Below are 68,019 nucleotides of genomic sequence, written 5' to 3'. Positions count from 1 at the left end.
AGATCCATGTTTTGAAAAGGCCATATCTAGCTTCTATGTGCGGAATGGACCAGAGGGTAGAGAGCTGAGTAAGTCCAGGAGAGAGATGATGGTGGGCTCATTTGAGGCTGGGGGCAATGGTGAAGAAGAGAAATGTCTTGGTTTGAGGGCATTTAGGTTGTGGAAGTTACCAGACTTAGTGATGATTCAAACCTCTACTCTCCAAGTTAGCTATGCAACCTGAAAGAACAAATTTGGTTGCCTGTGATAACCAGTCACTCTCCACGTCAATTTGTGCTATGTAGACAAAGTTGCACAGGAGAAAATGAGGTGACCCTCTACCCTGTGAGGTCATCTTTTTTCAAGAGGCCAATCAATGACAGTGTGAGGAGAACACATTGATGTAACACACAGTACTTTACACCACTGTTCATTATACTGTTTAAAGTCCTTCATATGAATTCCTTTGTAATTTATAACAATGATCCAGTGATCTCCCTTTTAACTGGTGATTGGAAACAGTCTAATTCACTAGGCTTTACTTTTTGCATGGCTATAGAAAAGTTTAGGGTGAAATTCTATATTTACAATAAATACATTAACCTAGGGGTTTGCCTTATTGCTTTGCCCCCTCTTTAAACTTAATTTCTATATTTTAATTGTGCTTTTTTCTTTCGTTCATAGTCACAAGTGGGCTCCAATATTTCTTGGAGGAGGTGCAGTATAAAATAAATAAAAATTATCCATCTGGAGTAAGGTCACAAGGTCTCGCTTCTAAACCAGCTCCCTCCTTCACCTGTTATGGGTCTGAAATTCCACATCAGACCCATGCTTTGGGGCCAGGGCACCATCTTCCCAAACCCTGTGATAAGCACATATATATTGTTTTGGAGGGTAAGTATTCTGTACTTATTAGTAAGCCAGATGAAATTACTTTATTGAATATAATCTCTGCCATTTAGCTGGGAATAGGGCTTTGAAGGAATGGGAAATGGGACAGGGGAGTTTTGATAGAGACATGGAAGTTAGGAATAATCTGGAAGTTGGAGCTTTGTGAAGGCCAAGTTGACCCAGGAAGAACCTGAGGGAGAGGCCTTGGACGGGCTGACCAGAGGCCCCCAAAGGAGGACAAGAGTCATTGGCAAGAGATGAATAGGAAGCCAGAAATCTGGTCAGAGAAAAGTGGTCTGGCGTGTGTCCACCTGCTTTGCTTTCTTCCATAGTGCTGACACGGGCCAACCAGCTCACAGTTTTGACTGGAACAGTCAATTAAAAATACCTTGATTAGGTGACTGCCCATGTGGAATGATTTTTAGGAACCTAATAAAGAGATTCCTGCTTTCTATTGTCCAAATGTCTTTATTATGTTTCTACTTTTGCCCCTGCTGGTGGCATCATACTGTAAAGAAGAAATCGTCGCACCATTGGCATTTGAACTGGAAGGGACTTTGGAGGTAGCTGGTTGCAACCCTCATGTTATCCATGGGGAAACTTAACCACAGGGAGGTTAAGCTAATTTTTCTAAAGTCACAAGCCTAGGTAGTGGCAGAACTTGGATTAAAATGTAGATCTCTGACCTCTCAAGTAGAAGCTCTTTCCACAACATCACATGATTGCCAGGCAAAGAAGTTAAACAGGGCCAGTTTACATCTGATTCCTTTCCAAAGTAACAGCTGGATAAAAGGGAGTGAGATCTAGAATGAGGATGTTGGATCTGAGGAAAAGAGAGCACAACAGTAATTATGTAAACCTGCTTATGTCTACCTGAACCATTTTCATGAATTTATTTTATCATATGAAGACCTTAACACTCATCCCCACTGCACCCTCTTCCCCTTCTAAGCCTGGCCAGTCATACTTCTCCATGACCGTATTAGTAGACATTGGTGCAAGCAAGGAGTTTCTTCTGGATCTAAGGGGCTCCAATCACAGTTCTTCCATGAAATGGGATATATGGAAGTTGGGAGAAGGGATCTCTCTCATTTCCTCTGTAAAGACTATTTGGCCTGGAATGGCTAGAGGTCATTTTTCTCATGGTATTTGAGTGAGCCTGCCTGAGAATGAAGCCAACAAGCCAACACAGAAAAAAGCAGAGCCTAAAGCAAGAAAGAATTTGGAAGAAGGAGGTGGAAGGCCGTAGGGAGGGAACAAGGGGAGGGAGAAATAGATTGAGAGATATATTGGGGTGGGGGAGGGGCATGAGGAGAGAATGCAAGAGCAAGTAAGCATCTGGAAGAAATAATTGAGTAACTGGATCCAGCTATGCCTGAAGCCAGATGCACTCCAGGACTTTTCAGTTATGGAAGCCAGCAAGTACCTTGTATTTTTCCTGTTTAAACTATTTCAAGTTGAGGTTCTCTTACTTTTAACTGTAAGGGTTCTGTAAGCTTTTTATATAACTTATCCCACTTACTTTCTCAACCACCCTGTGAGATGGATATTAATATTATGCTCACCATTTTATGAATATGAAAACTGAGGGTGGGGATGTTGAGAGATTGGCCTAATGTTATAAAGCTTCATGAAAGCAGCCCACATTACTCTTTTATAAGACCCTTTCTTTTTATCTACTAAAAGTGTGCTGTTCAAAGTGTAATCAGCATTGCCTGTAAGTTAGAAGTGCATATTCCAGGTTTCACCCCCAAGACTGCTAAATCTGAATCTGCATTTTGACAAGATCTCCAAGTAATGTGAATGCATAATAAACTTTGGGAGGCACAGTGCTAAGGGCAGGGGTGATCTGATGGAGATGGGAGGCTGAGGGTGGGTGGCCAGAGGGGCCTGAGAAGTTCCATCCCTCACCCCCAACCCCTCAGGAAGTTGTTGAGTTCCAGTTTTGTCCTTTCCCTGGTTAGGGTCTAGCCAGCCTCTCTGCAGACTCTTGTACATTTTAAGCTGGTGTGTTAACACATCGTTAGCCATTAGCTGCTAAGCAATGCTAAGCAAATAACCCACTAAATAACTACCCTGATCAAATGAAGTAGATTATTTGAATTATTGAGTCTGGCCATGGTATGCTCCTTCCATAGCCAGAGCGGCAGGCTCGGCTCCAGCCTTGTGTGGGCAGAAGCTGTGCCAGTGGCCAAAGCCGCTGCCTCCACCCCCCCACCCCCCGCCCGGCACCACGGCAAGCCTCAGTGGGAAGCACAATTGTGCACCAAGCGAAGCGATTCTCCTTTGAGGTCAGCATGTGGTGCAGCCGGAAGCCTGTGGTCAGCATGTGGCAACTCAAATAATACGTTCCACCAGTGTGAGAAAGCCACAACATAGCACAGAGGGAACGGTTCACCAGGATGTCCTACCTCACACTGCTGGGCAAGATGGCTGCCCCAGCTGGGATGGGAGCCCTGCTGCTGATTTCACCAGGACGTAGTTGCTGGAGAAAAGCCTTAAAAGACAGGGGGACTGTGACAAAGGAGATCTCTAACAAACAAGCTAAAAAAGGCCTGAAATTTCCCGGTCTGGCTTATTTCTCCCAGGATTGGGGCTGGATGAGGACACACAGACACATCTTTCTGTTCCTGAGGCCCCTCTCCCTTCCCTGGGAGAACATGCCAAGTTCAGTGCCTCCCTGATGAAAACACCCAGCATTGTGGGTGTGACCAAATTGGGTTTGGGGCCAGTTCCTTGGATAACTTGGTGCATCCACCTCGGCTTTTGTTCCATGTTCCTGGGGAAGTACTGATTCCGTGGGCCATATGCTCCAGCCCCACAGGAAGCCAAGGTTGGGGGTTACTGCTACCCCGACTGGTGAGCACATTTTGCCTCTGATGTCTTTTTCCTGAATGCGTTTCAGCTTTATTTTCCTGATTCTTTCTCTCCCCATCTGGTTTCTATCTGACCCGAGCAGCTGTTGTTTCCATTTAAAATAACACACCTACCTCTTTCTTCTTTACATGCCATGTTTTCAGTTCTGAAATGCTTTTACATATGGACTGAAACATTGGATTTTTTTTTTTCTTCGTCAAGAAAAGAAGTCCCCGTATTTTGATTTGGGTGTGTACAAATTCTTTAAGCAGGTCCATGGAACCTTTGCAATGTCTGTCTATGCTTCCCTGGCTGGGATGGTATTCTAGGTATCCGCAGTCAGCCTGCTCTGTGCACAGAAAGACTTTTAAGCCATGACTAATATTAGCACAGCGCGGTATGTATAACATGGTCCATCTTGTATCATAAATATTTATAAAGACTATAGGAAACTTCTCTCATAACATAAGGATATATGCCCAATAAGACCTGAGCAGTGTGTATTGGGATGTTTTTGGAAAATGAAGAATAGACGACCTTTCTTACAAATGACAAAATGTGTGCCGCCCCGACCCCCCCCACTGGATTTTAAAGATAGCTGGGAAAGTAAAGCCCTGGAATTTTCTCTGCTGATTGAAGAGGGGTGGAACATTCTGCCATCGGCGACAGAAGAACTTATTCCCATTTTAAGTAATGTTTACACTGTCCAGACACACCATAGAGAGAGGAACATAGGGGGAATTTGAAAGAGAGTGAGGTTCAATATTCGAGGGAGTGGCTGTTTACAGGAGAGGCAGGGCTAAGAGGATGGGATCAGAAGGAGAGCCGAGCTCCAACACTCCACTATGTGTCATCCGTGTGACCTCTTTGCCCCCCTAGATTTCCTTTCCTTCTCAGCACCTTTGCACATACTATTCCATCTGTCTGCAACATTCTTAACCTCCATTTCCAATGGTGCCTCTTTCAGGTGTCTGCTTTGATGTGAGCTCTTCAGAGAGGCCTTTCCTGATGACCCCATCAGTAGCCCCTTGTTTGTTTCCTTAATTACACAGAACTCCACCAGCTCTTGCTATGCATTTATTTTTGCATCTGCCTCACCCTCTAAACTGTAAACCCTCATAATGGTAGGGACTGTGTTCCCCCTCTCCATTTTTTAAGCACTGTATTCAGAGTCTCTGATGTAGGAAATGCCCAGTGACTATTTTAACTGAATAAATAAATAAATGACCCTTGAGTTTTCCTAACTTGGAAATTGGACCTTTGCATTGCGAGGCTTCAATGAGGAAACATATGTCTCTGGCAAACCCTCAAAAATAGTGGTGGTTATTTTTCATATTTTGGGAATATTTCTGGGATTTGGTGGTGCTGGGGTGGGTGTGGGAAGTATTTAGGGGCCAACAGTATGTTTCTGAACCTCAGGTCTTTTTCAAAGTTTCTGGCAGGTACAACTACAGCTTCTCGGGCAGCCTCTGTGTCTAAAGACAGCCATTTCCCTTAAATTACGGGTCTCTTGAGAAATTTTGTTGAGCTAGTCATTGTTTTCAGTGCAAAATATTTCTATTTGCAATTATTCTGATAGGTGTTTCTTTAAACATGATTCCTGGGCTCTGTATCTGAAATGCTCTTATTTCTTTAATCCTAAATGCTGTTTATAATCCCAGATTTTCTGGAGGAAATTTTTCAAACCATGCTTCCAGCTCTACTTCCTTTTGCCATGGAGTGGAAATTCTGATGGCTTTTCCAGTGTGAACTTGATGAGCCTGGCCTGGTTGTAGAAGTGTGGCTTGCACGTGTGAAGTCTTTATGCTGTTAACTCTTCAGCTTTCTGAAAATTCTCGGTTGCTGAAACAACTTCTGAAATGTAGAAGCTTAAAAGTATTGCATAAGAGCTCCCATCCCTCGATTATTTTAAATGCTTTTGGGAAATGGAACATTTCTGTGGCCCTTTTAGGCCAAGATAGAAGTTGTGTCTGTGATCCTTATGCTTTGTCTGGATGTTTGGATGAAACGAATATGTGGCTAGCCATGCCTTTCACCCTTTACATGTGAGTATTCTGGCATTTCATAGGGTTTTTGTAGCACTCTTCTATGAAAAGCACAACTCTCTAGATTTAAAAATGGCTTACTACAGAATTGATTACAAAAATATTAATGCTGTGGGCAATGGTAGCTCAAGTGGCAGAATTTTCGCCTGCCATGCTGGAGACCCGGGTCGATTTCCAGAGCCTGCCCATGCCAAAAAAAAAAGAAAAGAAAGAAAATGTAATGCCTTTCTCATTTTCATTGGGGAAAAAAGATCCATCTTTTTGCTCTAAAAAGAACAAAGTACTATATCTTATTAACAGGGTGAAAAACTTTGAAACAAATTTCCTTCATAAAATGATTTTATAATCTTTATAGGCTAAGATTTAAAATCTCAGTTGTAGTTTTGCAACTTTAGATGTAAATGGGATGCCTTAAGATTAGACGAAACCCAGACAAAAATGAGACCATGGGTTAGAGTAGGGGACCTCAACTTCTAGTGTTTGTGGGGATCATGTGGGCACTTGGTGCTCATTAAGCATGCAGGTCCACCCTCTGACCATAATTCTGATTTTGTTGTCTGGGATATGAAATGAGGTTCAGGAGTCTTTGTGTAGGTCTTAAGTTTCCTTAAGATGAATATTCCACAATGGGTTGGCTCAATAAGAGAAATTTATTGGTTCGTGGTTTCAGAGGCTAGAAGGCTTGCTTCCTCCCAGGATCAGCAGTGTTCTGGCTAGCTGGCAATCCTTGGGTTCCTTGGCTTTCCCATCACATGGTATGTCCTCTCCTTTCTATTCCGGTTCCATTGACTTCTAGCTTCTACTCCTCCAAGTTGCTTTCTCTTCATAAAGCCTCCAGTCAGAGGATCAGACCAAAAAGAACATGTTCAAAGGGTCCTATTCACGAAGGGTCCACACCCACATGAATAGATTAAGATTAAAAACATGCCCCCCCCCGACCCCACCAGGTACATAATTCAGTCTACCACAATGCATGTGGCCTTAGACCACATCTGGAAATTTACTGGATTAATATTGTTACAACTAATATTTATAGGGCACTTTTCTAAGAGTTTTGAACATATTCACTTCATCCTCATAACTTTATGAGGTGGGCGCCATTATTATCCTTATTCATAAAGAAGGAAACTGAGGCAAAAGAATTACACAGCTTACCCAAGGTCACATATACCCAATTGGTTAGAGCAGAGCTGAGGTTCAAACTCAGGTAGTCTGGCTCCAGAGACAAAGTTTTACCCTCTTTGGTACACTGAATCTCATGGATTTTCCTTGTCTTCCCTCTTCATATCTAGATGAGAGATGTTTTTGTTTGTTTTTCATTTTTTGCCTGACTGAAAATTTGGGTCTGTTAGTACAACTAGTTCAATGATGTTAATAGTTATCAGTTGAGTCTATCAAAACAAAGAGACATATAGATACAGGACCACTTAAAAATAAATGGAAAGGCAGCCCACCAGCCAATGACAAGAGACACTGGGCAAAATAACTTTGGATTTGATTAGAGTTTCATATCAGCTCTTGGCATTTTAACCAGATAATTACCTTTATTGTTATTTATTTCAAAGTGTGTATAGATAAAGCTGTGATAACTTTAGTGAGACATCACTAAAATTGATGAAATGTTTATCTTCCCATACAGAATAAAAGTGCTTTTAAACAATTTCAAATATCAAAAATATTTTAATGGGAGTTAGTACTTAATTGGGTGCAGAGTTTCTATTTGGGGTGTTGAAAAAGTTTTGGTAATGGATGGTGGTGCTGGTAGCCAACACTGTGAATGAAATTAATACTACTGAATTGCACACTTAAAACTAGTTAAAATAAGAAATTTTGTGTTATGCATGTTACTATTTAAAAATATTTTAAAACATTAGACTTCTAATAATACTGAGTAATCCATGAAGATCAAGAAAATCTTTCTGATTATTGAGTTGGTAGGGGTGGAGGTTTAACTACAATGTTGCTATGACTATGGTGGTGATGTAATGACCCATTCATGAATGGAAGCACCCCAGGTATTGGCTCATCACAGGCACATGTTATTGGAAACAGAGTGTGCAAAATGGGCAACGTTGACCTCTAAAATGATGAACCCTTGCCAACTCAACTGAAAGAGCAACCTGTAGATTGTCTCCAGCTGAGGGCTGTAGTTTGAGCAAAGACAAACATTACATGAAGCAGAGTTTGTTATTCAATCCTGCTGAGGATGAGTAAAGTTCACAAGAGCTCAGTTAACATGTGTAATCCTATAGACACCAAAGAATTAACATGGACCAGGCACTGGTATGTTAATATGCATGAGAGACTGAATTCTTCATGAGCCATGATGTTCACAGGCAGACTTCATGAGCCAGAGCAAAAAGAGTGGCCTGGAGTTGATAAAGAGAATGGCTGCACTTGAGAAAGATTAAAACTATAGGCTGGTGGGGTAACAGCTAAGGATAATAAAACACATGGTGATTTCTAGTTTCTAGTAAATTCTTATCACCACATAATAGATAAGTAAACTCATAGTGTCTCTATCTTCTTAGAGAGGGCAGGTCTAGAATCTTTTTCAACAATTCATTTGAAGGAGGGATAAGCTAATGTTTCAGTCAATTTATGATTTCTTAATGCTAGGGTCAGCATCTAGAGAGCTAGTACCCAGCTGTCAACAGAGTTGCTGAGAAGAACCAACCAAAATAATTTAGGAAAACTTTTCCCCCTTAAGAAAACAAAAACAAAAACCATTCGATTCCCAGACCATGCACCCCAAACAAACAAACAAAAAAACCCCAAAACCAACCTATGTAGGGTGTGAATTACTTTATTCGAGTGATGAAATGGACAACCCAAAAGCTGTTACTTCCTTCTGCTTTGTAACAGTGCCTATGGTCTATTCAGGGCTATTGGGGAAAGGGAATCATATACTTTCCCCATCTTTCTAAACCTGTCCACACTTCGGTAACCTCTCCCTCACCCAAGCCACTGTCCGCTTTTACCTGGGCTATTTACTGCAATAGCCTAGTTGTTCTCCCTGAATCTAGTTTTGCTCCCCACACTCCAGAGTCCAGTCCTCAGCCAGAGTGAACTCTTTAAAAGGTAGGTCTCATCATTTCACTTCCCTACTTCAAACCTTCAAATGGCATCCCATTCATTGTACATATAAAGTTTCAAGTAAAGGCCTCGATGGCTTTAGTTCCTTCCTAGCACTCTGGTGCCTGGCCATGCCCGAGACCCTGTGTTTCACCTTGCAACCTTCTCTCAACAGTTCACTCCAGGCTTCTTTCAGTGAATACTTTCTAGCCTCAGAGGCTTTGCCAATGTTAGTCCCTCTGCCTGGAATTCCCTTCCATTAATTTTGACTTAGCTCCTTCTTATTCAGACCCCAATTGCTATGTCACTTTCTCATAGTAGTCTTTCTGGGGCACCCCATTAAAATCAGGTCCTCTGTTCTCTCTCTCATCTCTCCAATCTATAGCACTTTTCATAGTTGGTAACAATATTTTTATCTGAGTTATTATACATTTAATGTCAGCCTTCCACTGCATTGTAACAAGGTAAATGTGCATCTTATTCATCTATACATCTTCAGAATCTAGCAGGTAGCCTGGTACATAGCAGTTAATATTTGTCGAATGGAAAATGTTTAAGTATAGTATGCTCAGTGTAGTCAGAAAGAAAACATAGATGGAGACATCTTATAAAGAAGCCACATGCATTCTTTGAGTCTGAGTTATTTTTATTGGTGTCCAGACACCTTGTTAAATTCTAATATCATGATGACGGGGGAAATTGGACAAGTCAATTAAACTGCATTTACATTTAATATGATTTTCCCAAACAGAGGGGGCCTATGCCAAGCTTGTAAATGGATTTATAAAATTTGCATGGTTAAAATGCACGCAAAGCAATCCCATCGTTTCCCCTTGGTTTCCACTGTTATTTTTTCCCAAATCATCACAATGAAGTATCAGTCCAGGACATGACTGATTGGCAACAGGAGATGATGAAATGAACTGGGGACATGCACAACAACTGACATGGAATCCATGTGGCCCCCATTAGACTCACTTTCTCTGGAAAGCCAATGTAGGAAGTGCAGCGAAGAGGGGCAGAGGATAATAGATTTCTTTTTAAACTTTTGTTGACTGTTTTTAGGCCCATCTTGAGCAGGGCAATAGGAACTGTTTTAAAAAGTGACCAACTTAATTCTTAGAGCCCTCCAAGAGAAAGAAATGCCCTAAAATCTCCACAGGGATGAGGTAAAGATTAAATAAATTAATCCATGGAAAGAATTTAGCAAAGTGGTTTTCCCATAGCGAGTGCTGGGTCACTGTCAGTGAGAAGAGCCTCTTTCAAACTTGGAAGCCTGTACTGATTATATTAGAACTCTTGTAGTCAGAGAGTTTTTGATAAATCAAACCTAGAGTCCCTTGCTGCCACTCCGAAGTCTTTCGTTCCTTTTACTATTTCTCCCTCTTTTCTTAAAATAAGAAATTAGAAAGTAATAACTATTTACAATGACTATGCCTACAGATTGCTGGTGAAGTGTAGGTTCCTAGCAATTAGCCAAATAGCGAGACCTAGATTTTCCTCTCTTTTCTATCCTAGCCCTTGTGATTTGGATAATTGCATCAATTCTACACTTCATTTTGCATGTATTGCCTGGGTCTAAGCTGTGCAAAAAGGGATGCCCTTTAGTGATTTCTTTGAATGGCTTTCCATCTGGGGAGTAAGAGGGCCCCTCTTGTTCAAAAACAAAGGAACCATCCATCCTCCCAGTCCTTTCTTCTCTATTAAGTATCTCTTGAATTTCAAAGGAGGAGTTGGAATTTCTCAGTCTCAATCTTAACGGCAGCTCCAGAACCGTGGTTTATTTTCTTTGTCCCTTTAAGGCCAGAAAACAGCACAAGCAATGAAATAACTGTTTTTCTTTTTCTTGGGTAAAAAACAAAACCAGATTCCAACCTGCTAATGCTTACCATTTCATTGTAACCAAGTAGTGCATGATAATCAGCTCAGGAATACACTTTCCTTCCAAACAAGGAAATGGCTACTAGCCGCAACAGCTGTATTTTGCTCATCAATCCTCATGTTAAAGATTTACGGCTTTAAATTCTGTCACTTGGTTTGCCAACTGTTCCTCTTCCTGGAGCTACCCAGTTGCTTCTGGGAGCCTTGAAGTGGTTTCCTCGCTATTTAAGTGTCCCAGATGACAATGCATCCTTCTAGCCGGACTGAAGACTGGAATTCCCTGTTTATATCTACAAGGCTTCTCTCGCTCTCTGTCTTTTAAACATACGCCGAGTCACCACAGAAACTGGAACCAGATTAAAAGAAAATGCTGGCTTTTAAGGCAAGTTTGAAAAACCTTCTAGTGGGGAGTGGGCTTCCAGCTCTACCCCTCGCTCTCTTTCCACGTTACGTGATTCATTTGGTCTAATCCATCACCGATTCATCATGCTCTTCTGTCAGAACCTTCAAAGCAAACCCACAGCTGCGTTTGCCATTTATCAATGGGAAATAAAAGAGAATGGGGGGAAAGTAAGGAAAACATATCACTACCTTCCGGAGCCTGGGATAATGGGTGTGAAAAAAGGGTGGAAGGAAAGCTTATCTAATGAAACCCAGAGCCTTCTTACATGTGAGTTCTTGAACAAAGGATTATAAGTTACAGCAAGACCAGCAGGCGGTCTGCAATAAAGTTCCAGGGATAAAGCCTTCCAGAAACAAAAGGTTTAGTGGGAATCTAGAGGAATGTATACAGAATGCTAGTCACTTGAGGGAGTTTGATACCTATAGATATTGGTAAAAACTTGTTCACTGTGACCAGAATCCCATTTTTCAGCTGTGCAATATAACACAGGGATTGGGGGTAGAAAGCAGATATTTGATCTTAACGCCCTGACTTGCCCACTGGGAAATGACTGATGTAATAGTTCACAGCTCTCATTTTCACAACAGGTCTTAAAAGTCACCTGCCACTTAAACACTGCCGATGGGTGTCTTAGTCTTGAATTTGTAATGCACCAAGTCTTGCGCTCAGATTTGAGAATCAAAAAGCAAGGGCTATGGCTTGGTGATTCCAACTCTAGGAACTCAGCCTACGTACTTATATCCAAGTGAAATCTCATATGTAGAAGATTAATCTTCAACGTATTCTTGCTCATAGCGAAAGGTAGACTCAGCCTAAATGTTCATCAGACGGTCATTAATAACGGCATGTGAACACACAACTATGTGATGATATTGTGAGCCGTTGATTGTACACCATGTATGGAATGTTTGTATGTCAAGAATGTTTGCATGTTTGTTTGTTGTTTACAATAAAAATATATAGAAAAATAATGGCATAACGTAGTTATTAAAAAGAACAAGGAGGGTAAGCAAATGGTGGGAATACTTTGGAATACTACTGTTCCACAATAAAAGGGGCCAAGTACTGGCGCATGCCACAACATGGATGCACCTCAAAAACAAAGAAACAAAGAGAACATGCCATATGATTCTATTTACAGGACATTCTAGAACAGACGAAGTTCTTTTATGATAGAAAAGGAATCATAATTGCCTCTGGGGGCACGAGAACGGGGACTGACTGGGAAAGGGCATGAGGGAAGGGATGCCAATGTTTGATCTTGATGGAGATTCGGGTTACACAAAGGTATTTCTTTGTCAAAACTCCATGAGTGGACACCTAAGACTGGTGCAATTTTTAAAAACTCGGAGACTATTTACTTATCATCTGTACATTCACAGAAAGAAACATCTGTAAACAATATTGAACTCTAGCCAATGATGGCTTGCTGAAATATTTAGGTGAAAGGGTGTTGACATTTTCTATTTACTTTGGAATGTATAAAAAAATAAGATTGATCAATTGAAGGATAGAAAGATGGAAGATGGGTAGATGTTTGATAGAGCAAGCATGGTAAGTGTTAATGGTAAAATCTAGCTGGTGGGTATGCTAAAACTCCTTCAACTTTGCTTTAATTTGAAAATTTTTATAAAGTGTTGGGGAAATAAAGAATGGGGAAGGTTCTTATGTCCCAATATGGACTGATCTCTAATTTTATTAGGTGAAAAAGCAACAGTATTCACAGTATGCTACCAGTTGTAGAGAAAAAGAAGAATGCATGTAAGTATCTGTTACTATGTACAGATAGCACCCCTGGGGGAGAGCCTAGGAACAGATTACCACAGTTACTTAGAGGAGGGGGAAATGGGTGCTCAGAGGGGGGCGGGGGTGGCAGGGACAAAAGGGCATATTTTAACTGTGAATATATTATATATTATAATATGTGAATGTATTACCTAGTCAAGGGAAAACAAAACAAGGGCAAGGATATATGTCTAAGCCATCTTAAATATCTACAACAAATTCACTTTGCATGGCTGACACTTGGAACTTACTCTCTTTGCATCCATTTACTCACCCAATACTCATCTTTGTGTGTGAAGAATTGTGCTAGACTCTGGATATCAGGTAGGAAACAAAAGCCAGAGGTGGTCCTTATCCTCATAAGCCTTATTGTCTGGAGGATGTAATTAAAGGCCAGGTATGGGTTGGAATGATGTCCTATAGGGATCTAGTCTACTCTGGGTTAGTGGTAGGGTCTGGGGCATTTTTGTTCAAGGAACGATTGAGCTAATGACTGAAGGATCCAAAGCTGGGCTGAGGTTGGGGTGGGCTGGGGATGGCACCTTGGTAGCGACAACAGCATGTACAATTGGAAGGAGCTTGGTGATGCAAGTTCCTGGAAGGTCAGATTGGCAGATCACAGAGAACATGGAGATAGGAGATGAGGAGAAAGCAGTGGGGACCAAATATTCGAGATGCTGGTCTTTATTCTATTTAACATTGTAACTTACAGTCTGAACATTCTTTGTATGTCAAAATAAGTGTCTTTTTTTCCTTTTTCTTTGTATTTGCTTTTTTTTCCCCTGACAAGTTATAAGAGGACATCAGAGACAAGTTATAAGAGGACATCAGAGTAGAAATTGGTCTGGCTCTTCCCAAGGGAACTGAAGCATTTTTCTAAATCTCCCAATAGTCCAGATGCCCATCTCTCCTTGCTCCTTAGGGCACGTTTCCAACTTCCAAGGGCCAGAGCCTGCATTTCTTTACCTGAGGCCTTTCTCTGGTGGTCAGGCCCTCTTTGTCCAGAGGAAGAGGCAGATAGTCATCCTAGAGTTACTGTGCTCTGGGAGCCACCTTCAACTGGTGGGAGTTGGTATATTCATACCACAGCCTATGCATTTGGCCTTCACAGGCCTTTCCCTCTTTTCTCAGTGGGAACAGGGGAGAGAGTTGATTTTGATGAGTCCAGTTACAGAATTTGCACTTGTTCAAGATCCTAGGTCTTTTGATCTCCAAGCCGGGGTAACATCAGAGGTGCATGTATTGCTTCTTACAATTTTCCAAAGTTCCCTGCTAGTATTTCTTTGACATTTAATCTCATTAAGCATGATCACAGAAGATGCGCTCATTTAAAAATTGTATAGCTTCCATTTTCTGTCAAGATGACTGACTGACCTACTTTTACATATTTTCTCTTTGTACTCTCCCCTGATATTCCAACTGCACTTATACCGATATTCTCTTTGAAGTCGTCAGGAAGAAATAAACAACTAGTACGTTTGGAACAAAAATATTACTTCATTTGTGTGCTGGTTTGAAATGATGTATGTCCCCTAGAAAAGCCATGTTTTAATCCTAATCCCATTTTGTAAAGGCAGCCGTTTCTTCTAATCCCTATTCAATACTGTATGTTTGAAACTGTAATTAGATCATCTCCCTGGAGATGTGATTTAATCAAGAGTGGTTGTTAAACTGGATTAGGCCATATGCTCTTCCAGCTGAGAGAGAAACCATGACTGTGTTCTCCATGTGCCTTCTCACTTGAGAGAGAAACCCTGAACTTCATCGGCCTTCTTGAACCAAGGTATCTTTCCCTGGATGCCTTTGATTGGACATTTCTATAGACTTGTTTTAATTGGGACATTTTCTCGGCCTTAGAACTATAAACCAGCAACTTATTAAATTCCCCTTTTAAAAAGCCATTCCATTTCTTTTTTTTTTAAATTAATCAACGGAAAAAAAGAAATTAACCCAACATTTAGAAATCATACCATTCTACATATGCAATCAGTAATTCTTAACATCATCACATAGATGCATGATCATCATTTCTTAGTACATTTGCATCGGTTTAGAAGAACTAGCAACACAACAGAAAAAGATATAGAATGTTAATATAGAGAAAAGAAATAAAAGTAATAATAATAGTAAAAAAAAAAAAAAACCTATAGCTCAGATGCAGCTTCATTCAGTGTTTTAACATGATTACTTTACAATTAGGTATTATTGTGCTGTCCATTTTTGAGTTTTTGTATCTAGTCCTGTTGCACAGTCTGTATCCCTTCAGCTCCAATTACCCATTATCTTACCCTGTTTCTAACTCCTGCTGGACTCTATTACCAATGACATATTCCAAGTTTATTCTCGCCCATTCCATTTCTGATATATTGCATTCTGGCAGCTAGCAAACTAGAACAATTTGGCTAATTATTTCTGAAGGACTTTTGCCTTTAAACTAATGGTAAAAGTTTGGTTTACATAATTCTGTACTTATCATCCTTCACATTTTTTACTTGTTATTTTGAAAAATTAGTGAAATTTTTCTCAGAGATCATCTGTGAAGAAATCTACGGTAGGTGAAATTTTCTCCGCTGGCTGCTGCCGTTCTATTAAGATTTCATTTCCTTTACTCAAAACAAGCCTTTGTGTCTCATCTGACTTTCCCTCCATTGGCAGAATGAGGCTGATTTAGGGTGGGCCTTTGTGAAAGACTCAAAGCAAAGTGCTTTTAGTTGGAAAGCCAAAGGACCAAGATAATTTTCACGCTGGGATTACTTGTCCAGATGGTTTGAGTGGATTTTTCTTGGCATGTTCGTAAGGACACAGGAATTTTCAGGGGAAACCAAAGAAGACAGCAGGGAAGAGAACAGACAGGGGAATGCCAGCTGTGGTAGAGAAGTCAGAAAAAAATTTTGAATGCCTCAAAATGGCACTGGCTGGCTGAATTGGAATCTCTCCTAGTCACATTTGGTAATGGTATCACTCCCCTTTCTCCAAGAGTGTGAACTTTCCCTCTTCACAATGGGATTTACCTGGCTCTCCTATCAGAGAACAGAGGAGGAAATAACTAAAGGGAAAGTCACAGTGCTGAAGAAGATGATAACTGAGGCTCAGCCAAACCATTACCACCAGGAACTTTTGCTAGACTCCTATGCTTGGGACGCTGGGCTAGGTGGGAAAGGGGTGGCGAGGCTTCTCAAAGCTCATATCTGACTTGGTAATGGATGGTGGTGATGACAACACAACATTGGGGAGGTAAGTAATGCCCCTCAAAGGTACACTTGAAAGTGGTGAAAATGGGAAATTTTGAGTTATGCATATGTTCCCACAATTAAACAACAAACAAAAAACAACAGAGCTATGTTAGACCTGGAAACAGCACAGGCAGTTGTAAGTTTATAGAGAAATCTAGTAGAAAATAGAGTTCCCATACAGTTTTCCCTATTATTAAGGTTTTTGCATTGGTGTGGTACCTTTGTTAGAATTGATGAAACATTATTATTATAAATATATTATTAACTATAGTACACAATTTTCCCTAAGGTTAACTCTAGGTGTTGTATGGTACAATTCTGATAACATGTATGTATCCTAAAATTAATCATATTTGCTTTTTTTTATGTAAATAATTCAGCTAACACTAGTTTTTTATTAATTTTAAAATTTTTTAAAAATTTAAAAAAACACGAAACGCAAACATTCTTAACTTTTGATCATTTCATTCTACATAGATAATTAACAATTCACAACATCATCTATTATCACATAGTTGAATATTTATCATCATGATCATTTCTTAGAACATTTGTATCTATTCAGAAAAAGAAATAAAAAGAAAACAAAAAAAAATTCATACATACCATACCCCCACCCCTCCCCTCACCAATAACCAACATTTCACTCTAAATTTATTTTAACATTTGTTCCCGCTATTATTCATCTTTATTCCATGTGTTTTACTCGTCTGTTGATGAGGTAGATAAAAGGAGCACCAGACACAAGGTTTACACAATCACACAGTCACATTGTGAAAACTTTATCATTATACAGTCATCTTCTGTATAATGTGTTCCAAACATGGCTACTGGAACACAGCTCCACATTTTCAGGCAGTTCCCTCCAGCCTCTCCACTACATCTTGACTGACAAGGTCGTATCTATTTAATGTGTAAGAATAACCTCCAGGATAACCTCTCGACTCTGTTTGGAATCTCAGCCATTGACACTCTGTTTTGTCTCATTTCACTCTTCCCCCTTTTGGTGAGAAGGTTTTCTCAATCCCCTGATGCTGAGTCTCATCTCATTCTAGGGGTTTTCTCAATCCCTTGATGCTGAGTCTCAGCTCATTTCAGAATTTCTGTCCCACGTTACCTGGAAGGTCCACACCCCTGGGAGTCATGTCCCACATAGACAGGGGGAGGGTGGTGAGTCTGCTTGTTGTGTTGGTTGGAGAGAGAGGCCACATCTGAGCAACAAAAGAAGTTCTCTTGGGGGTGACTCTTAGGCCTAATTTTAAATAGACTTGACCTATCCTTTGTGGGGTTATGCTTCATATGGACAAACCCCAAGATTGGGGGCTCAGCCTATAGCTTTGGTTGTGCACCCTGCTTGTGAGAATATCAAGAATTCAACTTGGGGAAGTTGAATTTTCCCCCTTTCTCACCATTCCCTGAAGGGAACTTTGCAAATACATTTTTATTCACTGTTCAATTCACTTGGGATTTATCGGGGCATCACTCTGGACAAACCAACAAAATCTCCTGTCCTACTCAAGGTTCCATGTACTTATGGTGTTCAATTAAGCTCTACATAAGTTATATTAGAAATGCACTAGTGAAAATATAAATTTTGTACCAAATAAACATTTTTTGGTTTAGTTTCGTAAGATACAATTTTAAAATATTAATTACCATCTATTTTCAGCACCCTGAAGTAATGACATTCCTTTGTTCTTCCTCATGCAAAACATTTTTAAAATTTGTACATTTAGTCACTATCATTATACATTCTAAGCATTCCTAGATTATACCATCTCAGTCTTTATTGTCTATCTTTCTTTCTGATTTCATTTAGCATTAGTTTTTGTGTTTTTTTAAGTGGCACTGTTTTTTAAAATTTTTTCGTAGAGAAATTGTGGGTTTTCATTAGAAAAATCATGCATAAAATACAGGATTTCCACATACTCCCCCTATTACTAACACCTTGCATTGGTGTGGTTCATTTGCTCCAGTTGGTGAAAGCACATGTTTATAATTGTAGTATAGTCTATGGTTTAATTTAGGGTTCACTATTTGTATAGTGCAGTTTCATGGATTAAAAAAAAATCTTTATCCTATCACCAAATATACAATATAACATTTCCCATGTAAATCACATTCAGATGTATATTTCAGCGCTGTTAATTGTGTTCACAATGTCATGCTACCATCACTATCATCCATTACCAAAACATTTCCATTGTGCCAAATAGGAACATTTTTTCAAAAAGAAAATAAAAATAAAAGTAAAAAGAACACCCAAAACATCCCATCACCCCCACTCCCCCAATTGTTTATTTATATATTTGTCTTTTTTTTCTTAGCAGGCAATTCACTTTGATACCCTCAGCAGCCACTGTTTAAAGACATAGGGTAAATTTTAAGATAGCCCCCAAGAGTCCAGGCTTTGCATAGACAACTTCTCCTTGTTATTTTGTCAAGCATGAATCTAGACACTACCATTGAAGAATTTTTCAGATGTAATTAATTAAGATCCCAAATCAGATGACTGTAAGATCAGGTGATCTAGGTGGGCCTGACCTAATCATCTGAGCTTTTTCAAAGCAGAGTATTCTCTCTGGCTGGTGGCAGAAGAGCAAGTCAGAGAGACACAGTTCTGCTAAGCTGGAAGAAAGCAAACATCCATATGTGCAAAAAGCCCATGAGGCTAAGCTAACTTGGCAGGTGAACTCACGGTGCCCCCCCAACATGGGACATGTCTCCCAGGGGTGAAAATCTCCCTGGAAATGTGGGACAGAAATCCTGGGATGAGATAGGATCTGGTATCATGGAGATGAGAAAGTCTTCTTAACCAAAAGGAAGAAGGGAGACATGAGATAAGATAAAGTTTCAGTGGCTGAGAGATTTCAAACAGAGTTGAGGGGTTATCCTGGAGGTTATTCATATGTGTTATATAGATATCCCTTTTTAGTTTATGGTATAGTGGAGTGGCTGGAGGGAAGTACCTGAAACTGTTAAGCTGTGTTCCAATAGCCTTGATTCTTGAAGATGATTGTATAATGATATAGCTTTTAAAATGTGAGTGTGTGATTGTGAAAACCTGGTGTCTGATGCTCCTTTTTATGCAGGGTAATAAAATGGACAGATGATAAAAATATGGATTAGAGAAAAAAATAATAGGGGGGACAAAGGGCAAAATAAATTGGGTAGATGGAAAAAAAAAAGCCTATGAGGGCCATGTGGCAGGGACGTGCAGGGACCTCTAGTTGCTGAGAGCCATCCCTGGCTGCCAACCAGCAGGAAAATGGGACCTCAGTCCTACAACCACAAGGAAATGAATGTGGCCGATAATCAGTGCACTTGGAAGAGGACCCCATCCCTCAGACATGGACTGTGTTTCTGGCTAATATCATGATTTTTCCCTGGTGAGAGCCTGAGCAGAGAATCTAACCACACTGTGCCTGGCCTTCTGACTTACAGAAACTGTGATATAATACATTTATGTTCTTGTAAGCTCCTAATTTTGTGCTGATTTTTATGCAGCAATAGAAGAGTGAGACATAAGAAAAATGTTATGTTAGTAACCAGAGAGGTGGTGTATAACGAGCCTTTTCACCACATTTCTCTGATTAAAATCTGCTCCACCACTTACTAGCTGTCTAATTTTGAACAGGCTGCTACCCTCTCTACAGCTCAGTTTCCTCATACGTAAAATGAGATTTAAAAAACGGATACAATTAAAAGATTGTTATGAGGACTAACTGAAATAGTATGTGTCAAGTTCTAAACATGACACCTGGCACTTAGAGAACGCTCAAAAAAAATAATAAGGGTTATTTTCAGCAGGTTTGATTTGTGCAACACATAGTAGGTGTATTTTGGGGCTTTGCAGATATTAATCTTCACAGCAACCCTGTGAGTTTGGAATTATTATACCCACAGCCCAAGGTATGCAATCAGGAAATGGAGGAGCCAGGATGAAAACACAGGGCTCTCTGACTCTACCTCCCGTCCTCTGAACCTCTTAATATTTGAAGCCCTACTTGTGATGAAGAGGTCATAGTTCCTAGCTTCTTCTCTTGAGGAGAGTCAGGGAAATAAGTTGAGATTCCTAGCCTGCTGGGTCTCTCAAAATAGGTCCAAAATGATCTCCAGGTCTCCAGCCATGGTTTCTGGTCCATGGGATGCTCTCCCGTGGGTCCCCCTTATTTGGTTACTTATTCACCCTTCAGACCTCAATACAACTATCACTTCCTCCAGAAGTTCTTCCCTAACAGCACAGACCAGACCAGATCCACCTAGATGCATGCATTCTCATAAAGTCCCTCTCCTTTGTACTAGTTCTCACGTTTTATCATTACGTAGCAGACCAGCTCTAGACTAGAACTTTGTACTAGTTGTCAAGTGGGGCAACTCTGCCACCCACGGAACATTTGCCAGTGTCTGGAGACATTTTGGGTTGTTGCATCTGGGGGGAGGAGTTGCTAATGGCATCTGAGGGCGAGGGATGCTGCTACACATCCTGTGACACACAGCACAACCGCCAAGAACACAGAATGAGCCCCAAATGTTAACAGTGCTGACACTGAGAAACCCTGTGCTGTACTGCATAGGACTGGAATTGCGTTTATTTTTCCTGATGACTGAATCCCCAGTGCCTAGGATTGCACTCTCAAGAAAAATTTACTGACTGAATGGAAGAAAGATAGTGTATCTCAGGGCAATCTTGCAGCTAGCTCTACTCTGCTTCCTGCAGCTGCAGAAAATTAGCTGCAGTGGTGGGGAGTAACTTTGAAACTCACATACATCCTGGGAGGAGGTAGAGCCAAATGGGGAAAGACAGGTTCTTGATGAAAGAGTTGGAAGTCCTTATTCTTCGCTCCCAGTAGTCCTGGCCTCTCTTGCTTTTTCTAAAACTTTAACTGATCTCTTTTTTTTTTGTCCATAAATAATCTATGTTCAATGCAGAAAACTAGAAAATGCAGATGAGCCAAAAGAAAATAAAAATAATCCATAATCCTGTTCTCTACACATAAAAGCTGTTAATATTTTAGAGCATATCATTCCAGTCTTATATCCATACTTATTTCTAAAACTAAACAAATGAGATCACATGATACATACAAATACTGTCTTGTCTCTGCAAGTTAATAATACTGCAAAGTAATAATACTGCAAGTTAAAAGTAATTTCTGAATATTCATTTATTCATTTACCAAATATTACTAGTTTCCTTCTATGCCAGTACAAACCAGAGAGGAAAGATCATTTCATGCCATCATATAGCTTTCTGCAGGATCATTTTTCATGACTGCATATCATCAACAGCAACTGACTGTGCCATAGTTTGTTCAACCAATGCTCAATTACTGGACATTTAGATCGTCTTTCCCCCTCTAATTTATTTCCTTTCCTTTCTTTCTTTCTTTCCTCCTCCTTTTTTTCTTTTTCTTCTCCTCCTCCCCTCCCTCCCCTCCTGTTGTCGTAAATACCATCATCATGCACATCTTTGTGGTTTAACCTTTACACCCATCCATGATGGCTCTTAGAGAGTCAGTCTGGCCTTATTGCTCTGGAAAGCACCTTGTGTCACTAAATCGAACCAAGAGCATATGGCCAGCAGCAAACCCACAAACATTTCAAATGGAAAAATGCAAATGTTGTACCCTCCTGGTAACGCGGATGGGCTGGGCGAGCCCAGGTTGTAAGGGCAGTGAGGCAGCACAGCCAATTCTCATTCGAGACCTGGTTTTCACATGATCTGAACCTGCTGGGCAGGCCATCGTGTGGCAAAGAGTAACTTTTTAACCTCTCCTGCCAGAGACTTCCCAAAATTCTCAACTTTTTTTGGGGGTTCCTAGTGGAAATTCTTTACATGCACAGAGAGTTAAAGGAGAAAAAGAAATGCTCTCAGACAAGTTAAAACAGCAAATGCCAACTGGCAGGGAGTCATCCTTTCTGTGTACGAAAGGTGGGGAGCCCAGTGAAAGCCCTAAGTAAACAGTTTATGGAGACAAAAGACAAGGTGTTTTCTTTTCCGAGCACTGGAAATTCAAGAACAACTTGAGTTAGATTTTGCAACCTTTGCAGGAGTTTGGGTATCATAACATAACGATCTTTCTCCTGGAACTGTCTCAGAGCCAATTACCAGATTCTTTGGCTTGAAAGCTAAAATGGCCATGGAAGTACCCTAAACCAAATTGCTGGGGACTCGGGGGAGAGGGGACTGGAACGAAGGGGTGGGGACAACGTGGTATATTTGCAAAGGTACCAAGTCATTCCCACTCACAACTCGGACCATTGCTTGGCTCTATGTAGACACTTTGAGCTTGAAGCATTCTCCAGGTGAGTAAAGGACAAAAGGAGAAAGGATGTGTTCTGTTCAAACAAGGAACACAGCTTGTAAATGTGGGAGGTGTTATTTGGCATCTTGTTCTCAGGATGTAGGGGCTGAGATGCAGGAAGAAGCCACCCGACCCAAAGGCATTTAAAGGTGTGTCATTTTCCTGGGCATAAAGCACAGGAAAAAGTCCAGGTGAATGGAAGAATGCTTTGTTTATAAAATACAACGCTAAGCCAAGTTGGAAAGGAATTGCAATGTTTTAATATGGTGCAAAAGAATAGATGATGCATTCACATAGAATTGAGGGGAGCAGTCATCTGAATGATCCAAAGAGCATCGCTCCAAGTCCTGGGAACAAATAATGTGATCTCTTGCTCAGCATTTTTCTCTTTCTAATTATGTTTCCCCTAGGTTATTGTTGAAATTAATTAGCATTCCATGAGTGGATGGAGGAAAGTGAACTGTATGTTGGACAGGACAAAGTAAACTTCCTGGGGTCAAAATGTTCTTGCAAATGACTTATACATGGATCAACGAGGGCTGACTGAATGTGCTATTGTCTAGGACTTTCTGAGTTATAAAAAGCCTGTACCCACACTTGTGTTGTCAGTCCAGTGCATGTACCCTGCTGGCTTTGATCACTTAGGTTCATTCTATGGTCTAAAGTATATTCACTGTCTCGCGGCACCTGTTTTATTTTCTTATCATATTACCACTAACTGAATTCATCTTTAATTTCTTTCTTTTTCTTACTTAAGCCAGAAAATAAGCTACAGGAGGTACCTGATCTCCTCTGTACTGTTCCCTGTTAGTTTTCTCTATGCCTAAACCAGTACTTGGCACATAGTAGGTGCTTAGTAAATATTTGCTGAGCAAATCAACGCATGTTTCCTTCCTGAGGCACTTTCCGGAAAGGAAGTTGATGCTCTCTGCTGGCTCAATACCAGCTGAGCTGCTTGGAATGAGCCTCCACCCTCAGCTCTTCTTTTTTTTTTTTTTTTCCCCTTTTTGAAAATTATGGTATAGATTATAAACAGTAACATTCACCCTTCTTTGAGTACTGTTCTGCAAGTTTTGACAAACGCAAACAGTCATGTGACCTCCAGCATCACAGTTAAGATGTGGAGGATTTCCATCACCCACCATCCCAAATTCCCAGGGGTCACATAGTTGAGCCCTCCCCACACTGCCTGTCCCTGGCCGTCATTCTGCTAACTTCTTTCCTGATAGTGTGAAGCCTTTTGAATCTGGCTTCTTTCACTTAGCATAATGCATTTGAGATTCACCTATGTCGTTTATCATTAATTCAGTCCTTTTCTTTGCCCAGTAGTATTCCAGCAAAAAATGTTACAGTTGTTTATCCCATCCTCACTCAAGAGACAGTTTCTCATCTCTCCTTTCTATGAAAAGTTCTGCTGTCACACTGGCTAAGAGCCGAGGCTTTGGGGTCAGCTGGACATGGGCTCAATATCCTGGGCCTGATACTTCCTACCTGTGCAATCTTTGCCTAAGTCAATGGAATGCTCTAGGCCTCGATTTCCTCATGAAGGGCAAAGGAGATAAGCTATGTAATGTATTTAACACAAGCCCTGGTAAATAATAAGTGCATAATAAATAATGGTTGCTCCATTAATTTTTGGAGGGTTGGGGTGGTGAGAGATTCTGCTCAAATTTCCTTTTTCCTGATCACATCATCAACATTTATTCCTTCGGGCCTGTTATTTCACTCCTCTGAATCTGGAAAAAGGGAGTGATAATACCAATTTTATGGAGTTGCTCTGCTGATTAAGTGGACTGACACAGATAACTATCCTGTGAGGTGGTGCCTGGTCCAGAGAAGGTACTCAACAGATGGCAGCTAGAGTATTTATAAAGAAAAATAAATTAAAAAAAAGTGTTAGCAAACTATGGACTATAATTAACAGTAATATCAATATTCTTTCATCAGTAGTAACAAATGTACCACACCAATATTAGGGGTCAATAATAGAGGGGGATAAGGAGTATGGAATATTTTGGGTTTTCTGTTACATTTTAATTTTATCTTATTTTAATTATTACTAATTTTTATCAGCATTGAAAATGTTCTAAAATCGACTGCGGTGATGAACGCGCAACTATATGTTGATGCTGTGAACCATTGATTGTATACCTTGGATGGATTGTACAGTATGTGAATACATCTCTATAAAATTGCATTAAAAATGTGTAAAATATCAACCTCAGGATTTGACATGGACTGGAAATTTCATGCAGACTAGAAGAACCCTTGCTATGAATCTGATGGCTAGTACCAGAAAACCCACTGAAATTGACTTAAAAGAAAAAAAAAAAAGATGAGTTAATATAAGAGGAAGCCCATGGTGAGTGTGAGCGAGGGCAGAGGTCAGAGGCTCAGGGTCAGCCGTGCCGGTTTTGAACTCTCAAGAGCATTGCACTGAGCTTACTTGCAGGCTGGTTCTTCTCACCGTGTGGACGCCGGTGAGTATATTGCCATAAGTTTCTGGATTCACATCTAGTAAGAGATAACAATCTGGCTTTCCTAGTGCTCTCTTAACATCAGAAATATCCTTTTACAAACGTGCCCAGCAAGCCTGTCCTCAGCACGCCCAGACCCATCCAGCCTCTCCTGAGCCTTTCCAGAAAGAAAGATCAGATAGGTTGGCTTAGGAGGATCTGCTGGGTAGAGTGGGTGGTGGGTGTGGACTGGGGAGGTGGGTGGGAACTGAGGAGGGTGACCGGACGGTCACAATGTCTAGTCTTCCAGTTATCCTCACCATCATCAAAAAAAAAAAGATGCAGGTTGACCCAAAATGTCCCCTTGGCTTCTTTGGGTGCTAGATCATGGCTGATTTGCACCTTCTTCTTTATATATATATTTTAATATTATCAAAGTATTTGACAATGAACTTGCATTACTTTATGAGCACAAAAAGCTTGTATTGCTTTTATGACCAGAAAAAGTATTTTAATAAAGAACGATGCACTACATTCATACATTCATGCATGCACACACATATTCATACAAGGTCTGATTTCAAAGACTCTTCTCTTTGATGAACAAAGAAAGGGGGAAAAGGCAAGAAAATCCACTTAAAAGGGAATAAAGGAAGGGCTTTCCTTAGCAATTTGCATCCATTTACAAGTGAGCAACCTGAATCAAAGTCACCAAGAGAAGCAAACACAGTCCTGTGGCCTCTACACTTATCACAGCCTAACATCCCATTTGGGAAAAAAAAAAAAGAAACGGGGTTGGTATATGGTTGCCCAGAGCACGTCTGAACAACTCTTACACCACTCTGCAAAGCCCACGTGTATCTGAAGGAAGCAGTGTAGTAGAGATGGGAGTGGAAGGACAGGCTCTGGAGTTCAGCTGCTGGTTCGATTTCTAGTCCTGCCCCTCTCTAGCTGAGAGACTCTGGGCAAGTTCCTTAACCTCTCTGTGTCACAGTTTTCTCACCTGAAACATGGGGACAGTAAGAGTACCTACTATGGGGTAGCTCTGAGGATTATATGACATAATGCACATCAAGTTCTTAGAAGAGTGCCTGGTACACAGTGTTCAATAAATTTCAGCTGAGAAGCCGGTGCTGCTGATGGTTAGCTATTGTACGTGTGTGACTCCCATAGGTTGTCTGGGTTTTGTGTATATCTACCCTCACAGATTAACTCAGCTTCAGGTAAAACCTAGGAGCTCAACCCATATTTGCTGAATTGAATTAATATAAACAGTATACTTCCCTTTGGGTCACATTATGATCTCAGATTTTATTATATATTTGGAATTGCATTGCAAAACGACTTTTCAAAGGATACACTCCATAAACTGCAGAACATGAGATTTGGAAAATCAGTCAAAGATGTGTATTACCCTTTTTTCTTTTTCTTTTTGAGCGTGAACCCTGATTTTATTTGAGGTAAGAGTTTAAGTATTAGTTAAAAAAGAAATTGAGGGCAGGGTTCTTAAACATTTTTGGGGTCATGAACCCTTCTGACAATCTGGACTCTTTCTCAGAATAATATTCTTTTTAAATTTTTTATCATCACAATCGACTTTTTTTTTCTTTTTTTGTGAAAAATAACGTATATACAAAAAAAAAGAAGCAATAAGTTTCAAAGCACATGGCAACAATCAGGTGTAGAACAGACCCCAGAACCCGGCATGGGTTACAATTCCACAATTCCAGGTTCCACTTCTAGCTGCTCCAAGACACCAGCGACCAAAGGAAACATCAATATAACGATTCAGCAATCATACTCATTTGCTAAACCCTACCTTCTCTGGATAACTCCACCATCACCATCTTTCTTCCACTCTTTAGGGTTTTTTGGGCTATACCCATTCTAACTTTTTCACATTGGAAGAGGCTGTCAATAATATGAGATAAGGGGATGGAACTAGCTGATGTTCTGGAGAGGTTGGGCCCTCTGCATCCCAGGACATATCTGGTCTAGGGACCTACCTGGAGGCTGTAGGTCCCTGGAAAGTCACCCCAGTGCATGGAACCCCTGTAAAATCTTATACAATGCCTTATGTATTCTGTAGGACTGGCAGGAATGGTTTTGGTTGGGGTTTGGTAAGTTATGATAGGTAGCAATGTCTAACTGAGGCTTGCATAAGAGTGATCTCCAGACTCTACTGGGACTCTCTCAGTCACTGATAACCTATTTCTCACACTTCCTATTTCTTTCTTGGTCAGGATGGTAGTGTTGATCCCACAGTGCCAGGACCAGGCTCATCCCTGGGAGTCATCTCTCATACTGCCAGAGAGACCCCACCCCTGGATGTCAAGCCCCATACAGGGGCAAGGGCAATGGTTTCCATTAGCGACCTGGGCTTAGAGAGAGTGAGGCTACATCTGAGCAACAGAAAAGGTCCTCCAGTGGTGACTCTTAGGCATACCTATAGGTAGGCTAAGCTTCTCTGCTACATACATAAATTCACAAGAGTAAGTTTCAAGATCAAAGGCTTGGTCTATTGGGTGTCCTAATGTTTGACACAGTATCAGGGGTTTCCCTGGTGGTAAAGTTCCATAGTTTCACATTTCTTCTCCCATCCCCAAAGGGATCCTGCCAACACTTTTTTGATACTTGCTTAATATGCTCTGGGATGCATCCTGGCATCACATCAAGACACACAGGATTAAAGGCCTTCACTCCTATTCTGGGGCTCCCTGTGTTTGGATTGTTCAAATAATCCATCCTAACAGGCCAAGCCAGACCATGTGCTGCAGAAAATTCAGATTCCAGACAAAACAAACCTTTCTTCCCTTGGCCTCAAAGAGTAGGCGAAGTTCCAAAACACAGTGTCCTCTGTCCTTTGTCCTTTGTCCTCTGAATAACCTTAATCCTGACCTGATTGGCCTCGCTCCCATCTCTAAATACCACGATACACATACACACAACAGCCTCTCAAATTCCAGATCCGACAATCACTGCTCTGGACCAAACGTGACAGCTACAGGAATTTACAATCCAGGTCCCATTTTCCCTACAAGTATTTTCTAAATGAGATCATACAATATTTGCTCCTTTGTTTCTGGCTTATCCTCCCTCACAACGTTGCATACCTCACAACTGCATTCCCTTTTGTAGCAGCACAATATTCCATCACTTGTTGTATTACCCTTTAAGAAGCCTTTCATCTGGGCAAAATTGTCCATGTGGTCATTCCTTTTGGGGAATAACAACCTTTTTAAGAAAAGTCATTCAGATTGATGGGCTGTGTAATGATTTTGCTTTGAAATTGTTGAGGGAGTATATAAGGAGAAAATGCGAAGTCATTTTTTACTCACTCTAGGTGAGGTGGTAGAGAAGTCATAGCTGTGTGAACAGACACTTCCCATCTTCCCTAAAGTGGCCATACCTGGGAGTGCAACTCTAGGAGTTAACCTTTTACAGAGACTTAGTAAATACTTGCTCCAGAAGCAGGGTCCATTGCTAATTGGTTTTGAGGCTAGGGGAAGTCCAAAATCAAGGCATTAGCAAGGCAATGAAATGCTCGCTCCCCAAAGTGTATAAGTTCTGGGGCTGTCTGCTGGTGGTTTGGGGGTTCCTTGGTTTTCCTGTCACACGGTGATGTCCTCTCCTATCTCGTCCAGATTCTCGCTGACTTCCTGCTTCCTGTTCCTCCTTATGTCTTTCCCAGAATATATCTCTATTCTTCTGAGAAGCAAACATTTCACTTGTACAAAAAGAACTGAATTTTTTAAAAGTTTTTTTTTGTAATTGGAGAAGTTTTAGGTTTACAGGGAAATCATGCATAAAATACAGAGGTCCCATATACCTCCCTATTATTGCCAACTTGCTGTGTGGTAAATTTGTTACAATTTGTGAAAGAACAACTTTATAACTGTACTGTTAACTGTAGTCAATCATTAAAATAGGGTTCACTGTTTGAGTTGTACAATCCTATGATTTTATTTTTAAATTTTTAATATATACAATCTAAAATTTCTCCTTTTAACCACATTCAAATATACAATTCAGTGCTGTTAATTATGTTCACTAATTGACTTTTTGTGTTGGCTCTGTAGCCTTTGGAAATGAGGCTTGTCTGTTTTATGGCTCCAGGACTGTTCTGCTGAGTGAGTGCAGATTGAGTGCTTGCCCTCTCTGTGTTATAAATGACCCATTAGTCACCTTTGAGCATTGCAGAATTAAATCAATAAACTGTAAAGCTGCAGGATAGCCATAAAGATGATGAATGTGTGTTGGGGGTGAGGGGAATCACTATAAAAGTTACTATGATTTATTATAAAGAAGTAACAGGGTCTAGATATTATTTAATGGGAAGATAGCCTTGTGCAGACCATATGATACATGCTTGTTAAATTATCAAGCCCTCATGGGGGGCTGTTTATTTATTCATTCATTTATTTTACAATTATCAAGTACCGCTTGAGTGGAATCCGAGTGACTGCATGAACCAGGTTTCATGTCACATTTTCCTGGACACTGTAAATGGCCAGGTGGTACTTAAGATCTAAGCCAGTCCAGTTGGGATGACTCTCTAAACTTTGTTGGAACCTGCCAGAAAAGAGGCTCACTGTTTCCTCCTGGACTTGACATCAGCAGCAGCTGCAGGTGGCCATCTTGCCACCCCAGGGACTAGAGCCTGAGAATGGAACCAGGGCAGGGAAGCAAAGTTCTGCTTCACGTACCAGGAAGCCAGTCTATCGATGGCCTTTTCAGTTTTGGAAGCAATCAGTCCTCCCTTTCTCCTGCTTTTTTATTTTTATTTTTGGCATGGGCTGGTTTGAGTTCAGTTTATACTAAAGCTTGTAATTGGGAGAGTCCTATGTAATAATATAACCACGTACTGGTTAGGAGATCTTGGGATTACTTAACCACTCTGAATTCCAATTTTCTTTGCTTATAAAATGAGGACAGTAATTTGTAATTTTTAATTTTGTTGTGAGGATTACTCATATAATATGAGATAAGGAAGCAAATCTTTCAGAAATAGCATCTTTCCAGGGAAAACTACCCTGACACTATTTACAATGTCAAGGTTTTAGCAATCTCTATCTCACTAAGTCTGCCTTATCTACTTCTATTGCATTTATTTGCTAACTATGGTACAGTGATCTATTTTAATTTTCCCAATTAATAGCCTATTGCATCTGCATCTTTTGCCCTGTAGCTTTTCAGTCCCCTCCCACTCTGATTCTGGACTCAATCATGTGACTTTCTTAGGCAAATAGAATATTAGCAATATTAGCAATTTTGATGCAAGCAGAGACTTGAAAAGCATGTGTGCATTTGTTTGCCCTCTTGCAGGACTGGGCTACCTGCCTGTGCATCTCTGTCTGGGCTAACTTGCTTGGAAAGATGTGAGAGACAATGGAGCAGAATGTCCTCCTCTGCTCCAGCTGGCCCTGGAGACAGCAGCCCTGAGCTGGAAGCCAGCCAGCTGCCTACCAGACATAAGAGCAAGACCAGCTGCGACCAGAAGAACCACTCAAATGAAATCACTGATCCACAGAATGATGAGCTAAATAAATATTTATTGTTTTAACCCACTGACTTTTGGGGTCATTTGTTATGCAGCAAAAGCTACCTATTATTAATATGTATCATTTTTTAGATTTATGTGTACTATCTCTCTCCCCTAACTAATCTGTGAGCCTCACAAAGGTAGGGCTTTTTGTCTATTTGGTTAAAAAATATTCCTAGTATCTAGAACAGAGCCCAGCAAACATTAAAGACTTCATAAATACTTGTTGAATGTTATTAGAATAACATATGAGGTATCATACAAAGTGGCACTGGAGTAGATGTCTAACGAATGCTAGCTGTTAGAATGATGATGCTAAGTATTTTTTATGCCAGAGTCAACATATTTTTCTCAAGCTCTTCTTTAATTTTTTTTTCACTGGCATTGTTCAAAAAAAGGGGAAAGAGACAAATGACTCTTCCTTGGGTATTTGATGGGGGAGAGGGGCTGGCCATAATGTCAGATAACAAGCTTTACTCTTTTCCTCTTCCAATTGATTTAGGCATTATGGAGACAGCCTCAGACTGTTCATGTTTTAGCCCTGCATGTGCCACCCCAGCAGCCCCTTTGGGTGCAGGTGTGCTGATACTTATGTGTGTAGACAGAGCAATAAAAGCAGTTTTGCTTCTGTGGCTCTAGAAGTTCAACTCATACCACAGATATTTTTCTTTTAAAGCAATCATTGCATTTGAAATGATTACTTATCTACCAGATTATCAGCTTAATTTCTCTGCTTTACCAGGCTGCAAATTCCAAGAAGAAAGAGCTCATTTATATTTTATTCACTGTCAAACTCTCATCAACCAGCACAGTGTAAGCATTCAATAGCATCTGTTGAACGAACAAATCATGGTCTTATTCATACTGAGAATGTAAGCTTCTTGAACTGGACTGCCTCTTTCCCCATATAGGGTGGCAATGTGGTAACACTTCACATGTGTGAAATCACTCTCATTTTGGGGCTAACAACAACAAGGGCATTTAAAAACAATTTTTTTATTAATAAACCCAATCAACATACATCATGAACTTTTTTTTTTTTTTTTTGACATGGGCAGGCTCTGGGAATCAAACCTGGGTCTCGAGCACAGCAGGCAAGAATTCTGCCACTGAGTCACCAGTGTACTGCCCCAACATGAACATTCTTAAGGTATGAACATTCCATACTTGGTGTGTAATCAATGGTTCACAATATTATCACATAGTCGTATATACATCACCACGATCATTTACATGTTTCATTGATCACTAGCATTCCAATCTACTAAATTTATTTTAACACTTGTTCCCCCTATTATTGATTGATTTTTTATTAATTAAAATATATATTACAAGAAAGAGACACAAACATTCTTAACATATGCTCATTCCCTTCACCACATATAATCAGTAATTCACAATATCATCACAGTTGCATATTCATCATCATGATCATTTCTTAGAACATTTGCATCAATTCAGAAAAAGAAATAAAAACACAACAGAAAAATAAAACAAAAACAGAAAAAAATATATATACATACCATACCCTTACCCCTCCCTTTCATTGATCACTAGCATTTCAAACTAAATTTATTTTAACATTTGTTCCCCCTATTATTTATTTTTAATCCATATGTTCTACTCATCTGTTGACAAGGTAGATCAAAGGAGCATCAGACACAAGGTTTTCACAATCATACAGTCACATTGTGAAAGCTATATCATCATACAATCATCATCAAGAAACATGGCTACTGGAACACAGCTCTATATTTATTTATTTATTTATTTATTTATTTATTTATTTTTTTTAGAAGGGAGGGAGCAGAAAGGTTATTTTTATTTTATTAGTTTTTTTTTTTTTGTTTGTTTGTTTGTTTTTTACATGGGCTGGGGCCGGGAATCGAACCGGGGTCCTCCGGCATGGCAGGCAAGCACTCTTGCCCGCTGAGCCACCGCGGCCCGCCCAATATATTTATTTATTTTTAATCCATATTTTTTTACTCATCTGTCCATACCATAGCAACAAGTACATTTTATCAAGCTATTACTATGTGGCAGGCACCCTTTTTAATGTGCAGTGCAAGACTATACTTTCAGGGACCATTTCTATAGTTTGTTAAATATGCAGTGCACGAATTCACCTCTTTTGGCATACTGTGACATACCTTGGGCAAGTTACACCCCCTCTGGATCTCTGTCTCTCATCTGTAAAACCATTTCCTTCTATATATTCTAAGAAAAGCTATACATCTGAGATGTTTTGGGGGGAAATAAATGACGTCTTCGCTGTCAGACTTGGGGTGAGCTATGCCACATCCTTTTGGCTTACCTTATTTCAGTGGAAAGTTTCACCAGTAGCTGGTGGAAAGTTCCATGCACATTGCCAGGGTGCCACGCCAAGTGTATCCCTCAGCATCTCTTTGCTATGTTCCCTCAGCGCTTTCTCTAAAGCTGTGAGAGGTTGTTCCACCAGCTCGCAAGTGCAACTCTGAGAGTGCAGGGTACTACCGCTAGAAGCAACCTTCAATCAGTGGAGAGTGGGAGCTCTACTCACCCCACCCTTTCATGGGACAATTTTGAGGCACATTTTGTATGGCTTCCGACAGGTTTCTCAAGCAATATTATTTTCAGTATGATAAGATGTATACAACTTAAAATTTGCCATCTTATCCATTTTTAAGTGAACATTTCAGGGGCATTAATTACACTTAGAATGTTGTACTATCATCACCACCATCCATTACCCAAACTTTTTCATCAACCCAAACAGAAACTCTGCACCCATTAACCAATAATTCCCCATTCCTCCCTCCCTCAGGCCCTTGGTAATCTCTAATGTACTTTACTTTCTGTCTCTATGAATTTGCCTATTCTAGATATTTCGTGGAGGTGGAATCATACAATATTTGTCTTTCTGTTTCTGACTTATTTCACGCAACGTATTGTCTTCAAGGTTCATCCATGTTGTCACAGAACTTCATTCCTTTTCACAGCTGAATAGTATCCCACAGTATGCAATACCACATTTTGATTATCCATTCATCTATCGATGAACACTGAGGTTGCTTCCACCTTTTGGCTATTGTGAATGATGCTGCAATGAGCATGGCCATGTAAGCATCTGTTTGAGTTCCGTTTTCAATTATTTTGGATATATACCTAGCAGTGAAATTGTCAGGTTATATGTAATTCTATTTTAAACATTTTGAGAAACTGCCAAACTGTTTTTCACAGCAGTCTCCAGCAAAACTGAGCTCCATTTGCTCACAGTGGTCACCAATCCATTAATACATTTTTATCACCTTTTGTTCTTTCTCTATCCCACTCTCCCCACTCCCTGATTTTTTTTTGGGGGGGGCGGGTGCATGGTCTGGGAATTGAACCCAGGTCTCCCACATGAAAGGTGAGCATTCTACCACTGAACCACCCGTGCACCCCACACTCCCTCATTTGATCAGTGGAATCAACTTCCAAATAAACTATACTAATATGGTAAAACACTGCATGCTATGTTTCTCTCTCAGACCTTCACAATGCATAGCAACATATTTAAAGATCGGAGAAGTCCTGCTCCTGAGTAGCTCATCTAGCATTCTTTAACTCAGTATTTCCCAAATGCATTTGCCCATACAATTTTTTTTTATCCCTAATATCCTTCAAGTTTCTCCACAATGAATGTTTCATGGACCATGCATTGACAAATGGTGGGTGGTACAATCTGAAGGATTCTTTTCTGCCCTTGTACCCTGGGAGTCTACAGGTAGATCCAGCAGCCTCAGCGGCCAGTCCCTGGCATGGAGTCACCAGCCAAACAGAGCTTGCTGGGCAGGAGACTTCTCTCAGCGCTAGGAAACGAACTTTCCAGTAAGACCTCCCTGAACACTCTCTTCTCCTGAATGGGGCTGGCCAGCTTGCTGGATGGGGCCAGGAATATTTGGCTGGCTGGTCTGGGAATGCAGCTGTGGGCATCCTGAGAAAATCTCTACTTCCCGGTGACGCATGAGACCAGATGAGATGAACAGGAAATTGATGCCAACCAGCCTGCCTGTCCGTGCGCTTCTCCTAACAAGCAGCCATGGGAGAATCTAATTGGCATGGGTCCAGAGGGGATAATTATTTCCTCTGATGGTGTACAGGAGGGCACTCAGGAGCTCCACGGTTGCAGGAGGATGTGCCTGGACCCTGGGGCTTGGGGTTGCAGCTCAGGACAGGAATCTTCCTGGTGGGGGCAGATTGGTGGAAGTGGAGTGGGGTGGCCAGTGGTTAGTCCAGCCTTCTTCACCCCTCAGTGTCATGCCTTTAATTGACAGCATTTGGGTTCTCAGATTTGGGGGGATCAGGTTCCATTTCATTTGAAGGAAATTCCTGAAAATTTTATCCGTCTTGCTTAATAAAAATGAAGCCAGTGAAAATAATAACCACAATGGTAATATCAATTGCTGAATTCTTTATTAAGGGATGTAACGCCCTGTCTTTGATCAAATCCTTTATTTCAATAATTAGTCTACGCCCACATTTCTTAGCCTCGGCACTATTGATGTTTTGGGCCAGAAAATTCTTTTTTTGTGTGTGGAGGTTCTGGGAACTGTGGGATGTTTAGCAGCATCCCTGGCTTTTACCCACTAGATGACAGTAGAAACTGGTCCCTCTCAACCCCCAGTACTACCAGTTGTGAAAAACATCTCCAGACACTGCCAAATATTCTTTGGGGGGCAAAACTGTTCATGGGTGGGAACCACTGGTCTATATTAAAGGGCAGGAGAGTATAATGGTTACAGCACAGGTTTGTGAGCCAGGCTGTCCTTGTTCAAATTCTGGTTCTTCCACTTATTAGCTGCCTGACCTTGGGCATATACTTCAACTTTTCTGTGCCTTAGTTTCCTCCTCTTTACAATGGAGAAAATAATAGTACCTATTTGATGAGGCTATTGTGGAGATTAAATAAGCTGATATATGCATGCAAATTAAGTGTTTAGCACAGTCTGGCACGATGAAAGCTCTCAATTGATGTAAATTGTCATTGTTATTATCATTATTATTTTTGTTTACTTCTCCTCCTAGACTGTATACCCTCTGAGTGCAGGGGCCAAACCTTTTTATCTTTGCAGCCATGGTGCATAGTATGGGTATACAATAAAGGTTGAGTTCAGAGGGAAATAAGGGAAGGCAGGAAGAAAAGAAAGGAGGAGCTTAGCAGCAGAACTGCCTGTGTCAAGACAGGACAGAGAAAGGGTAAGAACCTTCCCTAGACTGCTAGCCTATGCCCTAGAGCCTGGGGCCAGAGTTATCACAGTTCAGACCAGGCTGTCTGGTGGAAGAAGGACAGAGGAGAGACTCCACACAAAGTGCTAGGGGATGTGTAGAGAGATCTAAACGCAAAACTTCAAAGTGGGTATTGCTATAGGTATGGAAGAAACAAGAAGCAATTTAGGAATATGTATTCAGCTTGTACTTTGAGAAGAACTGAAGTATGGCTAACAGCATGTGATTTTTGTCTTCCATTCACAGGACATGTGAAGTCTATCCACATCTTAGGGTAGAACCCCTCAGAGAGAGGGTTGGAACAATACAGCACATGGAGTGCAAGGCTTCCATGACTACCCAGAGCAGAATCTACCTTTAAGTATTAGGATGAGAACTCTAAACAGCACTGTCCAATTAAACTTTCTACCATGCTATGCTAGAAATATTCTTGTATCTATGTTATCCAATATGGTACCCACCAGTAACATGTGGCTTCTGAGCACTTGAATTGGGGCTAGTGCCACAGAGGAACTGAATTTTAAACGAAATTAAATTTTAATAAATTTAAATAGTCACATGTGGCTGGTGACTACCATACCGGACAATGCAGGTCTAGAAGAAACCATGTGCTTCTAGGTAACAAGGCTCGCCAACTGAGAGATGGTGGCTCACTGCTCTCCTGGAGAAGGCTGAAGCATGAAGCCCTATTACTGTCCAACCACAGCCTGCAAGACATGCTAAACACTGTCCTGTTCTGGACCAGCCCTCCTCCCTGGGCCAGTAGGAACCTCGTATGAGGGGAGAGAAAGAGAGAGAGCTCAACTGGATGCAGCAGCAACAATGGTGACACTAATGCGATATGAACCATCACTGCTACCATTTCTTTTTTTTGCATTTTGTTTTCATCAACAGTTTATAATTGAGCATTACCACTTAAGGCTTAGCCTTGAGTATACACTGGTAATTGAAAAACAGACAAAATCATGATTAGCATATGCCATTGAAATGTCTGCTTAAGTATTCATTTTCTCCCTCACCTTCATCCTCCATATCTAAGCTGTGCTGCATCTGCCTCTGAATGGTCTTAAACCTGCTTTCTTTTTCCATTACCTTTGTTTGTGTATATCAGTCATTTACACCCATTGCCTGAAAGTTCCCTAACTGGGTTCTCCCTCTACCTCTGGTCTCATTCTCCCTCTTACCCATTTTTCCTGCTGTCAGTTTTTCTTCTAAAACATAGCTGTCATTTCCCTCCTTAATTCTTTTCAAAATTCTAAGCTATCTACAGAAGATATTAAAACTGGCAGCCATCAAACCAAATTCTGCTCACAGTTCTGTTTATTTAGCCTCTACAGTATTTTTTGTTTGTGACGGAGTCAACATTTAAAAATCAAGAGAGTTTTCATAAAAATCTGAATTTTTGGCTTTTCTTGAAAAAGTAGAAGGTCTGACAACCCTGGGCCCTACATGGCAACAATCAGCTGGAGCTGAGTGGATTGTTCCTTTTAAACAAGCGATGCACCCCTACCCCCACCCCACCCCACCCCAGTCCTGCTTCTCTCATTGCCTGGGACTGAGTACCACCCACCCACTATTGTAGAGGGTACAGGCTGGCACTGCCCCTTTGACTCACTTCATACTGCTACCATTTTTAATAACATTTATGGAACACTTAGGGTGTGCCAAGTACCAATCTAAGCATTTCACATGGACCAGCTCACATTGGGTAGGTTAGACATTGTCCCTACTTTACAGAGGCAGAAACTGAGGTATTGGGAGGTTTAGAAATAGGCCAAAGTCACCCAAACCATGCAGCTGTGGAGTTGAGATGTTCAGTGGTTAGAAACTTAGACTCTAGAATTATGCAAACTTAGTGTGAATGCTGACTCAGAATTTTTGGGAGGGATGGATCTATATGAAAGTATTATTATTGGCCACTTTTACAAAGAAGGCTTGGGGGTTGAGGTATGGGGTGATTTTTTTCTGCATTTATGTCTTTCTGGATGTATGTTTTATTCCGAGAAAAAAAAGATTTGCCAATGAGTAGGTAACTTTTAGTTAAGGAGAAAAAGTTCGCAGAGATTATGTGGATGTTGGGGTTATGGTCCATTTTATTATTTACTGTATTAGAACAAATTATTTTAAGATGGAAGGAGTTCATTTGTGCATTTGGCCACAGAGGTTAGATTCAGTCTTGCCAGGTCCCTGGGTAGGTGTGCAAGTTCCTCTCTGTGAGGTTGGGGGCTCGGCGGGGAACCCACCGAAGACAATCCGCTTACACCACAGGAGCTTCCTGGATTTCTGGTTTGGGGAAGTAAGGTGCAAGTCATCCTAGCTTGCCTGAGATGGAGATGTTTCCTGGGATATGAAGCGCTCAGTGCTAAAAAAGGGGAAGTCCTGGGCCAACCTGGACAAGTTGATGACCCAGTTTGGAAGTAGGAAAAAGATGAGTGCTGATTCGAGACTCTGAACCATGCAGCTCCTCCAGAGAAAGAGCAGGTTCCAGGGAGACAATTATTCGAGGGGATGGCAAACCAAGAGCAGGCCTTACCTCCCTGCCATTGCTTGGTTTATACCCAGAGGGTCAAAGATGGAGCCTGGTGAGGAAATACCACAGAACCATGGAGGGCTGTGCTATGATTTCCGTGAAGCCTGCGCTTTTCCCTTCATGGACCCCTTCCTCTATGAAAAAATATTAAAAATTTTATTTAAAACTACATTTATATAAAGAAGAAGATGGCCCAGCTGGATTCATTATATATATTCACTATTTTTATATTCATTTTTTCTTCTTATTTTAAAAGAAATTAAAATTAAAACACCCTCACCAGAAAACTTGTGTCTGATGCTCCTTTCATCCATGGTATGGACAAATGAGTAAAAAAAAAAAAAAGGAAAATAAATAAATAAATAATGGGGTAGGGGATAAAGGGTAAAAAATTGGGTAGCTTGAAATACTAGAGGTCAATGAGAGGGAGGGGTATGGGATGGATGAGTGTTTTCTTTTTATTTCTTTTTCTGGAGTGATGCAAATATCCTAAAAATGGTCATGGTGATGAATACACAACTATGTGATGGCATTGTGAGCCATTGATTGTAGACCATGTATGAACTGTATGTGTGCGAAGATGTCAATGAAAAGATTAAACAACAATGAGAACAACAACAACAACAAACGCTTGGGTCTTTAAGAGTAGCTCGGGCCCTAGGTCCTGTGGCTCCTGATCCTTGTGGGTAAGTCGGTCCTGGCTCCAGGGCTTGAAAGAGACGCTGGGAAGAGAGGAAAGTCAGGAAGCACCAAGGACAGGGGTCCCTAACCTGGATGAACTTGGATGGGAAAATTTTGTCTTACTTTTCAACAACCTCTAACAGAAATTTAACATTTCCTTCATTATGACTGTAAGCAACAAACCCACACTGGCAGTACCTGTTATTCCGTCATCGGTAGAAATTACAGATATTTTCAGATCACATTACAATTGTGGTAGATGTCTTGAAATAGCATTTCCACTCCTTTTTTCAAAATTATCGTGGTTATTAGACTGGCCCTGAGATCACGCTATCTGATGCATTACTAAAGAAGCTCATACATTATTATTTAAATGCTGTGCTTGAATATAATTATTAGCTTTATAACCTTATATATTTTATTTTATGCGTTTCAAAACATTCTGCTGGGAAGGGGCCCTCAGATTTCACTTGACTACTAAAAAAACCCACAACAACAAACAGGTGAAGAACCCAACACTAAGTGCTCTATAATTCATGAATCTGGCCATTTCCTTAGTTTCTTCCCCCCTAAACAGTGAGAGAATGCTTACTCAGCTTTGCCTACCTGATAGAGAAGCCTAAGACAGGGTTAAAGACTTGTTGGTGGAGTAACTATAATCAGAGGATAAAGTCACACCCCAGGTGTGCAACCTAATAAGGTGCTAATTGGGAATCAGGTGAGCAGGGAGAGGAAGCCCACACAGGTTGGGTGGGCATTTTTCCTGTGGTTTCCTGGTTGACAGAATGGAATCAACCCCCTCCTGGGCTGAAACAGGCTGAGTGCCTCTCTCTGCGGGGTTTCTTCTTTGCAGAAAGTTCCACTGCTGTGTTCCTGGGGTAGGCTCTGAATTTCAGTTTCATGTGTCTCATTTATTTATTTAATTTTAACTTTCATTGAGCACTTCTTGGGAAGTGCTTCACATGCATTATCTCATTCAGTCCTTGCAGCATCTCCATGGGGAAGGTACTCTTATTATTTCTATTTTTATATATATATGAGGCAATCGAGGGAGGCTCAAAAGAGCAAGTTTCTTGTCGAAATCCACACAGGCAGCAAGTGGTGTGTTGGGATCTGAGCTCTGCCTGACTTTGCCTGTACTCTCTTATCCTTAAACTCTTTGCTTGTTTGTTTTCCCTCAATAAAACTTCACATCCCAAACATGTCCACACATAGGCAGTGAATTCAGCTTGCAAACAAGAGACCCAAAACAAGACCGCATGAGACTACACAAACAGTAGGGTTTTTCTTAGAATTCCTAGCCCGTGGAAGCCGAGGATCTTTGTTGCTTTATGATAATCAAAGAGGCCGGACACTGGGCAGGTTTGGTGTGTCCTCAACAGTTGCCCTATGCTGGTTCTGGGATCAACTTCCCCCTGCAATACTTCCAACCACCCAGACAGGCCAATGCTCCAGTGCAGTAATTCCACAAGGCACCCACCTTTGGCCACCATCTGTTTATATCCCAAAGAAAGAGTTGACGTTGCAAAGCACTAAACTTTAGAGCGAGAGGAATAAGGCACAATCCATCCTTTGTTTTAAATCAAGTTGTCATAATCCAAAGGCAAGCTCCAACTTCAATAACAAACACCCAATGTTATGACATTTTACCTTTTCCAACTATTTATGTAGGCACAAATATTGTGTCTAAATTTTAAACTATAGAGTTAACATAAAACAGCCCACTTACTTAAATAGAGTAAAAGTAAAGCTAGTTATGCCAATTTTGCTTTCCTATTAGGCCTCACTCTTTAAATAGATCATTCATTCAATAAACTTAGGTTGAGTGCCCAGTCTTATACCAAGGCTTGGGTTCATACTCCAAAATGAACCAGAAACAGTCCTTGCGCTCTGGGCACCTTAGGGAAACAGTGAGACGAAGATGGGAGCCACTTTTACAATGACCTGTGCTTTTCTATCTCTTACAACTCAGAAAAGCGACATCGGAAAGGATCTGTGGTCCCTTTTCCTTTCCCACCAAGCCCCGTTCCTCTGAACCAAGCTGTCGTGGCATCAAGAAGCTGCTGGATTTCAAACATCAAGAGAGTTAAGCTTAAATCACAAGGAGTATGGCTTTCCAGCAGTTTTATGAACTTAAGCTTGTGAAACACAGAAATGAAAGTGGTGGAGAAACCAGTATTTCACAGTCACCAAAAGAAAGACAAAGAGTGGGATGCTCAGGATTTGGCATCCTTCACTTTTCATCCCACATTCAGATGGCAATTGGATTTTAACAAGGAGTGGGGTTTGTGGTTTGGGAAACACAGCATTTTTACTGCCTTGGGTCATATTTGAAATATTTGCAGCCGTTTAAAATAGAGTCATGTTATTTTTGCCCTTGTCTTCAAAACAAACCCAGCAAGCTTTTATAAGTCATAACAACAAGCATAAAATCGGGACATTGGAAAACCCATTGGCTGAGCTTTGGAAAACCTCTTCTCCCTTAGGTCGAGCACTTGGATTTGGGTGCAGAGGACCATGAGCTTCTGGGGGGCCCATCTGACTTTGAATGACTTTGGGACCCCGGAGGAAGAAAGGAGGGTACCAAGGGGCAACAGAGCTGAGCTCTCCCACCTAACCAGCTTTTCAGGACAATGACAGAAGTGTGTAGAGGGGCTGTGGGACCTGCCTTCTATCCAAGATGTCCTGTTTTTCACTCTGGAAATTTCTTTGATGAGAAATAAAAATAATCCAGAGACTCATACTTGTGTAAATGACCAATTCCCCAAGCCCATTGCCCTGGAATTCTGTCCTGTGAGCCACACTGTCTGGGACCCATGACTGCCAAAGGGCCTCTGGTGGGGGCCACCACTGAAATGAAGATGTGAACCGGCCTCTGATGCAAGGGAACACAGCTTTCTTGTTTATTAGAAAAAATGAAGGGTAATCAGTCTTCGCTCAAAAGAAAATATGTGAGAGCTTCCTCTCTCTGGGATTTTTTTCTAGGCGGCGGGTTGCAAGGACAGGCTTTACCTACTATTCCTTGCTGCCATTGACTCAACCTGGGGGTGGGTGTGTTTGTCACCCCCAAACTTAAATAAGGCCATATCTCAGGTATCAGAAATGCTGGGAACCCACTGACAAAGGAAGGAAAGCTTTTTCCTTTTGAGTTTTAGTATTAAAATATAAGTGCAATTCTCAGATTACCGGAAGATAGAAGAAAAAAAAAGCAAAGCAAATGAATCAAAACAGGTTTTCCCCTCTCTTGTCCCCCACCCTTCAAAAAAAGAGCAAAAAAAGAAAGAAAGAAAACCCTTAAATCTGCTCCTATTTTTTGGGATCCTCTTTTCAAACTTTCAAATTCTAGGTCTTAGGAATGGAAGAATTAAAAAAAAACCAATAACACATAACTCCTTTCAAAAGCTGAATGAGAAGCAATGGAACTTCCGAAGCCGCGAAATTGCTGGGGACCTGGTTTGCAGAGCTTGCAGGCTGTGGGAGAATCCTCTTTGGAAAAAGGACCTGGGAATGCTTTCAGAGTCCGAGGGATAAAAGACATGAGAAGAAAGGCACTTCTCAATGAATGGTGCTCAAAATGGGCTGGAAAACAGGGGAAACGGACCCTCTTCAAGAAAAGGCAAAAAAAGCGCCTTTTTGTTGTTTCTCTCACTGTGAGGTGCTGCATGGGCTGCCCCGCCTCCATCACAAGTCCCAGACCCCCCCATCCTTTCTGACCCCATCCCTGGGCTCAGAGAAAAGGCTTCTTGTCGGGATCCCATCTGCCTGCTCCTTGACATTCTTTTTATCTCTGCCCGGGCCTGGCAGTTGGGCTGGGGTTTCAGCTGCCAGAAATTTGGGTTTCACGTCTAATATTCCCAAGATGGGCATCTGAGAAATGTCAATTTAAATCCAAATCGCCTCTTCTACTGAATAGCTAGGAAACTTTCCCCAGCAAGGTCGGGAAATACTTCTCTTTTCAACATCATGCCAATACAAACTCAGACCCACATTTGGGATGCTCTGATTTAAAGGGACATAGGACCATTTTAGTCGTACGATAAGAAATGATTTAAGTTTAAAATTAAATTAAAAAAGGAAAAGTGAAAATCCTTTCTTCATAATGGCGCTTACTGTAACAATATTGCCCTGTAAAAAAATGTCACGAGAGTAGGGGCTGCAGCTAAAGTCAGAGAGGGAGAGTCAGGGGGAGGGGGAAGGGGCATGTTGAAAATTCATCAATAGGTAACACCTTGTGTGGTGGATAGGTGGGGGAGAAGGACAGAGGAAAGGGAAATCTCTTAGAGAAATTTCACTGCTTCAAAGAAAGTTCTGAAACAAAAGGAGTGAAGCACTGTTTGAGGTAGAGGATTTGGGTTATTTACTTGGTTCGTTATAATGCACCCAAGACTTTGGGAGAAAGTCTGATCTTTTTAACCCTGCAGAAAATCTCTGTTCATAATTAGAACTTCAAGCACTTGCACATATATCCCAAAGATAACACTGGATTCTTACAGCCCCGATGAAGAAAATCCAGGCGCAGGGATGGGCAGAGCTGGCCGCGACTCTGCAGAAAGGATCTCAGCACTAAGACTCTCAGGCTTATTAGTTCCAGGTCTGACTAGAGATCAAGTCATCAGAGGGCGATAAATTAGCCTGGCTCCCCGCTCGCAAACACTGTTTTCTACACCCCCTCCCCAGTTGTCCTTTGTGAGGTTGATTTTTTATCTCAGTGTGGTGGGGGTGGGTGAAGAAAGCAACAAAACTACGGCTTAGCTGGCTGCTGCCATCCTAACTGCAACTTCAGGGGTTCAAGCTTGGCGTTTAGCACACGTTAGATTTTGCAGCCCTGGTAGTCCTTACCCCTGGCCATTTTTTTTCCCCTTCTGTGGAGAAGAAGCAGATACCTTCTGGTCAACTTATTTTCCCTCTCAGCAATACCGCTAATCGTCCCAAACAGAGAGGTCTTTCTTAAATACAAATTAGAATCTCACATTCTAGCTAAAAATTCCTTCCTGGTTTGCCCTTTGTCCTCAGGACGCCAGGCAGTCCTCACTGTGGGCCCCATAGAAGGGGGACTGTTTCAATGGTCACCCAAAGGAGGACAGAGGCGGTGCCCTTCTAATCACTCCAAGGCCACAGTGTACAGGAGGCTGTCCCAGGAAAATCACAATGTGGAGTCACCGACCCCAAACTCCCTAGGTGCTCTGGCTCCCGCCTACCTTCTCAGTCTCTGCTCACCTCCTGCTTCCCTTTGCTGTCTCTGCTCCATCGATGCTGGATCCCTTCCCATGGTCTGGCCCCTCTGCCGGGACCACTTCCTTATCCATATCACCCAGGGCACGCCTGCTCCTCTTTCCCTCAGTGCCGCGTTCCCAGGGTAGCCCTGGGTGGCTACCACGACCTGCTGGGCCCCCAGGACCAGGCGCGATTCAAAATACGGAATCACTGGTTCCGCAATGGGAATGAATGAATGGACAAATAAATAACCCATCTTCCTTTTATTCTCTAAATTAATTCAGTATATGTTGAATAAAGTTGCTTACTGAGTAATATTGTAACAGTGTCAATTATTCAACAAATCATTCTAATACCTCCCAAATTATCTTCTTCCTATTTATTTAGAAATGATTACAGTGTCGGGGGAAGCTGCAAAGTTAGTATAGAGAGGTCCTATGTACCCCTCACCCAGTTTCCTCCAATTGTCACATTTTAGATAACTATAGCACATTATCAGAACCAGGAAGTTGATGTTAATACAGTACATGCACTTGTGTGTGCGTTGTGTGGTTCTACACCATCATATCACCTGTAGATTCACGTAACCGCTGCCACAGTCAAGATGCACAACTGTTTCAGCACCGCAATGATGCCTGTGCCAGCCCTTTATAGCAACGCAGCCCTTGGCCTCCTGTCCCCTGTCCCTGACATTTTCAACCACCAATCTGCTTCCCACATCTATAATTTTGTCATTTCAAGAATGTAATATCAATGGAGTCATAGCATATATGACTGGAAACTTTAAGATGTTTTAGCAAGATAATTTCTGACGTGGCTATCATCAGCGAAATGTGTTCTTTCTGGGTCGTGATTTGACATAGGAAACTGAACCAAAGTTTTCTAATAACTTCCCCATTAAATTGACAGTCACGTGGTACCTGGCATGCTTTGCTGCGGCAAAGTATGCTATCTGCACACTCAGATCAGGCATATCCATGGATGCCAGAGCTTCCATAGGGCCTGGAGAACCCCTGCCCGAAGCCCTGACTTTGCTGGCTGCTCCCCCTTCCCTAGAGACAAGGGTCACTCTGGAGCAGCAGGTTTGTACTGCAAAGGGCCTCCAGGCCCTGCTCTTCCCTCTGTGGCCTTTGCTGGGTAGGATAAAAAAAATGAGTACCATTCACCAACCTATATAAAAATATTTTAATAATAATCTTTATCTGCACTGGCATGTGCATACTACCTATCAGCCCGGCATAGGACACTTTCCATGGCCGGTTTGTTCATTGTCTTCTAATCTTCTTGAAGTCAAGAGCCTTCTTGTACTTGTCTTGTATCGCCAGCACCTAGCTCAGTGTCAGCACATAGCAGACACCCAAAGCACTTCTGCTGAATGAATGAATGAATGAACAAATGGGAGTCTGTTTTGTGGATAGCTCGCTGAATCTAAACTGATTTCCTTGAAGAAGAGGCTATTCATTCCTCTCCCAAAAGATGCTTTCCCCTCAAATACCACTGAAATTTTTTTTTTTTCATCAAGGAAGAGGCACATGTGCCAGCAGCTGCTAGCCTAAAGGGCCTGATTATGGTGTTCACAATGTCTGTTGCCCTCTTGACTATTTTGAAATGAGTACAGGAAATTACGTAAATTGGCAATAAGAGTCCAACAGTTGGGATCAGGGAAGGTATGCATATTTGCTTTGCCAATTTTCTGCTCCCCTACCAAGCAAACACATGGAGCTTTGACCTTCCATATGTTTTTAATGTGTGTGGGAGATAAGTGTTCCAACAAGTTGGAAGCAACAGGTTGAGTTGTCCTCCCTTCCCCCCAACCCCCCAACCCATTCTGTCTGAAGCTGCTTCCAGCAGGCTGCGGATCTGTAGGAAAAACAAAACAATCTCCCAGGATACTAGGCCGTCTCAGAAAGTTCTTGCCACATACCCTTTTGAGTCTGTAAATCGTCCCTGACTCGTGGGATCGGGTTAGGTGCGCCCTACCCCCCACCGCCCTGTGTTTACCTCTACTACTCCGTGCTGGACTGTTTTCTGGTCTGTCACCTACATTAGATGGTAAATCTAAGGAAGGCCAGGATCATGCCTGCCTCCGTCCCTACCTTGTCCCTCGTGCCTGGCTGATTGCCTGACCCAGAGTAGGGTCAGTACTTATTAGTTAGAGGAATGAATGACTGAATGGCTAGAAGGGAAACAAGAGCATTAACCAGAACTTCATGAGAGTCAAAAGTCACCTGGACTTTCGGCCCAATTATATCCTGGTTCTTACTGCAAGAATCGCTCCAGACCAATGTTGTTCATCCTAGACTTTGCCATTCTCAGCCCTTGATTGAGTATGCATCAGAATGAGCTGGAGGACTTGTTAAACTACAGTTGCTGGCCTCAGTCTCAGAGCTTCTGTTTCAGTGTGTCTGGAGTGGAGCTCAAGTTTCCAGGTGATGCTGATGTTGCTAGTCTAGGGACTGCAGTTTGGGAACCACTCCAATTATAAATACAGGAATTGTGCTCAGAATGGAGAATCAATGCTCATTTGCAAGAAACAAAGTGTTTCCTTTAATACTTAGATTTGCATTCCATTTTTTTTTAAAGGCAGAATTAATTTTAGCAATTAAAATACTATTAAAGAACTTTCTTGGACCTTGTGATAGATGCCTATGCTGAGCGTCCATCAATGCAAACTCCACACCTGGAAGGCATATGGGAGGAAGATCATGGGTTTAGGAATCAATGAGTCCTAGCTTTGAATTTCACTTCCCCACGGGCTTACTTGGGGACCCTGGGCAAGTTGCTTTTTCTCTCAGGGTCTCAGAATCTTCATTTATACGATGGGAATAATAAAAGACTCTTTTCATGGTCACTAGAAGAAACAGGAAAAAAAGAAAGTATCCTTTCCTAGCCAATATTTAATTGGGTTACAGGACTAAAAATAGTAAGTTTATTTAGCAAGAGATATAGTGTTTTCTGAAGCTTTCAGTTCCTAAGTTTTACAGAGCCAGGATTTTATTGGAACATCTACCTGAATTTATTTGGTTATTGAGTTTAAATAGTAAGAGTCTGGATAGAAAGGGATTTTTGTACAAGTCAAGAAATTTTTTTAGAGAGTAGGTGCTCAACAAGTGATAGAAAAAATAGAAAAATTGTAGGGGAATAATGCATGCATAAGAAGATGGATAAATCATGTGGAAAAATCTTCATTAGCTGTGAATTCATTATTTGAGAACCTACAATTAGCAAAGTACAAAGGGAAGCAAAGATCCTTACCAAACAGAATATTCACTAATGCTGTGACTATAACAAAATCAGTTCTCTCTCAAATTCCTTGTTTAGCATCTATTTTGTTCATTATGTCATGGTCTTCACGAAATGGGCTGTTCCTCTACTAGCAAACAGGCCAATCCAAATAAATTTAATTGAAAGTGAAATAGCAAATCTTACAAATGTGACAGCATTTCATAAAACGGATGAAAAGATGTTAGAGCACTAGTGATGACACATACAAATGAAGATCTAGCAGAATTGTATATGTTCACACCTGAAGAAGAGAAAAACTCAGAAGCATGATATAAGAGCTTCTAAATAGAATTATTTGGATATTAACAGATTGAGACAGATCTTGAGAAAAGCAATGAGGGTCTCAAATATTTTTGTACAAGTGCCTATCTTGTTCAATAAAGTTGCTGAAGTCAAACATGAATGGATGATATTGTATTGTGTGATCACACATTTTTGTCAGAAATATTATGTTAAAAAAATCACAATTTATTCTTGCTTTCTCTAATAATTGGTAGATATTTCAATTATGACCTAAGCCATGGGTTGGGAAGCTACTGAATGAGGGCCAAATCTCAAAACTGTCACCTGGTTTTGCAAATTAATCTCTACTGGGACATAACTATGTCCATTCTTTTGCTAATAAGTCCGTGCTGCTTCTGCATTGCAAAAGCAGGCACATAGTTGCAGCCAAAGATTACTACCTGTCCCTTTACAGAAAAAGTTTGCTGACTTTTCAGCTGATGAGAACTGCCTGTAATTCAGGGCAAGACATGACTGTTTCAGGAAGCTAAATTATTGCTGGTCCCCAATTTAAGAGTGCAGGCTTTGGAGTCTGACTGTGTTTGAACCCTGATACTGCTACTTACTAGCTGTGAACGTGTGAGCAAGCTATTTAACGTCTCTGGGTCTCAGGTTCCTCCTTTGTCAATGATAGCATTGAGCTTGCCTGGTTAGTGAACTAAAACAAGATAATGAATGTCATATTCTTACCTCAGTGTCCAACACACAGCATGCACACAAAATGGCAGCTGCGGTCATTTCTATTTGCCCCAGGGTGGTTTGGCCCGGCTGTTTATACAGCCTGGATTCTGAGCTCCCGATTCCTCCAGGTGTTCCCTGAGTTCTTTGCTGTAAGGCTCTTTTCTAGCACTGTAGCTAGGCAGCCCTGCCAGAAGTAGAAGCAAGTCCTTTACCAAATCAACCCATCTGCTCAGTTTGACAAAGTAAGGGATCAATTAAGAATTTATCTTCACTTTTAAAGATGTTTCCTTTAGTTGGTTGATGTCATAAATAACAGCAGCAGCAGCCAGGGAACTTTTTCACAACAATCTGACTCCAGCAGGGAGACTCGGCCCAACGTGGCTTGCGTGTAAGTATTCCCAGATGCTCTGCCTTCAAGTGGAGCAGCATTTTGTCTATAGGAGAAGTGGGCTTTGGATGTGACCCAGTGACAGCCGTACGGCAGTGATCGTAATGAGGGTGGTAAGCGGCAGGCCAGAGGGTGTGAGGTGATGTCCTGCCTCCATCACAGGTGGGAAACAATATTGGCTTTATTCCTCCAGGCCCTGACCTAATCTATAATAGTCTCAGAAAAAATCCTTGCCAAGCTTCTGAGGTAGGCAGCTTCCAAAATGGTCCCCAATTGTCCCCACCTCTTGAATGTGGGTTGGGCCTACTGACTTGTTTCTAACAGGTAAAGCATGGTAAAGGTGATGTCACTTTTGTGATTAGGTTGCAAAAGAGTCTAACTTTGTCTTGCCAGCAGGTTCTCTCTATTGTCTTCCCAGTTGGATGCTTGGTTGAAGCCAGCTTCCATGTGGGAGGAGCCCCAAGGACAAGGAACTGAGGTGGATTCCTCCAATAGACAACAAGGAACGGAGACTCCCAGCCCAGCACCCTCCATGACCTGAAGCTGCCAACAACCATGTAAGTTGGTTTGGAAGTGGGTCCTTCCCCAGGTGAACCTTCAGATTAAACCTCCGTCCTGACACCTTGATGGCAGCCTCATGAGAGACCCCAAAGCAGTGGACTCAGCTAAGCTGTGCCATGATTCCTAACCCATAGTATCTGGGAGATAATAAATATGAGCTAAGTCACTAAGTTTTGGGGGATGATCTGTTAGGCAGCAATAGGTAACTAAAACAGATTTCTTCTTTAAAATTAAAAAGTAGAAGGAGGCTAACATTTCTGGTGAGGATTGGTGAGTCCTTAGATTATCATTATTTGGCCTTTTCTCAGGCACTGTTCATCTAATACTGTGCTGTATTTAAGGATAGCATACTACTGTTGGATTGATCTGCCTAAACCACACCTCTGATATTGCCACTCACCTACTCAGAAACCTTCAGTGTCTCCCATTGATTGAAAACAAGAAGGTCAACTTTGTCACTTTGCATTCAAGACTCATTTTGCTGTCTGTCCTCCACCAGCTACTAGAACATAATCTTCCTAGAACATCAATCAGCTGATGTCATTCTTGCACTGAAAACCTGTTTTTAGATTCCTTCTGCCATCCAGATTCATGGCAATCAAGGTTTGTCATGATCTGACCCACTGACCCTTCTTCTAATGGTTAATACTTTGGCAACACAGGGCAGCTTGTTGTATGTAACCCAACTACACATTGTACTATCTCTTCTGCTGCCCTCTTCTTTAAGGCACATGCTTTATTTTTGTCTCCATTGCCTTTCTTTCCTTTCATTCTCCAAATCCTCTTCTTTGGAAAATTTGACCTTAAAGATTCCATTCAGATCATCTGTACAAAAAGAGGGAAAAAAAGAATGCCCAAAACACTCATTTTCTTTGGTCTATATAGACCATCTCTGCAAGGATCCATAAGAAACCAGTGACACTGTCTCTGGGAAGGGATTGGATGACTGGAGTTTGGAAAAGAGAATTTTCACTATGAATCTGTTTGCATCTTTGTAATTTTCTAACACACAGATATATTACCTAGTTGAACATATACATGAAGGGAAGAAAGTTAATTTCTCAACTCATCTTTGCTGGATAAACCTTCTTGACTTTCTTACAGATGTGAGGATTTACTTCTCTGTCAACTCCTCTGGTCTCTGAGGTACCAGAGATCAGGGAGAGTTCTGAGCTTTGTACCACAGAAAAACATGTTCTTAAACTTCATCCATTCCTGTGGGTGTGAACTCATTAAATAGAACCTTTTGATGCAGTTACTTAGTTAAGGTGTAGACCAACTGAATCAGGAAGGGTCTTAATCCTAGTAAAGAAGGCCACAAAGAGAAAGCCAGAGGGAAGATCCAAAAGATGAATGTCCACAGAACCTGGAAGAGAAGAGAGTAGCCAGCAGAGACCACCATGTGCACTGCTGAGTGACAGAAAAGCCCAGGACCAAGGATCACCAGCAGCCAGCCCCAGAACGCCACTGTTTTCCTGGAGAAAGCATCATCTTGATATTGGACTTCTCCGAGTCTCAGAATCATGGGCCAATAAATTCCCATTGTTTAGGCCAACCCATTGCATGGAATTTGCTTGAGCAGCTAGAAAACTAAAGCAGGGATCATTCCGTATCCACCCTTGCCCTGTCCCCTAACTGTTTAGTGCAGTACCTGCAATGCCCTCAAAATATCAGAAGGATAAAAAAGCTATATCTCAGACTTATTTCCTACCACATCCCAGCAAGACTGAAGGAGTGACTGCTTCCCCTCTGGGCACTGGGCTCTCCTGATTCTGGGCCTTGGCTTCTACTGTTCCCTCTGTTTGGGATTCTCCTTCCTCCATTATGTCATTTTTGAAATCTCTTTATCTTTCAAGACTCAGCTCAGACCTCCTCTCAGGAAGTCATCTTTCCCGTCTCTGATTTACCATAGCACTCATGATGACTTTTATTATTTTTTCCTTTATGTCAGAGGTTGTCAAACTATGGCCCATGGGCCAATTCTGGCCCACTGCCTGTTATCATAAAAAAAGATTACTGGAACACAGCCACACCCATTCTTTTATGTATTATCTATGGCTGCTTTTGTGCTACAAAGAGAGTTGAGTCATTGCAGCAGAGACTGTAAAGCCTGTAAAGCCAAACGTATTTACTATCTGGCTCTATACAGAAAAAGTTTGCTTCCCCTTGATTTATATCATAATTGTATCTATTTACTATTCTGCTCATTAGGCTGTAAGCTTCTTGGGCACAAACTTTTTGTTGGCTCCAACCAAAATGGCTGGCAAAACGGCTGCCCACCTCTCAGAGGCTCCTGAGTTCCAGTCCAGGGAGCATCTTTCTCTTCCCATAGCCCCTTGCCTCCCTTCCTGCCTCAGGTCTAAGCTTGCCTGGAACTCAGCTCTTCCCTTGCTGGTTTCTTCTTGTTTTCTTGATTACAATCTGAATCCCCTACTTAAAGAGGTATTCCCTGACTGCCCTATCTCTTTACGTACCCTTGCTGGTCTCTGTTCCAATACGCTGTGCATTCCAGTATGGCTCATACTGGACATTGAAATTACTTTTATTTATTTGTTTACTTTCCTCTCTCTCTCCTGCTAAATTGTGAGTTTCTTGAGGGCAGGGACCATATTTATTGGTTCCCTACTGTCTTTGCAGTGTCTTTAATAGCATCTGCCACACAGTGCATTAATACTGTAGAAACACTATTTAATGACTGACTAAACAGATAAATGAATGAATAAATCTTTATCTCCATCAAAGTGATGAGCTGAATGTCTAATAGGCACTCAAAACTATTTGTTGAATGAATGAATAATGTAAGAGAGGGCACTTAATCATGATAATACTGATAAATGAAAGTAGCTCATTGCACTGTTCCCTTGATCCTATAATATCAAAGAATAGCCTCCTTCAGCTCCATTTAAATTATTCAGGATAAAGGAAAGGAAGTAGGCTCTCAAGGGACATGCTAGCATGTCCTTCTCTGATTGCCAGAGAGAGAGAGAGAGAGAGATACACATCAGCTTGTAGGTCTAAGTCTTGCTGTTGTCCATAGACTGGGGGAATGAGAGAATGGACAAGCTTTGCGGAACTCTTGGCGAATACACTGGTAGGAGTTCATGGAGTCTGTTTTTCCCTCAGAACCAACAGTTCAGAAATTGGAATACTTATTATTACACATTTTTAAAGCAACCCTTTTTTCTGATTATAAAATGGATGCATAGATATAAAATTGATTGCAAAGAATTTAAAAACTAAAGAAAATGTAAATAAAATGGCTCTTAATTGTCTATTTTTTTGTACCTATGTATATATATATATGTTTTCTTTCTCTTTCTCTTTCTCTCTCTTTTCCTCACTTCCTTCTACCCTCTTTTCCTTCCTTCCTCTTTCTTTCTTTCTTTTCAGCACATTTTGACCCACTTAGCATTATATGCTGAACATTATCTCATAACACTAAATGTTTTGGATAACAACAATTTAAACAACAGTATAATATTCCAGGGAATGTACCTAATCCTTTATATTAATGGTTTTTGGTTTATTACTACTATCATTCTATAATTAAATAATATACAATTGTATAATGAACAAATTTGGTAATTTTGCCTTTCCTTTAACTAGAACTATAGAAGTGGGATTATTGGCTAAGAGAGGATAGAATTTTAAAATACAGTTTACACGTATGGCCAAATTAATTTTGTGGGAGTGCTATAGATTCACGGTCCCAGCTTCATGCCTACTTCACCACACCTCACCACGGACTTTCACCAACATTATTGCATCAGTATTATATAACATTTTTATTAGTTTAATTAGAAAGAATGAATGAAAATATGTTTAACATTTATGTCTCTTTTCCTATAAACTTATTTGCCCTTATCTTTGCTCTTCTTTTGGAACGTAAACATAAAAAATTCAATTAAACTTAATTATCGAATCTCCTATGTACTTTGTTATACTTCCAATTGAAAGTTATATTTAAGTATAATAAATATGGCTGCTTTTATGTAAACAATCAGGCTATAATAAACTGGAAAAATTAAAATATTGTATACTAACAGCTCAATTACGCTAAGGTGAATTACTGACTCATTTTAATTCTTTGGAATATTGAGTACCAAATGGAAGCAATAGGATAGATTTGAGAAGGCCAAATCACGGCCAAAGACCACACTAGAAGGCAGAGGTCCGTAAGCATGATAGATGGACAGAACTCAATAAAATTACCTGGGAAGGGGTGTGCTTGGGGTGTTCATTAAAAACACTTCTTCTTGGGACTTGCCCCACAGCCACCAAATCAGATTATCTTCCTAGGAAGGCCCAGGAATATGCATTTTTAGAGGGATGCTGGAATTTAGCTGCCTATTGACTTTCCTCTGAGTCTGTTTATCTTTGCCTTATCTGAGATTCTAATAGGTCTCAATAAGGTATGCATATTCAGAGCAAGATAGCCTCATTCACACAGAATTGTGCAAGGGAGTACTTGCGACAAAGACCCGTTTTCCCTCTTTAGACATGAGATGGAGCAACACTGGTGTCTTAATGTCCTAGGGCTGCTGTAACAAAGTACAGGCGCACCTTGTTTTACTGGGCTTTGCTTTACTGCACTTCAGAGATACTGCATTTTTTACAAATGGAAGGTTTGTGGCAACTCTGTGTCAAGCAAGTCTACCGGTGCCATTTTTCCAATAGAATGTGCTCATTTCTTGTCTTTGTGTCAAATTTTGGTAATTCTTATAATGTCCCAAAATTTTTCATTATTATATGTTATGGTGATCTGTGATCAATGATCTTTGATGTTACTATTGTAATTATTTTGAGGCAACCTAAACTGAGCCTCTATAAGACAAACTTAATTGATAAATTTTGTGTGTATTCTGACTGCTCCACTGACTGATGTTCCCATCTTTCTCACGCTTCACAGGCCCCCCTATTCCCTGAGACACAACAATATTGAAATTAGGCTGATTAATAACCCTACAATGGCCTTTTATTTTGTGTGTTTGGAGGGGGTGGGTGGGTACATAGTCCGGGAATTGTACCCAGGTCTCCTGCATGGAAGGTGGACATTCTACCACTGAACCACCCATGTACCCCCTACAAAGACCTTTTAAGCATTCAAGAAGAGAAAGGAAGAACCACATTTCTTTCACTTAAACCCAAAAGCTAGAACTGATTAAGCTTAGTGAGGAAGCTATGTTGAAAGCTGAAATAGGCTGAAAACAAGGCCTTTTGTACCAAACTGATAGCCAAGTTGTGAATGCAATGATAAAGTTCTTGAAGGAAATTAAAAATGCTATTCCAGTGAACACATGAATGATAAGAGAACGAAACAGCCTTATTGCTGATATGGAGAAAGTGTGAGTGGTCTCTATAGAAGATCAAACCAGCCACAACATTCCCTTAAACCAAGGGATTAAAAGCAAGACTCCAACTCTCTTCAATTCTAGGAAGGCTGAGAGAGGTGAAAAATCAGTAGATGAAAAGTTTGAAGCTAGGAGAGGTTGGTTCCTGAGTTTAAGGAAAGAAGCCATCTCCATATCATAAAAGTGCAAGTTGAGGCAGCAAGTGCTGATGTGGAAGCTGCAGCAAGTTATTCAGAAGATAATTGATGAAGGTGACTACATTAAACAACAGATTTTCAATATAGACGAAACAGCCTTCTATTGGAAGAAGATGCCATCTAGGACTTTCATAGCTAGAGAGGAGAAATCAACGCCTGGCTTCAAAGCTTCAAAGGACAGGCTGGCTTTCTAGTTAGGGGCTAATGCAGCTGGAGGTTTAAAGTTGAAACCAATGCTTATTTGCCATTCCAAAAATCCTATGGCCCTTAAGAATGATGCTAAATCTACTCTGCCTGTGCTCTATAAATGGAACAACAAAGCCTGGATGACAACATATCTGTTTACAAAATGGATTATGTAATATTTTAAGCCCATTGTTGAGGCTTATTGCTCAGAAAAAAAGATTCCTTTCAAAATTTTACTGCTCATTGACAATACCCCCGATCACCTAAAGCTCTGATGAAGATTTACAGTGATAGAAATGTTCTTTTCATGCCTGCTAACATGACATCCATTCTGCACATCCATTCTGTTATTATTTAAGAAATACAGTTTGTAAGACTGTAGCTACCATACATAGTGATTCCCCCTGTTGGAACTGGGCAAAGTCAATTAAGAATGCAATTAAAAACAATCATGATTTATGAGAGGAGATCAAAATGTTGACATTCACAGGAATTTGGAAGAAGCTGATTCCAGCCCCATGGATGACTGTGAGGGGTTCAAGAAGTAACTGCAGATATGGTAGAAATAGCAAGAGAACTGGATGAGGAATCGCTTCTTATGGACGAGCACAGAAAGTGGTTTCTTCAGATGGAATGTATTCCTGGTGAAGATGCTGTGAACATTGTTGAAACAGCAACAAAGGATTTAGAATAGTACATCAACTTAGTTGATAAAGCAGTGCCAGAGTTTGAGAGTATTGACTCCAATTTTGAAAGAAGTTCTACTGTGAGTAAAATTCCATCAAACAGTATTGCATGCTAAACAGAAACCTGTCACGAAAGGAAAAGTCAACCAATGTGGCAAGTTTCACTGCTATTTTATTTTAAGAAATTGCCACAGCCATTCCAACCTTCAGCCATCACCACCCTGATCGGTCAGCAACCATCAATATCAAGGCAAGAACTGTCCAGTAGCAAGATTATGATGAATCACTAAAAGCTCAGATAATGGTCAGCATTTGTTCGCAATAAAATATTTTTGTAATTAAGATATATATATATATATTGTTTTTTTTTTTTAGATGTAATGCTATTGCACACTTAATAAACTATAGCATAGTGTAAACATGACTTATATATGCACTGGGAGATCAAAAGATTCATGTGACTCACTTTAGTATGATATCTGTTTTATTGCTGAGGTCTGGAATGGAGCCCAGTATCTCTGAGGTATACCTGTACCACCAACTGGGTGGCTTAAAACAAGAGAAGTTTACTGTCTTACAGATCTGGAGATTAGAAGTCCAAAATCAAGGTATCAGCAGATTCATGCTTCTTGCCTTCCTCTTAAACCTGTTGAGGAGTATCTGCTCCATCCCTATCTTCTACTTCTGGCAATGGATTGTCAGCCGTACATGCGTTCTCTGCCTCAGTGATCACATGACATGCTCTCCAGTCTATGAGTGCCCATATTTCCTCTTCTTATAAGGACATAAATCATCTTGGATTAAGGGCCCACCCTACTCCAGTATGACCTCATATTAACTTGCCTAATTCCATCTGTAATGACTCTATTTCCAAATAAGGTCACCTTCTGGAGTACTAGGGATGAAGACTTCAGCATATCTTTTTGGGGGGACACAATTCAATCCAGAGAAGCTGGGGATGAGGAGTAGGAGGGGGGTGATGTGATGAGTGAGTGGGATTTATAAAGCAACGTGGAGACAGAACCTTGGATGGGAAGCAAAGGTTTGTCACAGAATGTAGAAGTTGGATCCCCAGAGAAATTCTATGAGGTAAAACATACAGAGGGAGAGTGTCTTTCTCAGCATTGTTTTTACACATGTTTTTGCTTACATGCCCTCTAAAATGTTTTTGGAAAACATTTATATTTATTTGTATTTATATCTATCCCTAATACATTTTAAAATTGATAGCTAGAAAATTTCCACATAAGGTTAAATAGTTGGGTAATTTCTAGCCACTTTAAATGTTGATGATGTAAAATAAGTTTTTTTTTTTAACTCTTCTTAAATTTATCTAGTGGAATCTAAATATCACAGGGATTTGATACATAACTCCTTTTCCTCTTTCCATTCCACTTTATGTGTGGAAAATACTATAATGCAATGTATTTCAGTGCTTTAAGGGTTTTTTTTTTTAAATCAGTCACTCTGTTATATTTTCTGTATCAAAAAGCTGTACACAATTACAATTTAAAATCTTTAATATTTTCATGAATTTGATGTTCTTAATGTTAAAAAAAGTTCTCTTCTGGACTTAATTATCTTTACAATTATTATTATATGTGCCTAATTGTTCAAAACAACAAATATACTGTAAATTTGGATAAATAATTCTTAAACGTAAGAAGGAAAATTACATCGGAAGTGCATATATATATATATATATATATTTTTTTTTTTTTTTCAAGGGCAGGCACCAGAAATCGAACCTGGGTCTCTGGCATGACAGGCAAGAACTCTGCCTGCTGAGCCACCGTGGCCCACCTGAAGTGCCTATCTTTTTAAAAAGTTTTTAAAAGCTAACATATATGCAACACAAAATTTCCCATTTGACCACATAGATGTGTACAATCCAGTGATATCATTTACATATGCAACATTGTGCCATTATCACCACCATCAATTATCAAAACTTTCTTATCACCCCAATCATAAAGGCTGAACCTATTAAGCAATAGTTGCACATTTGCAAGTGCATATCTTAACTTCTGATGGTTAAGTGGGTTGGGCTTTTCCTCTAATTACTCCAGAATATTTCTTCTTTTCAAAATGAGTCAGGGTTCAGTATTAATTCTATTCCTTCTTTTTTATTTTTAAAGTCACGTATTAAGACTGAAAAACTTTATTCACCTATGCAAACCAGAATGGAAAGCGTCATGTCATGGCAACATCACTCAATTCTTTAAACTCTTCCAAGTTATTTGCCAAAAATCACATGGTGATCTATCATCAAAAATTATTTTTAATGATCTACCAGCTGACAGACAACTCTGCCAGATCCTCCTTCAATTTTGGTGAAAGCAAAGAATTGAAAACCAGTTGACTTACAAAAGGATTTGTAATCCAATCATTAGAATCACTCATTTTCTCAACACCACCACAAGATTTTGAATCACTCCTTTGTGTGGTGTCCTTGATTTTTTTTTTGCCCTGAGGCAATGCAGGATGGGTGAGGGGTGGCTCTTTCTTTTGTAAAAGGGGAAAAAGGCAGCTGTAAAATGGGAAGTGGAAAATCTTTTCTTCTGCACAACTCCAGGGGGTGTCGTTCCCATTGTTTGTCCTGTAGGAGGAGCCAATCCTCCCCCCTCCCCCAAGAGCTGTGCAGCTCTGAGGCCCTGGAATAAGTATCTTGCTGCCAACAGAGCCTCAGAAAAAGCAGTTTTAGGAGAAATAACAGAAGCTGACATCTGAAAATTGATTCTTTTAAACCTTTCATGCCAAAGTAGCCCTTAAAATGTGTGGCAACTATCAAAGTAACAGATTCAGACAAAAATCATCAACAGAGGCTAAAACTGATGGGTGTCTGACAAAGAACAAGAGAGTTAGAGTCTCAAAGTGTCACTCCACAAAACATCAGTTAATTACTCTTTAATAACTAAGTACAAAATACTCATTAATTAACTTCACCGCAGAGAAGCCTGACAAATGCTACTTTTTTTTTTTAGTGTATAATTCCTTTATATAAAACCAGACCAAAAAGAATGCATAATTCCATTTATATAAAGTTCAAAATCAGGCACTTATCTATGACATGAGAGGTAAGGATTGGGTTACCTTTAGGGAGGAAGGAGAGGGAAGTAATTGGGAGGAGGCATGAAGTGGGCTTTGACCGTGCTGGCAATGTTTTAGCTTTTTTTTTTTTTAAACTTATTTATTAATTAAAAAAATTAACAAACCAAATAAAACATTAACATATATAATCAGTAATTCACAATATCATCACTTAGTTGCATATTCATCATTTCCTAGAACATTTGCATAATTCAGAAAAAGAAATAAAAAGACAATTGAAAAAGAAATAAAACTAAAACAGAAAAGAAAAAAAAAAGATAATATCTACCATACCCCTTACCCCTCGCTTTCATTTATCACTAGCATTTCAAACTAAATTTATTTTAGCATTTATTCTCCCTATTTATTTTTATTCCATATGTTCTATTCATTTGTTGACAAGGTAGATAAAAGGAGCATCAGACACAAGGTTTGCACAATCACAGAGTCACATTGTGAAAGCTATATCATTGTTCAATCATCATCAAGAAACATGGCTACTGGAACACAGCTCTACATTTTCAGGCAGTTCCTCCAGCCTCTCCATTACATCTTGAATAACAAGGTGACATCTACTTAATGAGTAAGAATAACCTCCAGGATAACTTCTCAATTCTGTTTGGAATCTCTCAGCCATTGACTCTTTGTCTCATTTAACTCTTCCCCCTTTTGGTAGAGAAGGTTTTCTCAATTCCTTGATGCTGAGTCTCAGCTCATTCCAGGATTTCTGTCCCACATTGCCAGGAAGGTTCAACAGAGGAGCAACAACAGAGGCTCTCTTGGGGGTGACTCTTAGGCCTAGATTTTAAGTAGACTTGACCTATCCTTTGTGGGGTTATGCTTCATATGAACAAACCCCAAGACTGGGGGGCTCGGCCTATAGCTTTGGTTGTCCACACTGCTTGTGAGAATATCAAGAATTCAATTTGGGGAAGTTGAATTCCTCCTCATTCTCACCATTCCCCGAAGGGGGCTTTGCAAATACTTTTCCACTCACTGATCGAATCACTCTGGGATTCATCGGGGCATCTGGACAAACCAACAAAATCTCATGTCCTACCTGAGATTCCAAGTACTTATGGTGTTCAATCAAACTATCTACATAAGTTATATTAGGAAATGCACTAGTCAAAATATAAATTTTGTAACAAATAAACATTTTTTGCTTTAGTCTCACACATAAGGTAACATTTTAAAATATTAATTACCATCTATTTTCAGCACCCTGCAATAATGACATTCCTTTGTTCTTCCTCATGCAAAAAACATTTTTAAAATGTACATTTAGTCACTATTATGCACCCTAGGCATTCCTAGATTATACCATTTCAATCTTTAACATCTATCTTTCCTTTTGATTTCATTTATGTCCCCAGCCCTCCTCCCTCTATCATTCTCACATTCAACTTCATTCCGTGTTTTAACATAATTGTATTACAGTTAGGTAGTACTGTGCTGTCCATTTCTGAGTTTTTGTATTCAGTCCTGTTGCACAGTCTGTATCCCTTCAGCTTCAATTACCCAACACGAATGTTATATTTACTAAATGATCAAAGTTAACATCATCGGTATTTGGACAAACATTGGGTACCTACGGATATAAAGCACCGAGAAAATGTGCCATCATTTCTCTGACATTCCTGTCTAAAAAGCATAACATGAATTTAATCTTGGGAAAATATTAGACAAACCCAAATTGAGGGATATTCTGTAAAGTAATTGGCCTGTATTCTTCAAAAAATGTCATGGTCAGAAAAAGCAAGGTAACACCAAGTAACTGTTCCAAATGGAAGGAGGGCCAAAGAGATTTGACAACAAAATGCTTCAGATGATGGGAACTGGGGATCCTGGACAGATGAAGGACATTTGCACAAAATGCAAAAGGGGTGTGTGGATTAGAAGGCATTACTGATTCAATTTTAATGTCTTGATTTTCATGGTAATACTGTAGCTTCCCAGGAGCGCACCACCTCAGTCTTAGGAAATAACACCCTGAGGTATTAAGGGGTAATGATATATCATGTCTGCAACTTTTCAACAGGCCGGAAAAAAATATATTAATACACATGCTGAGAGAGTGATCAGGAAAACATGAAGAATCTGGGTAAAGGAGCTCATTGTACTGGTTGAACTTTCTCTAAGTTTGAAATTATTTTGAAGCCACGGGCAGGCTAAAACCAGTTTGTGGACATGTCCATTTTCTGCAACCTTTTCTTCTGAGCTTGTTTATCTGTAGGCCATATGGCCTGAGTATGTGTGCAGATACATAGACTCTTTTTTTTTTTTAATTTTTTTTTTTTTAACATGGGCAGGCACCGGGAATCGAACCCGGGTCCTCTGGCATGGCAGGCGAGCATTCTTGCCTGCTGAGTCACTGTGGCCCGCCCGATACATGGACTCTTGTCCTTTAGATGAGCTTTGAGACGCGAGAAACAAAGTTTACCACCTCCTCAGGACTAAGATTATGAGGACAAGAGAATACTGGAAGCAAATCAAATGTGAGAGGTCCTTCAGCAAGGAAGATCTGGCCTAAAATCCATGCTACCACATACAGACAACTCTATAGTCAATTGGACTATGTCAAGTCAAACTTCACCACTTCTGTTCCTACTTCTCACCTCCCACTCTCATAAAATCTCCCTTAACTTTCAGAATGGAGAGGCAGGTTTGAACCTTGTCTCTTGTCCCCTTGTTGGCTGACCTCACAATAAAACTCATTCTTTTCTCAAAGTCCCAATGTCACAGTATTGGCCTCTGTGTGCATTGGGCAGTGAGCCCTTGTTGGTTACAATTTAAAAATGAACATTAAAAAAACTAGTGTACTTTCCTGGGGGGGCTGAGATAACTTAGTTTGAAGATCACTATTTATTTTAGAAGCCTTGTAGACAGAGATGAAGACTTTTAGGAGACCATAGAAAGTGTGGACAAATACAAAATGATTTGAATACAAAAATGATTTACCACAAAGGAGAAGGTCTTCATTGTGTAAAACATTAGAGCTATATGACTGATCCTCAAGACAGTGGGTAGAGAGAAATTCCTTTGGACATGTATTATTAGACTTTTATGTTTTTGCAAAGAGAGGGTGGGTGAAGAAAGGTTGAGAACCACTGTAGCAGATATAGCAGGAGACCCTCAAATATGAGATAGTCATAGGATAGAAACATAAGGACAGACGTGGTCTGATGTCCATCTCTGACATTTTCATTGAGTAAAACAGTAGTTCTTTCCCAATAAGGCCAAGGGAATAATCTCTGTCCTGGTTAGCACTGTTTCTTCTGGTATGTGTCCAAGCATGCTAAATCTTCTATGGACTCGTGCATGCTGGGCTGCATTCACGGTCCCTTAATGTGAACTAGTTGTCTTTAAGTCCTTTATCAGTTGATTTCTGGGGCAGGCTTTGTTTCCCATCCATTGACTTGGCAAATCTTGGTTATAATTGAGCCATGTGTAGATCTGTTTCCAAGAAAAGCCACCTGTTTCTGGTCAGATCCCCCACTCTAGTGGGTTGAATAGTGTTCCCACAAAATACATGTCCACACAGAACCTCAGAATTCCATTAGTTGGTATTAGAGCCATTGCAGATGTAATTAATAAAGTTAGGATGAGGTCATACTGGAGCAGACTGGGCCCTAAATCTCTTATGACTTATGTTCTTATAGGAAGAAGGAAATGTGGACACAGAGACACAGACACAGAAGGAAGAAGGCCAAGGGAAGACACAGAGGCAGAAACTGAACTTATGTTCAGCCCAGAAATGCAGAGAATCATGGAAAGCTGGATGCAGTGAGAAAGGACCCTTCCCTAGAGGTTTTGGTGGGAGCATGGCCCTGCCAACACTTTGATTTAGAACTTCTAGGCTTCAGATCTATGACAGAATACATTTCTGTTGTTTTATGTCACCTGTTTTGTGTTACCTCATTTTGGCTAATGAGAAACTAATACAAGCACCTAAGTATTTTCCACATGGCAAGTACATGGAATGGTTACTGTTTACATATCTTACCAACCGATTGGTAAGAGGCCTCTTGGAGCCCTCCTCTAGGTAGGATTTTTTTTTTAATTTTTATTTTTAACTTTTTTTTATTGTATAGTATAACTTATACATACAAAGTAAAGAAATAAAAAGCAATAGCTTTCAAAGCACTCTTCAACAAGTAGTTACAGGACAGATCCTAGAGTTTGTCATGGGCTACCATACGATCCTCTCATATTTTTCCTTCTAGTTGCTCCAGAATATAGGAGGCTAGAGGTGTAAATACTTTTTATCATCACAATTGACTTTTTTTCCCTCTTTTTTTTGTGAAAAATAACATATGTACAAAAAGGCTATAAATTTCAAAGCACAGCACCACAATTAGTTGTAGAACATATTTCAGAGTCTGACATGGTTTACAATTCCAGAATTTTAGGTTTTTACTTCTAGCTGTTCTAAAATACTGTAGCTGAAAGAGATATCAATCCAATGATTCAGCATTCATATTCATTTGCTAAACCCTGCCTTCTCTCTAGAACTCCACTGTCACCTTTGATCTTCCCATCCCTCTCTTTAGGGGTATTTGGGCTATGGCCATTCTAAATTTTTCATATTGGAAGGGTCTGTCATTAACATGGGGTAGGGAGATGGAACTATCTGATGTTCTGGAGAGGCTGGGCTAGGTTTCAGGACTTATCTGGACCAGGGACCCATCTGGAGGCTGTAGGTTTCTGGAACACTAGGTAGGATTTTGAAGGCGTTTCTGGGCCCAGTGGGAGAGAGCTCCGTAATTGATCACTGATGTTTGCTATGGCCTCTGGAAGAGGGACAATATATGGCTATGCCATAATGACTGTTATGCAGCTCCTACAATGAACCCCTCCTAGAATTGATCCTCCTTGAGTGTGGGCAGGATCTGGTAGCTTGCTTAGAACCAATGGACCATAACAAAGGTGTTGGAATGCCATTTCTGTGATTAGGTGACAGAAGGTTGTGATTCCACCTTGCTAGCAATATCTCCCTTGCTGATTTTGATGAAGCAGGCTGTCATATTGGAGGGGCTTATGTACCAAGGACTAAGGGCAGCCTCCAGCCAACAGCTAGCAAAGAACTGAGGACTTTGTCCTTTGGAGGAACTGAATCCTGCCTTCATTTGAAGCCCAAGTCCTGGCTGACACCTGGAAGGTTTGCAGCCCTGTGAAAGGCCTGATGTAGACAATCCAGCTACTCAGGCTCGATTCCTGATCCACAGAACTTGTGAGTTAGTAAATGTGTGCTGTTTTCAGCTACTAAGCTTTGGGGTGATTTGTTAGGCAGTAATAGATAATTAACATATTATGTATAATTAATATATTTTATTTATGCACAGAAAAATAGTAGGGACATTCCTTGTTTAATTATCTCTCTTCTGTAATGGAGCACAGGTTCAATAAGGACAGGGAGGCTGTTCCCTGCATTCATTGTCCTATTGCCTATACATTGCATAGGTGACTGGCACATATTAGGTTTCCAATAAATATTTGTTGGATGAATAAATATTCATGTTTCAGAAAGATAGATGTTAAAGACTGAGATGGTATAATCTAGGAATGCCTAGAGTGTACAATAATAGTGAAATGTATAATGTACAAATTTTTAAAATGTTTTTGCATGAGGAAGAACAAAGGAATGTCATTATTGCAGGGTGCTGAAAATAGATGGTAATTAATAGTTTAAAATGTCACCTTCTGTGTGAGACTAAAGCAAAAAAATGTTTATCTGTTACAAAATTAATATTCTGACTAGTGCATTTCCTAATATAACTTATGTAGATAGTTTGATTGAATGCCATAAGTACTTGGAATCTCAGGTAGGACATGAGATTTTGTTGGTTTGTCCAGAGTGATGCCCCGATGAATCCCAGAGTGATTCGATCAGTGAGTGGAAAAATATTTGCAAAGCCCCCTTCAGGGAATGGCGAGAATGAGGAGGAATTCAACTTCCCCAAGTTGAATTCTTGATATTCTCATAAGCAGGGTGCACAACCAAAGCTATAGGCTGAGCCCCCAGTCTTGGGGTTTGTTCATATGAAGCATAACCCCACAAAGGATAGGTCAAGTCTACTTAAAATCTAGGCCTAAGAGTCACCCCCAAGAGAGTCTCTTTTGTTGCTCAGATGTGGCCTCTCTGTCCAGCCAACACAACAAGCAATCTCACCACCTTCCCCCTGTCTACGTGGAACATGAATCCCAGGGATGTGGACCTTCCTGGCAACGTGGGACAGAGATCCTGGAATGAGCTGAGACTCAGCATCAAGGGATTGAGAAAAACCCTAGAATGAGCTGAGACTTAGCATCAAGGGATTGAGAAAACCTTCTCGACCAAAAGGGGGAAGAGGGAAATGAGACAAAGTGTCAATGGCTGAGAGATTCCAAACAGAGTCGAGAGGTTATCCTGGAGGTTATTCTTACGCATTAACTAGATATCACCTTGTTGTTCAAGATGTAGTGGAGAGGCTGGAGGGAACTGCCTGAAAATGTAGAGCTGTGTTCCAGTAGCCATGTTTCTTGATGATGATTGAACAATGATATAGCTTTCACAATGTGACTCTGTGATTGTGCAAACCTTGTGTCTGATGCTCCTTTTACCTACCATACCAACAGATGAGTAGAACGTATGGAATAAAAATAAATAATAGGGGGAACAAATGTTAAAATAAATTTAGTTTGAAATGCTAGTGATAAATGAAAGCAAGGGGTAAGGGGTATGGTATATATAATCTTTTTTCCTGTTATCTTTTTATTTCTTTTTCTGTTGTCTTTTTGTTTCTTTTTCTAAATCGATGCAAATGTTCTAAGAAATGATGAATATGCAACTATGTGATGATATTGAGAATTGCTGATTGTATATGTAGAATGGAATGATATGTTAATAGTTTTGTTTGTTGTTAATTTTTTTAATTAATAAATAAGTTTAAAAAAATTCATGTTTCAGCAAACGTTAATAAGTCACAGAAAAATGTCACACATTAAAAAAAATCAGCATCAGAGATGGTTATGATAAAGATATTTTGATGCTTAAAGGATGCAAGTCTTAGTATCTGGCCAATTCTCTCATTTAGGACACCTAATTCCCTGTTAATGTCAGTTAAATGGGACATTACTGTAATAAGTACCATTAATTATTCATTGCTAACAGTGTTCAAGGGCAAATAAAATCTGTTGGAAAATCTCTTCATGGTGGAAAATTCACTTGCTGATTATTATCGCAGCTTTCACTGCTGCTGTGTTCGTGCTTATCTCCTTCCAGCCCATTCAGCGAGACCACAGCCACTGAAGATCATTTTATGGAAAATAAGGTGATCACATTTTATCTGATTGCATTTTTCTCTGCTGTTAGAAATTTCCTTAATCTTGTAAGTGATTTTTTTTTTTTTTCTTTTTGAACTACTATATCAAGAGAGAAGAAACTAAGGTATGGTTGGGCAGGGACAGAGTAAATGAAAAAATAAAATAGATTATCTGTGAAAAAGAAATACAGAAAAGAAGGGTCACCAAACTTCTGCAATCAACCCCTGGATTGCTGAGTGTAATTTAACCAAGAATAAATAAAAAACTGCCTTAAGGGGATATGTTTAGCATTTGCTTGCCTGGCCAATGGCAAATGGCAAATGATGGTGATGTCTTTATTCACTGAGAACCAGGAACGGCATTTAGGCTTCATCTCCTGTTTCTTTGTGTTTAGAAGGATTCTGAAACCCAGTGGAGGAATGCTGTATTGAGTAATGATGGCACAGAATGTAGAGGAGAGATATTTCTCAGTGTAATTTACCAGTCTTAGATTTCTCTAATATAAAACAATTTAGTCAGGTTTGGATTAAATTGTGATTCTCTTAAATCCAATCATGATTTATTTTCCTTATTTCAATAGTATGGTCACAATTGTTTCTAGTTTGAAGAACTTTTTCTTTTTTTTTTTACTCTATGCTCTTATAGCCTAGACTTAGTGTACACTTACTTTCAACAGGTTATTTGAGCTTAATGAAGGATTTCAGACTCTGAAATGTTATCATGTTTCCCATGAGTGGAAAACAAAGCCCATAAAAAATGAATCATTTTTCAAAGGGGATAGGATCCATGATGCCTCTGGCTTATGTGTTTGCATTTCACCATAAAGCCATAACTATATATCTGGTGATTCGCTTTAATCTTAAGATAAAAAAAAACCTGTTGGAGCAGAAACTGGGAATAGGGTGGTCAAAGGGTAAACAGCATTGCTAGTACTTTGTTCTCAGATTGCACATGATTTCTTTGGGTCATCTAGCTCTTTACTAACTTAAACTGTGCAATAAGCCTTTTTAAAAATGTATATTTAGAGGTAAAATGAACAGAAAAGACAATACAACATGATAATCGAACTTGTAACATGTAGATTGCATAAATACTGTACAAGTTTTTAGACAACTTCTACCTGTAAATTATTTTCTTTTATTCCTTCGTGAAACTTGAAGTAGCCTGAGAACGTAACAGTAAGGACCAAGGGTTTCTTCCATGTGGTAACTCTACAGGTTGCCTGGACTATGGTTTGCTCCCTAGTCCACACTAAATGCATTAACTGTGCATAAGTCCTCTACTTGGTCCCCTCACGTACAAGCTGCAGAGTTAAACCCCTTCTCCACAGACTTGCTTTTTCTCCATCAGTATGTACTAGCTCCTAATTCATTCATATACTAATTTAATACAAATTTACTGAGCACTTTCCTAGTATATATCTAAGAATTATTACTTAAGGTCCTTAAGATGCTTCCTTATGCTTTCTTCTAGGAGTTAAATAGTTTGGGTTCTCATATTTAGGTCTTTGATTCATTCTGAGTCAATCTTTGTTTATGGTATGATGCAGGGGTCCTTCTTTTTTCTTTTGCATGTGGATATCCAGTTCTTCCAGTACCATTTGTTGAAGGGACTATTCTGTCTCAAATGAGTGGACTCGGCACCCTTGTCAAAATTAGTTGGCCATACATGTAACTGAGAAATCAGGATTTAAAGGATGATTTTGATTACTGAATCATATAGAGATTCCTTTTTGCTTTCTGGTATATTGGAATAGATAGAGAAATCTCTAAATTGTAATCCAGCTGCCTTGAGTTCTGATAATGATTGTATAGCCTTTATCTTCTGTCTCTGTGATTGTAAAAACCTTGTGACTAACATTTATTTGTACGTGGTTATCCA

At 40.3% G+C, this 68,019-nt stretch overlaps 1 long non-coding RNA gene across 1 annotated transcript; it reads left to right on the top strand.

Annotated features, from left to right (window-relative positions):
- Nucleotides 1–12,303: 12,303 nt before the first annotated feature.
- Nucleotides 12,304–30,475, top strand: LOC143657872 (uncharacterized). Its single transcript, XR_013163001.1, has 3 exons — nt 12,304–12,417; nt 12,833–12,891; nt 30,238–30,475. It is a non-coding gene; the product is annotated as an uncharacterized LOC143657872 (long non-coding RNA).
- The last annotated feature ends 37,544 nt before the right edge of the window (nt 30,476–68,019 follow it).

This window comes from Tamandua tetradactyla, chromosome 15 (genome assembly GCF_023851605.1).
Source record: "Tamandua tetradactyla isolate mTamTet1 chromosome 15, mTamTet1.pri, whole genome shotgun sequence".
Taxonomy (NCBI): Eukaryota; Metazoa; Chordata; class Mammalia; order Pilosa; family Myrmecophagidae; genus Tamandua; species Tamandua tetradactyla.
This window is presented reverse-complemented; position numbering and strand designations above follow the sequence as displayed.